Below are 72,089 nucleotides of genomic sequence, written 5' to 3'. Positions count from 1 at the left end.
GAGGGAAGTGACAGAAGGAAGGGAACCTGACAACTGGGATGCTGTCCCTCTTTAATGAATGAAGAAATTGAGGTGTAGAGAGGTTAAGTAACATGGGCAAGGATGTAAAGGAAGTAGAGCTGGATTCTGAATCTAGGTAGCCTGACTCTAAAACCTATATAGCAATATTTGATGGGGTGAAAATGAAATAGAGCTAATGTAAACCAGTGGCCCTCAAAAAAAGCATCAGAATCTCCTGAACACTTGTTAAGGCACAGTTTACTGAGCCTCACTTATTGTCTGGTTCGGTAGGTCTGGGTGGGACATGAGAATTTACATTTCTGACTCATTCCAAGGCAGTGCTAATGCTGCTGGCCCAGGATCCACTTTGAGGACCACTGATGTAAATTACAGGAGTTGAGAAGATGGTGAAATCACTTTTGGAGTTATCAAAAGAGGAGAGTGGTGCAGATAGTAAAGATATGCCCTGATGCAAACGTTGTCAATGAGCAGGAAACAGGTGCATCAGAGTCAGGGCAACTCCATTTATGTAGCCTTCCAAACTGCCTTAGGGCACATGGATCCCAAAGGCGGTCAAAGAATGACTTCATCTGTTTTCATCACCAGGAAACGACAGAGAAGAGTGAGGAGACCCTTCCAGGCAAGAGAGGAGATGCGAGCATGGCATGGATGTGGGAGTGTGCATGGGAAATTAAAGACTCGCAGGTTGGAAGGTCCCCATTGGGAAGATGTGGAAGACAGAAAATGTCTGTTGAGGCAGGGATTCTAAAGGGTCTTGGATGCCCAACTATTGAGTTTTAGATTATTATGCAGATAATTGAAAGTTTAGCAGAATTGCTTTTCTCAGTGCACTCATTTGTGGGTGAGATAAATTATGAATTGGAGAAAGGAGATTAGTCAGAGGGGGAGCCCAACCCGTTACCCTCACTGCTTGAACAGAAGATGACCCTAACGGTTTTCCTTGAACCCGTGCTCCCTGATGACCTCCAGCTGGTTCCCTTTTCCTTCTTCATTTATTTCTAATCTTTAAACATTGGGTTCTTATTTTCTTCCCCCTTTTTTCTCTAATACATTTTTTATGTGATATGTTCATTAGCCTTCAATTTTGGTTAATTTGGAAGTCCTTTTTTTCACCTTTTAAACCTTTTACCTCATTGATGGAATATTTTAAAATCTTAATCTTTTATGTCTTTTCCTTTTGCATTTTAAGCTTCTTATCTTGTTCAGTTTGGGCCTTTTATTTTATTTAAATGATACATATTTTTATTTTTAAAGCAATCTTATGAATGGGGTCTTTTGTGAGACCTTTTTTGGGAGGCCTATGTTTCAAGTCTTATCCTTAACTGGTAGCTATTTTTGTTGTTGCATTTGTTTTGTTTGCAGGTTCGGGCTTTTGTTTATGTAATTTCAAACTTTAATGCTTTTTCTTGTTGTAAGTTTTAACCACTTTTATCAGACTAAATATTTTTATTACTCTCACTTTAATTCTTATTCATTCATTCCTTTGGTCATTTTTCTTTTTCGATAAGCCCTACTAAATGGAAAGTATATTTGATTGCCTAGAATATTGTTCTTTATTGACATCTTATATGGTTCATTCCTTTAACAAGTAATTACAAGTCTCAAAAATCCAAGGGTTTGGTTATGAATAGTTATATGTGCTTTGGAGAAAAATAAAGTAGGATAACAGCAATAATGAGTAGAGGGAGGACCTGTTTATAAGGTGACATTTGAATAGAGTTCATGGAATCAGCCATGCAGGTATCTGGTCTAAGAGCCTTCAAGGTCGATTGAATAATATGAGCAAAGGCCCTGAGGCGGGAGCATGCCTGAAACTTTCAAAGAACAGCAAGGAGACAATGGTTGAAGGGAGAAAACCAGATGAGGTCTGAGAGGGGCCAGTGGGGTAGGAAAGTTCACGGAGAACCTTGTAGACTTTGTATTTTAAATATGTGGGACTCAGAAGTCATTAAGGAGTGCTAATTCATAGAAGGGATATGCTCTGATCTGTGTTTTAACAGGGTAACTTTGGCTGCTTTTTTTGAAATAGCCTGAAGAGAGTAAGGGAAGAAGGAGGATGCTACTGCAATAATCTGAGCAAGAGATCAGGACACAGCTGGACCAGGTTGTATCTGTGGAGGTAGTGAGAAGTGCCAAGGTTCTTGATACATGTAAACGTTTGAGCTGACAGGTGTCAATGGTGTATGGAATGTGAGGTATGAGACAGAGGGAGACAGGGAGGGGAGGGAGAGAGAGAGAGCAAGCAAGCGCACAGTTAAGGAAGCCTACAAGGTTTTTGACCTGAGGAACCAGAAAGATTAAATTGTCATATTCTGAGATGGGAAAAATGGAAACAGGAGCAGGTAGGGCCCACATGTGGGGTAATAGCTGTTCAGATTTGGTCAAATTAGTTTGGGATACTTCATAGACATCCAAATTTAGATACCTAGTAAGTGGTTTGATAGATGAGTCTGGAGTTTAGCAATCAAGTTCCATTGAAGACACAAAGTTGTATTTGTAAGTTATTAGCATTTGGTATTTAAAACCATGACAGTGGATGAGATCACCTAAGGCAATATATTTCAAACTTTTGGACCACAAGCCTCAGTAAGGGATGCCTATCACCTTCCAATGTGGTAAACACACACACACACACACACACACACACACACACACACAGATTCAAAAACTTCATGACACAAAGCCTACCCTTACCGCATATATTGCACTCTGATATTTTCTATTATATTTTATTTTATTTTACTAAAAAATTCTGGTCATGTCCCTTCAAATACACTTGAAAACTCATGAATAGGTTGCGACCTACATTTTGAAAAGTCTTAATGTAAGAAATGAATACAATTGGAGAAGAAAAAAAGTTTGAAGACTGAGTCCTGGTGCCCAATTAAAGTTTCACATTCAGGAAATGAGGAGGAGCCAGGCAGCACAGGGAGACGGCATGGCCCGGCAAGTAGGAGAACAAGCTCTCCTGGATACCACCTGGTCTATTCCAGCTCCCAGCTGCCTGGCTCTGGGTCCTCTCTCATCTCACCTTCCTTTCTCTCTACCACTTCATTCCAGGTATGGACATGGATATCCCTCCTTCCCTGCCCAAAGGCTATTGGGTTTCATTGACCTCTAGTGTATGTATGAGAATAACCTGGTTGGATTACAGTATAATACAGAAAAAATATACAATTCAGTGTTAGGTATTTTCTTAAAGTTCCTTAGCAATCCCTAGCATAGCAAATTTCTCACTGGCCCCTCTTCTCATTTAGGTCTCAGTCACCTCAGTGTCCCATCTCCCTCAGGTCTGCCCATCCCCTTTTCTCAGGCCTTATTTTTGTCCTCTTTTTCCCAGGGTCCCACCAGGAGAGAATACCAAAATTCGGTCCATTTATTAACCTGGAAATTTAGCTGTCCCTTTGATCCACCTTTCTTTGTCAGACTAAAAATAAGATCTATTTTTATGTAAGTGTTTTTCCAAACAAAAAAGTAGTTGTCTCCCCACAAATAGTTCTGCACTTTTATTAAGGAAACCAGCCTGACTACTTACAGCTTTCATAATAGCTACCAATTCCCCACTCCAGCTTCATTTGTCTATAACTATGTACTATGCAGTGTTTTTCCAGGCATTGTGCCCCATAATGAGGCTAAAAACAATTAGTTCTAGCAATCATGACAGTGTGATGAACTGCTACAGTTGGTGATAATAATGCTATTTCTATGGTACTTAGTAATTTTAATTTCTAAATTACTAATTAGAAACTCTTATTTTAGTATCAGAATGACTGTAAAAGGAAGTGTCCTTATGATCAAATTTTGAAAAATACACTTCAAAAATGCAAACCCACTTAAAATCTTTTCAATCTAATGGAATAGTGAATACAGATGTAAACTGTATTCCTGGCAGGAAACCTGATATAATGTCAACATTAAATTAAGGAAATACACGTTTGTTGTCAGGCATATAGTTAGTTCCCAGTACTACAATAAAGGAATTTCTTATGAAAGATGATTCTGTTATCAGAGAACTAGTGCCAAAGGAATCAGAAATTACACATTACATTATGAAATAAAGTCATAGGTTAGGTCTTTAGTTAGTACGTTTAAGCTACTTGCAGCATTGTTTGAATCTAAGTTTGCATCAGCATTAAAAAAATGAAGTGATTTTGGAAAATACTCTTGTTTTAGAACAGAGGTTGGTCTGGCTAGTGCCTATTTTTGTAAATAAAATGTTTATTGGAACACTGCCATGCCCATTTTTTAGTATATTTATGGATGCTTTCATGCCACTCCAGCAGAGTTGAGTAGTTGCAACAGGGATTATATGGTCCACCAAAACTGAACTATTTACTGTCTGGCCTTTTATGGAAAAAGTTTGCTGACCCCTGCTTTGCTTTAGGAGGTCAAAAGCTGTTACTGCAAAGTCTTCTGTCTCACTATTATATTGTTTTCACCCTGCTCAAATAAGAAAAATTAATTCTGATCTTATTAAGATATTTTGATGAAAGAGGTATCATGATTGTGAGTCTTGAATTTGATGTTCTTTCTGGTATGATAAATGAGCAATGATATAATAGGTTTTTATTTTCTTTTTCTATAAAGTAGCATACTTGATAAGTTATTTTGACAATCCATTGAGACAGAAAATGTACAGATGCTTATAACCTTTTGGTAGATTATTGGTAAACAGTGGAGAAACTGCTAGACATAGTTAAATGAGTTTTATATTTGTACAATTTAGCTTACATATTTTGATAATCTTCTTGACATGGAAGTTATAATAAAATATTCATATTTACATGGTATAAGAGAAGACATCAAAATAGTGTAATGATTTGCAAAAGAGAAATAATTTTGCTGTATTCCAACACAAGATTTCTGAGATTAATGCCAGTTCTTAAAATATTATTAGGCAATATACCATTATTTTAAAGAGATATTTAGAAACTCTTAAGTCAGGTATTAATCTTTTTTTTTTTAATTATATTGCCATTGTTATCCATGATGCTCTATCCAAAGTTGGGGAAAATGTGTATTAGAGCTAGTACAATATTTATTTAGTACCTAATATTGAGTTAGTGTTCAGGGGGTTTTGAAGGAAAATGTCTGGACTCCCTCAACTTACTTTTCTTCTACCTTCAAACTCACCTATAGAGTCTTTCTCTCCTGTCTCAGAAGGAATATCTCTCCAAGGTTAAACCACCACCTGGGATATATTCCATACCTGCTTGCTTCTGCTGAGAGCTTCCTCATTTCTCCTCAGCTTTGCCTCTTGTATCTTTGACCCATTCATCTTCATGGACTTTTTCTCTCAGTCTACCAGCCTCTGAATTCTTCCCTGCCCCAAAAGAATCTCTCCACAAACCTCCATGTTTTTCACTATATGAAATCTCCATTCTTTTACCCTTTACCATGAAGCACCTTCCATTGGTAGCTTCACTAGTTCTTTCCATTACTGAACCCATATCACTCTGATTTCTACTCCTACCACTCTGCTGGAATTACTCTTCTCTTGATTACTAATATTCCATTAATTGCCACATCCAGGGTTCTATTCTCTGTCTTCATACTGTTGACACTGTTTTAAAATTATCTCTCCCTTTGGCTTCTATGACTCCATTTCTCTCCAGTTCTAGATCCCTTTGTTTCTTTTTTGTTTCCCTTTTTTTTTTTTTTTTTCTGGAGCTGCCTCTGGCCGTGTTTTGAATTACCCCATGATTTTCTTTCCAGTTATTCTTCATGTTTTTACTTTCTCTTCATGTTCTTCAAACTTTTGAGAGATCCCAGCATTCAGACACCTAAACTTTTCATTTTTTCTAATTCTACCTCCTTTTCTATTTAGCCTACAACCCAGGATGAATCACTTCAGTTGCTATCTTGCTAGAAACATCATCCTCATTGCCCTTGCCTCTTGCCACCCTTCCTTAAAATTCCTCAACATTGGATCCACTCAATACTCTGTCTTTTTTTTTTTTCTTTTTTTTCCTGTTGCCTCTGGGCTATTGCACTTTCCTGGAGATAATCACAACTGCTCAATATTCAAACTCAGCTTAGCATTGCTTAGCATTGCTTAGCAATCCTTTTATGTGGATTTGATCCCCTCCTTCTGGTATTGTTTCAAAGAAATTTACTTTATATCATTTCCATTTAAGCCTCTCAACCCTCACTCATCACTCTTACAGCAGTAAGTTTCTGTAGAAAATTGAGAATTTTATAATCGATATACATTCAACTTCCATTATTCCTTCAGCTTGAAACTTCTCTCTGTTTATATATATCTTCAATCCCATTCCTCTGACTTTAAGTAGGAGGGAAATGTCTAAGGATTTGCTTAAGGATAATTTTGCTACCTGTACTCTAAATCCCTTCTCTTCTGTTTTCTCCACAGGACTGGGCTGTTTTCTTCATCAGTCATTTCCTCTTCATCTTGTATTTTCAACCTCTCTTCTCTAATGGTTAAATTTTCAAAGCCTACAAACATTCAAATCTCTCCAATATTTGAACAACAGCCACAACTACAACCAACAACCCACTCTCATTGCGTTAAAACAGGTCCTCCTAAAGATGGCTGTGGGTGCTACCTTTCTAAGGGCAATTTGACAATATGTAAATATTCTTAAAATATTTATTTTTTAGTCCCCCAAATTCCTCTGCTTAGAAATATCACTTAAGGAAAAAAATCAGAGTTTTTTTTTTACAATTAATAACATTGTAATCTCCTCCCAAAGCCTAAATGTCAATGTATAATTTGTCTAATAAATGATAGTAAACCATGTGTAAAGAGAACCTTGGTTAGCTAGGGAAAGTAAAGTCAGGTGGAAATACTTTATTCAAATTATCCCTAAGTCATTGGTGTGTTAGGTATTATTTTATTATTTGGAGCAGAAACTCCAACTCAAACTTGCTTATAAATTTAAAGGATTTTCTCATGTAACTGAAATCATCAGAACTGGGGCTGGTTTCAGCTGAGGCCTGATATAATGGCTCAAATTATGTCACTGCAGACCTTGTTTCTTTCAGTTTTCTTGTTTTGTCTTCCGTGGTGTCAGCTTTATTCTCAGACTTTATAGGGGTTCTCCACCTAGCATATCAATAGTGGTTTAAACCTCACAACTTCACGCTTCGGTAGCCAGGGGGTAAAGGAGAACCTCTTCTGGTAGCTGCTTCATAAGTTCTGAATCATTTCCTAGGCCAAGGAAACATGTGGATTTGCTTAAGCCAATTAGAGCCCACCCCTGGTGCTGGACTTGGGTCAATCCTATCCAAATACAATGACTAAGAATGAGGAGGGCTGAATTCTCCAAAGAAAAATGAGGATGCTCTTAGTGGGAGGTGGGTGGATGGATGAACAGATGTCTTCTGTTCATCAGCCAATCAAATTGAACACAGGTTCCTAAAAAAAGGTACAGGCCTATGTATTGGAGGTGGTGGAACAAAGAAAGAAGCAATAGTACCAAAAGCCCAGCATTTTAAATCCCTTTTCCTTGATTCTAGAGAAGTACAGGCTCCTGATCTCGGCTGTTAACTCTTGGGATGGATACAACTGCTACCAGATGTGATGTCAAGGACCCTTCCTTCAAGCAGCATGCTTGAGCTGCTCAGTCTTCACCAAAAGTTTTGGTTTCTGACGTTATCAAGAGGCCTTATGGATCTGAATGCAGTGTCAGAACCAGAAGAATGCCCCTCAGCATCCTTGATGATGGATGGTCATCATGTAGTAATCCCCTCCCCATCTCCTGACCCCATCCCATCTCCATCATCAAAGGCAGATCACATCTAATCTGACATTATCACATTTAAAGAAGAGGTGCTTTTTTGTCTTGTTTTTATCTTGATTTTCTTTTACTTACTCATTGAAACCCGGAGTCTAAGGATTATTCATTCAATTGGTTTATCTCATTTAGTAGTATAGGCAATAAAACTAGGAATACATTTTTATGATATGTTAAATTTTTCCAAAGTGTTATACGTAACTACATAGCATATTGGATCCCAAATTGCAAATACATACAAACTCAGATATATAAAAGACTATAAAGAAATGTACCAAAATACTAACAGTAGCTGTCTCTCAGTGATAGTATTTATAGGGGATTTATATTTTCCTCATCATACTTTTGTTTATGTATTGGATACAAATCTCAATCTATAAACTGAGGTGAGAAAAACTGCAACTTTCTTTAGTTTCTTTACAACTAGACCTAACTTCGGTTTCAAGTCCTCAATTCTACTGGGAGGTGGAAATTTAATCTCAGCATTCCCCAGAGCTGTGTCAAAGTTCCAGGGGTATACAGCAAGCCACGGGTGGGAAACATGGGGACCATCTGACTATCTGCTATCATCTGTCCGTATTGGCATCTGTTCAGATGTCATTTCCTGTCTGTTCTCCATTTGTCAGTCCACACAGTTCATGGTTCTGCTTTCTCTCTTTTCTTTCAGTTAATTCTATCTATGTCTTGGGTGCTCCTGCATCACCCAGGGCCCGAGAAATTTGATGAAGTTGTGTAAAGCCCATGTGTCCCTGTAGCCATGCTTACTGCATGGTTTCCATTCCATGAAGCTTGATCTTTCTCTGGGCTACCCATGGGAAATGAGGCACAGGCTCCTCTTCTCTAGGATCCCCCAAACTTATCCGGATCCTTTGCCATATCTCCAGTTCTCAATTCTGTAATTGACCAAACCTCTGAGGAGGGCTCTGCCTCAGGGATACATCAGTAGGTAAACCCTTCAATTTTACATCCATTCTCCAAGGCCAGAGACTTTTTACTTGTTCTGGGGATAGGAAAATTGATTCTTATATAATACACATCTTCCAGATTTTAAATTTATGGCATGTGGTAGGTACTGAGCTCTGCAGGGTAAAATGCTCTTGAATCTCAAAATGCTAGAATCTTACAAATCAAAAATCTTTACGTTTGAAACCCCAAATAATTTTCTCTGCATTTCTAGAGTGCTTCACTTGAGAAACACACATTGCCATTCAGTTTAAATGGATAAAATGACATGGGTACAAGGAATTTCTGAAAGTGAAAAACACATTGATAATATATCGAAATACAATCTCTTCATTTTTTCCAATTTTTTTCTTAAGGCATAAGCTACCTTTATAATCAGAGAAAAGACACATATTAAACCAGTAACTCTCCTTTGAATCTTTTCCCATTGTGCTTTCTGCTACTTCTCTTGCCTTCCCTCCTTGTCAATCTGCTCAATCAAATGTCCTACTCATTGTCTTCACCACTTAACCTCTTGTAATTTTTTAAACCACTGAGCCAAATATAGTGGACTCTGTAATGCTTATTCCATTGCCTCCCTGTCACACTGATGCTTTGCTCTCATGTTGACATTCTTCTTTCTCCTGGGCTCTGAAACACTAATGTATTTTGGCATCCACTTTTCTCTCTGTCCCTATTTATTCACCTCTGCAACTGCTCTTCTCTCTGCTTTTTTAAAAAATTTTAAACTTTTTATTTTGAAATACGTTCAAACCTACAGAACAGTTATACAAATAATGTACACCCCCTTTTTCCCCCCAATATCCAGATCCACCAATTTTAACATTTTTCTCACATTTACTGTATTATACTATCAATCAATCAATCTATCTATCTATCTGTTTGTCTATCTCTCTATTTATCAATCCATTTTCTGAAAACTTGAGTGTCGGTCATACATGTCCTGCTCCTTGAACACTTAATACTGCCATGTATATTACCTAAGAACAAGGATATTCACCTTAAATGCTTACCAAGTTCAAGAAATTTAACAGTATATAAAGCTTACAGTCTGTATTTGAATGTATATTTCACATGTCCTAATAATGTACTTACGACTCTTCTCTCCTTCCTTGTTAGATCCCATCCTGCATCATGTCTTGCCTTTAATTGTCATTGCCTCTTTAGTTGCTTTTTAAAATTTCATTGTGGAAACATATACACAGCATAAACTTCCCCATCTCAACCACTCCTAAGCATACCATTTAGTGGGATTAATCATATTTATTTGTGGTACCCTCACTACTTTCCATTAGTAAAACTTTCCCATCTCACCAAACAGAAACGCTACACCCATTTTGCATTATCTCCCCATTACACCTTGTCCCTTACCCCCAGCAACCTATTCTCTAATTTTTGTCTCTATGAGCTTGCATATTTTCTGATATTTTCTTTGTAGTTAACATGGGGCTTGATTTAATATCTTAAATCTATAACAATCTCATTTGCTTTGTTGCCAAATTAATTTCAATAGTATATACAAATATGTTCCTATATCCCTTTAAGATTCAGTTGGACATAAAAGTGAAGTCACAAACCAAAAATACAATAGTGATGGAATTTATATTTACCTATGCCATTACCCATTCCAGGGATCTTTATTTCTTTATTTGCCTCCAATCTACTGTCAATTGTTCTTTCCTTTCAACCTGCAGAACTTTCTTTAGCGTCTCTTGCAGGGCCAATCTAGTGGTGACAAAATCCCTCAGTTTTTATTTATCTGGGAATGTCTTAATCTCCCCCTTGTTTTTGAAAGACAGTTTTGCTGTTATATTGAATTCTTGGTTGGTAGTTTTTTGCTTTCAGCACTTTAAATAGGTTATCCCATTGTTTTCTTGCCTCCACAGTTTTGATGAAAAATTAGCACTTATCTTAATGAGGCTCTCTTGTGTGTGATATGTTGCTTCTCTCTGTGCCTTTCAGAATTCTCTCTTTATCTCTGGCAATTTTTTTCAACAGTTTGATTATAACATGCCATGGCAGGGTTTATTTGGGTTTATCCTGTTTGGAGATGGTTGAGTGTCTTGAAGGTGTATATTCCTGTCTTGCATTAAATTTGGGATTTTTCAGTTAGTATTTCTTTGAGTATTCTTTCTGTCCCTTTCTCTCTTTTGGGGCTCCCACAATGTGTATATTGATAAGTTGATGGTGTCTCACAGGTTCCTAGGGCTCTGTTCACTCTTCTTCATTCTTTCTTCTTTCTGCTCCTCAGACAGGATGATTTCAATTGTCTTATCTTCAAGTTTCCTGATTCTTTCTTCTGCTGGCTACAATCTGTTCTTGAATCTCTCTAGGAAATTCTAAATATTTGTTACTGTGGTCTTCAGCTCTGGTTACTTTTCATAAGTTACATTGCTCTTTTGATATTCTGTTTGAATTTATCTTTTCCCTTATTTCCTTTAGTTCTTTGTCTATATTTTCTTTTAGCCCTTTGAACATATTTAAGACCATTATTTAAAAGTCTTTGGTATGTCCCAGATCTGGTCCTCATTGATGGTTTCTAATGCCTAATTTTCTCTTTTGACTGGGCTATCACTCCTGTTTCTTTGTAGGTTTGTAAACTTTTGTTGAAAAGTGGGCATTTTGATACTTCAACATGTTGTCATTGGATATTAGACTCTGAGGTGCCTGTTCCTTAAGCTTGTATCCAGCTAGTGTTATGACAGAGCTTTCCTTGAATACCAGGAGCTAACAACAACAACAGCAAGAGCAGGAGAAAAAGAAAACACCTTTCCCAGTATTTGCACATTACTTGTGTGAGTGCTCTCCTTCAAGGCTTATCCATACAGTGAGTTTGGAAAATAATCCAAGCCAAAATGTAGGGGTCATCCTGATCCTTTCTGCACATGTCTTGTCTTGGGCATGCACATGCAGCCCCAGGAATTCCCCTGTTTACATGGATACAAATGTCCCCTCTTCCCTAGAAATGGTTTCCTCTTGGTCCTGGAAACTGTACTGTATGTCCTACGGCCAGGAATTCCTGGTCCTAAGCAGCACAACTTAACTGCTCTCTCACAGTGTTCTATAGGAGCACTCAGTGAGCTGCCTTCTACATGCAGGGCAAGTTCTAGGATGGCAAGTCCCTCCAGCCACCACCAGATAGACTGGGCAAGACATACATGCTCCCAGTATGTGCACAAGTGTTACTCCACTTTCCCTGGAACCAGAACCAGAAATCCACACTGAGAGTGCAGGTTGACTCTGCTCCAAGCTGGTGAGGAATGGGGAAGAGACTAGCCAGGGCACCGTATGAGATCCTACTGCTTTGATGTAGCCTATTTCTCGATTTGGCACTGGCCCTGTTACAGAAGTCCTGTAACTGTTTTCTGGAGCTCTGAGAAAGAAGTTTCCAATATTTCTTGTTGGTTGTCCAAAGCTTATGCTGAGAGACAGAGCTCTGAAATATCTTACTCCACCATCTTGACTGTGGAGGGGCCTCTCCTTGCTCTTTAATGTTGGAAATTTCCAGGGTTGAATTGCTGGCTTTTCTTGTCTTATCACTCTGCAAACCTTACCTGATAAATCTCTTGTTGTCAGCCTTGCCTTCCATTACTTACCACTGATAATCTGCTCCCTCTCAAATCCAGATCCGCAGTTGGTGTCTCTCTTCCAGGCTTTAGAACTCAGCAACTCCTATCCATCATGTTCCAAACTGATCTCATTGTCTTCCTGTTAAGTGTTCTCTTCCTCCTACATTCCCTCTCTCTGAGAATGATGCTGTCATGCATGCAGTTATAAAAGACAAAATCCTTGTCATTATTACACAGTCCTCTCTTACTTTATTTCCTTCTCACTTGATTTGTGAGGAAGTTGTATCTGTTCTCTTTTCTCTATTCCCACTGAAACTGCCTCAATTCAGTACTGATATCCTCCTCTTGGACATGGCTGTAGTCTTATAAGTAGTCCCTCTGCTCACTGTCTCCCATCCGTGCTATCGATCTGTTCCCCTCCCTGCTATCTCTTGAGAGAAAACAAAAAGCTATAAAAGAAAAGATGTATATTGAATTTATGACTTGTCATAAAATAAAATAAAGACGTCTCTGTCACTCCCTCCTTCATTCAGCCCTGTTTCCCTTTTGTATGTACCTTCATATTTCTAAATAGCATGACTATACTGCTATTTCTTGATTTTTTTCGGTTTTGCACATTATCTGTTTGCTGACTTTCCACAATGGAAGGTGAGGATTCAATGTTCTTTCACAGCCTGTCTGCCCCAACACACACACTCTCTCTTTCCTCTCTCTCTCTCTCTGTCTCTCTCTCTCTTATTCTCTCTCTCAGCCATATTTATATTATAATTGTATTTATATAATTGTGTTATAACTTTGCTAAGATCAATATTCAGTTTATAGTATTGTAATTAATGTAAACACTATTCAAAGACAAGCCATGAAGAAACTACAATTCAATATACTTCTTTTCTTTTATAGCTTTTTGTTTTCCTTGGAGATAATAATTACCTTTCTTTGGTATGTCTGTTTTAATTTTCTAAGATCCTTCACCATAAATGTAAATCTTCCTAATAATTTTAAACCACCAAATATTCTGTCAATTTTATCTTCTTGGGAATCTCTTTCTTACAGCCCTCTGGATGCCTGCCCAAATATGGACTAACTATTCCCTGGGCCTGCTGCCCAGCTGTCAGCCTGGGATCGCCCTTCATCATCATCCTGGGGATTTCTCTCTTCTGTATTGAATTTTTGTTTCTCATTTTTATGCCTTATTTTCCATAATTTATTCCCTTGTTTTGCTGGAATATCTCCTTAAGGAGCTCCTTGGCAAAGAGTCTATAAAAGAAAACCTATTTGAAACCTCTCATGTCTAAAAGTAACTTTATTCTTTTACATTCAACTGATATTTTGGCTGGAATATGCTCTTCCTTTCATTGTGAAGAGTTGCTGGGAAGTTACTGGCTGCCCAGGAATCATATTTCCTTGATTCCTTCCCTCTAGGAGGTGCCACATGGTTAGTTCTCACCAATGGTTCTCAAAGGAAAGCAATGAGGATCTCTTCCAGGTCAATGAGTTTAATAAGCCAGTGTGTTACCTCTTTTTTCTCTTCTTCCCATCCACACTCTGAAGGCAGAGGACTCCAGGGCTGTAGAGGATGGCAAGCCATAAAATATTAGGAGTCAAGAAGTGGAAAGGCACCCATTAACCAAGAATATTTTCATCAAAAAGTTCCTTATCTAAAGGTCTTACTTACAGTGTGTTCACACCCACAGAGATGGATTCGATTTAAGAACATGCTTTTCAGGGATATGTACAACTTCAAATCACCACACTCCATCCTCTGGACCCCAAAAAGACATGATCTTTGTACATGCAAAACACATTCATTCCATTACAATATCTTCAAAGCCTTGAGTCATTTCAGAAACAGTGCTTAGTATAAGCCTCATAAAAACTGGTTATGTGTGTGGTTTGTCAATAACACATTCGTCATTTCCTTTAAGGCCTCATCAGAATACCTTTAGCATCCATATTACTACCAACAGTTTCTTCAAAGCAATCTAGGTCTTTTCTATCAAGTGCCTCACAATTCTTTGTGCCTCTACCCATTACCCAATCCGAAAGCCATTTCCATATTTTTGGTATTTGCAACAGCAGAATTCGGCTCCCCTGATACCAGAATCTGTTTTTGTTTCTAGGCTGCCTAAGCAAATACCTTGAAATGGTTTGCTTAGACATGGGAATTCATTAGCTTATTGTTTTGAGGCTAACAGAAAGTCAAAATCAATGCATCATCATGGCGATGCTTTCTTCCCAAAGACTGGCATTCTGCAATAGCTGCCAGTGATCCTTGGCTCCTCTGTCACATGGTAGTGCACATGGTGGCATCTTCTGGTCACTTCTTTCTCTTCTGGTTCTATTTCAGCTTTTTGCTTCCTCTGTGGCTTCCTCTCTCTTGTGTCTGAATTCGTTCCACTTATAAAGCACTCCAGTAATAGGATTAAGACCTATCCTGATTGGGCTGGCCACACACCTTAAATAAACTAACTTCAGCAATAGGTCCTACTTACAATTGGTTCAAACCCACAGGAATGGATTAGATTTATGAACATGTTTTTCTGGGGGTACATACAGCTTCAAACCATCACAATTACCCTCATAAATTTTATGTATACTTGGTATAAAATTCCAGATTAGATATCATTTTCCCTCAAAATTTTGAAATTGTAGCTTATTTGCTGTCAAGAAATGCAATGCTGTTTTAATATCTAATTACCATATGAGATCTGTTTTTCCTTTCTTTGGAAACTTTTAGAATGTTCTCTTTATACCCAGAGTTCAAAATTTCATGATGATACTCCTTAATTTGGATTATTTCCCCCATCTATTTGCTGAACATTTGGTAGTTTTGTTCAAATTAAAAATTTGTGTCTTCTTGTTCTGGGAAATTTTCTTGTATTATTTCTTACATAGTACTTTCCTTTTTCTTTTCTCTTTTCTCCATCACTTTGAATTTAATTTATTCAGATTTTGGATATCTTTACTGTTTTCTTAATTCTAACATTTTCTCTCCTGATCTACACTGTTTTGTTCTTTCTGGAGAAATTTTCTTTATTTTATCTTCTAATCTATGTATTAAATATTTCAGTCAAACTACCATTTTTAATTTCTAAGAGGTCTTTGTAATTTCTCCTTGTAGATCCCTTTCTTTCTTACAGATCCATTTTATATTTCTTATACATAATTTCTATTATCTCTGAGGATATTAATAATGCTTTTTCTTTCTTTTTCCTGCTTGGATTCAGTTTCTCCTAAGTTAAATTTTTGTTTGCTTGTTTTGATGCCTGTTTTTCAGTTTAGAAGCTTTTCTCAAGTATCTGGTAATTCTTTGATAACAGTTTAAATTTAAATGGTGCGCTATGAAGCTGTCTGAAAGTTATGGGGCTTACGTGGGCTATGTTGATAGTTGGGCTTCCCTTCATGGTCACTTGATCAGGAAGTTTTGGGAGACTCTCCCACTGTTAGTACTTTTAGGTCTCCAGTCTTGGGTTAGATTGAGTGTGCAGATAAGAGTCTCCTAATCTTCTGCCCAGAGGATATAAGCCTGGTTGTCAGCATTTGTGGAATTGTGTGAAGAAAGCAAGATGGGGATTCATCATTCAGGATGTAGACATTTACTCAACCCAACTCTCACCATCAATCATACTCATTACCCCCAGCCTAGAGTTGTTTAGTTATATTTTCTCCAGAAAATAATCACCCAGTCTTCTGTTGTGATAGTCAAGGGGCAGGTTTCCAGCTACGAGGGGTGTGGGAAGCAACTGGGAATTGACTACTTCTTAAACAGATCTTTCAGCCAGTCCTCTTGTTTTCAGCCCCATCCTCATCCCAAGTTTTAGAGGTAGCTGAGGTCACCAATTCTTAAACTAATTTGACCAATGCTGGTTTATGTTTAAGTTTCTTGTATACTGTGTATTAACATCCATTCATCTATTTTTTAGCATCCAACATTTTTCTCTTTTCTCCTCTCCCTTATCTTCGTACCTTTTGTATGCCTTTTAAAATTTTTATTTTTCTGCAATTTTAGTGAGGTTTTAAAAGACAGTAGAGATAAATATGGATGTCCAATATATCACTCTCAAATGAAACTCTAGGATATCCTTTAACTAAAAAATTCCCATAATATTTAACAAAGTGTACTGAAATAATCTGCTTTCTTGCTGTCTCACTTGCTCTTTAGAAGAATGATGACAACATTTTTTATTTAGCATGTCTTTAATACCTAACCTAACCACCTAGGTCAAGGAATAGAATGCCTCTAGCCACAACTTGCCCTTCCCTGAAAAAGAAGTGAGGATTCCTTATAATTTCTGTGTGAGTATGTTTATGGTTTTATCACCTATGTGTAAATTCCTATACAGTCTAGTTTAGCCTCCCCAATTTTTGTAACAACATTGCTATGTCATCTAAGTCTTTTTTAATCCAAAGATTCTCCCTCTATCTCTTTCCTTTCCTTAAAAATGTATTTGTTGAAGAACCTGGACTATTAACTTGTAGAGTTTTCCATAGATTAGATTTTGCTAGTTACATACTCTTGGCGTGGTCCAACATGTCTCTTCCTCTGTATTTTCTGAAAATTGGTAGCTGGATCCAGAGGCCTGATAAAACTCAGGTTTTATTCTTTTGGTATGATTATAGGTGGTGGTGTATTATTTCATCTGAAGGACCCAAAGCTTTGTTTTCACTCTTTTTTGATGTTAGCTTTTGCTAATGACTAATACCAATATCCAATAATTCATGGGATGTTGCAAAATGGTGATGTTTTAATTCTACCATTTTGCTTTCATTCTTTTTCTGGACTAATTTTCTATGTAAATATTTCCCCTCATCTACTAACCCAATCAGCCCATATAAGAACTGTCAGAACAAATGCTTTATTCTTTCTTTTTCATTACTAAGTTTCAAGATGATAAATTGTTTCTGAGTCATGCTCAGAGGATGATAAATTAGTTTTTTATAATATCATTTTGAAACCATGGATGTAAATATGTTTGATGGGTTTCAAGCCACTTCGTTTTGGAAGTCAGTTATATCTTTGGCAATGGGTACTCTTTTTGTTGAGTCCTGAATCTTTTTTTTTTAATTAGAAAAGTTGTGGGTTTACAGAACAATCGTGTATAAAATACAGGCTTCCCATATACCATCCTATTGTTAACACTTTTCCTTGGTGTTGTACATTTGCTACCGTTGATGAAAGCACATTTTTTTATAATTGCACTATTAACTATAATCCTTGGTTTAACTTAGGGTTCACTGTTTGTGTTGTGCACTTCCATAGATTTAAATCTATGTATATATTTATTATATTCCTTCCATCAGTGTTTGAAGTTTCCAATTTTTCCATATTCTTGCCAAAACATTTTAATGCTTATGACTTGTCTTTATGCTAATATCTCCTAGTCATTTTGGTTGTCTGAAGCTTGATCTCTAATTTATTTTTAAGGAAGGGCTCATAGGACCAAAATCCACTTCGTTGTTGTACCTTGAAAGGAGTTACTTATGCCCTTTATTCTTCAATGTAAGTTTTGCTTGATATAAAATCCTTGGATCATTATTTTTTTCTCAGGTACAATTACTATGTCATTCTTGAATAATACATAAGAAGCCAAAAGGATTTTTTTTCCTCTTTCTTAAAGGTGAGTAATTTTACTGTAATATATTTCAGTGCTAGTTGTTTTGGGTTGATAGTCTGAGGTCCATGGTGTGCTCTTTCAATATGTATTTTCCAATCACTTTTTTTATTTTAGGAAATTTTTTTTTAACTTGAAGATTTTATTATATATTTTTTTCTGTTCTTTGGCTTATTTTTCTTCTTCTGGTGACTCAGTTATTTATATATTGAATATTCTTTGCCTACCCTTAATATTTGTCATTTGTGTTCAATTGTTTTTACCTCTTTTCTACCTTTATTCTAATTTAAAAATTATTTTTCTTTTAACTTCTATTTTTATTAAGGCATTCTTTGTTGTGTTTGCCCATCCTTAGGTTCCTTCTTGTTTAGTATTTATTTCTAAAAGGATGTTTTTTCTTTTATTTTAATTCATTCCTTTAAATGTAAATTTAAATGAATGTAAATTTAAATGAATTTACATCTGTAATGAGATATAACTGATCTGCAATAAACTGCATGTGTTTAAGTATACAATTTGGTAAGCTCTGGCAAATGTATACATCCATGAAACCATAAATAAAATAAAAATAATTAGCATATACATCAATATTTTGCTACTTTGTACTAAATCCCTCCCTCCCCACATCCCGATCTTCAGGCAACCACTGATCTGTTCACTGTTACTATAGATTAGTTTATATGTTTTAGAATTTTATATAAATGGAATCATACAGTATGTATTCTTTTTTATCTGGTTTCTTTCAGTAAGCATAATCATTTGTGATTCATCCATCTTGTTTGTGTGTATCAATAGTTCATTCATTTCTATTCCTGAGTAGTATTTCATTGTATGGATACACCATAACTTGTTTATACATTCAAAAATTGGTAGACATTTGTGTTGTTTTCATTTTGGGGCTATTACAAAAACAATTGTCATGAACATTCATATACAAATCTTCACATGGATGTATGCTTTTGTTTATGTTAGGTAAATATTTAGGAGTAGAATGATGAGTCATTTTATAGGTATATATTTACCTGTTTAAGAAACATCCTGGCTGTTTTCCAAAATTGCTGTGACATTTTACATTCCTACCAGCAGTGTGCTCTATGTCTATGCCAAAACTTGAAAAGTTTTAAATTTTATCCATTCCAGTGTGTGTGTGTAAGTGATACCTCATTGTAGTTTTACTTTTTATTTCCCTAAAGACTAATGATATCAAGTCCTTCTTCAGGTACTCCCTTTTCATGGATAAGATATATGTTTTCCATATAGTGTCTCCATCTGTAGCTTACCTTTTCATATTTGTAATACTGTATTTTGAAGAACAAAAGTTTTTTATTTTATCAATTCTAATTTATTGCTTTTTTTCTTTTATCCTTTGCTCTTTTTCTGTCATATTAAAAAAAAAAAATCTTTGGTCAAGCCCAGGGTCTAAGATTCCTTCTATACTTTACTCTAGAAATTTTATAGATTTTGCTCTTACATTTAGATCTATTATCCATTTTGAGTTAATATTTGCATATTGTGTGAGGTAGGAGTCAAAGTTTATTCTTTTTGCATTTGGCTAGTAACTACAGCACTGTTTGTTGAAAAGATTATCTTTGCCCATTGAATTGCTTTGGAATCTTTACCAAAAATCAATATACCATACATGTAAGTGTCTATTTCTGTTCCCTATTCTGCTTTGTTGTTCCAGTTGTCTATCTTTATGGCAATTCTATACTGTCTTTATAATTGTAACTTTATAATAAGTCTTAAAATCAGATAGTATATTCTGCTTTGTTGTTCCAGTTGTCTATCTTTATGGCAATTCTATACTGTCTTTATAATTGTAACTTTATAATAAGTCTTAAAATCAGATAGTATAAATTCTCTGAATTTGTTCTTCATTTTCAAAGCTGTTTTGGCTGTTCTAGATCCTTTGTTTTCCATATAAATTTTACATTCAGTTTGTCAATTTCTAAAACCAAGTCTGCTGGGATTTTGATTGGGATTGCTGAATTGATAGGTCAGTTTGGGGGTAAATTGATGTCTTAACAGTATTGAGTCTTCCAATTTATAAACACAGAGTATCTTTCCATTTATTTAGCTTTTCTTTAATTTTTCTCAGCAATGTGTACCTCATAGTTTTGATGGTAAAGTGTATCTCATATTTTTGATGGTAAAGTGTATCACATATTTTTGATGGCAAAGTGTATACTTTTATGTAGATTACATCGAATTTTCCACATAGGAAACAAAGTGTCTATGAATATAGCCAATTTCACTTTTTTCTTTATAATTTTTATGCCTTTATTTCTTTTTCTTTCTTTATTACACTGACTAGAAACTCCAGTACAATGATATATAAGAGTGGTAATAAGAGTGGAGATCTTTGCCTTATCCTGATTTTAAGGGAGAAACATTCACTATTTAACTATCAAGTATGATGTTAACTGTAGGTTTTTGAAGACACCTTTTAACAAGTTAAAGAAATTTCCCCCTAGTCCTCATTTGCTAAGAGATTTTATCGTGAATTGTTGTTGGATTTTTTCAAATGGTTTTCTTGCATCTATTGAGATTTATCATGTATTTTTTCTTAGTCTTTTTACATGATGTTTGGGTTTGCTAAAGCTGCCAGAATGCCATATATCAGAAATGGATTGACTTTTACAATGGGGAATTATGAATGTACAACTTACAGTTTTAGGCCATGAAAAATGTCCCAAGTAAGGCAGCAACAGGATGATACCTGGGCTCTGAAGACAGGCTGCTGGCATCCGGGACACCGCTGTCACATGGGAAGGCACATGGCCAGCATCTGTTGGTTCTTTGCTCCTGGGTTTCATTGTTTTCAGCTTCTGGTTCCAGTGGCTTTCTCCATGTGTCCTCTCTTAGCTTCTCCAGGTCTCTTCTCTCTAAGCTATCTGGGCCTTTTCTGTCTTTTTTCCTCCCACAAAGGACCCCAGTAAAAGGATCAAGACCTACATTGAATGGGCTGGGTCACATCTCAATTGAAATAATTTAACCTAAAGGTGTCACCAACTATAGGTCTGCACTCACAGGAATGGATTATAAGAACATGACATTTTCTGGGGTACACAACAGCTTCAAACTAACACACATGGTGCGTTACATTGATTAATTTTCTAATGTCAAACTTACCGTGCAATCCTGGGATAAATCCATCAAGATGCATGGCATATTTTATATATAGCTGCATTCAATTGGTAAAATCTGTTAATTTTTGAGAGATATTGGTCTGTAGTTTTCTTATACTGTCTTTGTCTGGTTTTAGTATCAGAGTATTAATTCTGTTCTCAAAAAATGAGTTGAGGTGTGTTTCTTCTATTTCTTGTAAAAGTATGTATAGAATTGGTATTATTTATTTATTAAAAATTTGTAGAATTCATTAGTGAGATCTTGTCAGTCTTGAGTTTTCTTTGTGGAAAGGATTTCAACTACAAATTCATTTTCTTTATTATATATAGACTGTTCAGGTTTTCTGTATATTTTTGAGTGAGCTTTGATAATTTTAGTTCACACAGTCTTTCCTTTTCATCTAATTTGTTGAATTTATTTGTACGAAGTTGTTTGTAATATTCACTTTTGCAGTCTTTAGGGTCTGTAATGATGTCCCTTCTCTCATTCCTGTTACTGGTAATTTTCAACTTCTCTATTTTTTTTTTCTTACCAGTATGAATAGATACTTATTAGTTGCATTGCTTTTCTCTACTTTGGATTTCACTGATTTTCTCAATTTTTTTTCAATTTTCTATTTTATTAATTTCTGCTCTCATTTTAATTATTTCATTTCCTCTTTTCCTTGGGGTTTATTTTGTCCTTCATTTTTTAGTTCCTTAAGGTGGAAGCTTAGGACATGTTTTTGAGATATTTCTTCTTTTATAAAATAGTCATTTAGAGCTGTAAATTTCACTCTAATGAAATGACTGAAGTGTTTATTTAACTCCTCTAATTTGGCAAGATTCAAAGTCCAAACTCTGTTTCTTTTAATGTAAGCAACACCTGATACTTATTTTCAGTTCATTTGTTTTCCAGCAATTGCTTTCCATTTAGCTCCCTATAGCCTCTCCCACACAGGTATAGATCAGGAGTCAGACAAAGATATGAAAGGGATTTATATGCAGATTTTATGTTTCCTCCTTTGCTTCACCTCCTATCTTGAATTTACCTCCTCAGTTTCCAGCCATTCTGGGGGCTCTGCTCTCTATGCACTGAAAACTCAAGCTAGTATCCTGTGGCTTTCTGCTTGAGTTGCAGCCACCACTTGCCTTATAAACATGGATCATACATTGTAATTTCCTTCACTCCACGGTCAAATCTTTTCCAATTTCTGTCTGCTTTTGTGATCACTTTCTAGAACCTTCAAATACTTGTTTTATATATTTTTTTCTGTGAAATTAGTCCAAAATAAGCTACTCTTTCACACACCTGCTCTATTTCCATGTTGTTGCTTTTTCAAAATACCTTTTAAAGTTACCTAAATAACATTTGCCAGTTGTAAAGGGGAGAGCGGGGCATGCAAATGAAAGTCTGAGAAAAGAAAGGAAATAAATTCCATTAAAATCCTGTAACCTAAATATTACCAGTGTTAACATTTTGGCATATAACCTTCCAGACTTTTTTTCAGTATATTCATGCACATGAACAACTTCTAAGAAGGATATATATATATATATATATATATATATATATATATATATATGAAGGATATATCCATCCACATTGAAGTGGATCATGAGAGTGCCTGTTTCTTATGTTCACTTGAATTAAATACTGATTTTTTAATGTATTAAAATTTTACATTTTTATGAAGTCAACTCTAGTAATTGTTTCTTTTATGTGCTTTGTAATCCTACTTAGGAGAACTTCTCTGCCCTATAAATATCAATATTTCTTTTATTTTAGTCCAGGAATTTATGGATTTATTTTAAATATTTAATGTTTAGTATTAATTGAGTGATTACTCATTTTAGACACTATGCTTTACATACTTTCATACTTTACATTTAAACTTCACAACAATCCTTTAAGATATGTGTTAGTGTATCTATTTTATAGACAAAAATAGTTAAGAACTTGCAAAATCATCATTCAAACCCAGCAATGTCTGTCTTCAAGGAATCTACATCATTCCTGCAGCTCCCATCCTCACTTCCACATCTCTGTCACCAGTGACACCATTTTCCTAGTCAATGAGGGGTGAAACTTTGAAGTCACTGTTGATATATCTCTTCATACCCTAAAGGAAGTCAGACATCAAGCTGTGTTTATTTTTTAATTTGAAATAGCTCATGCAATCTCTCTTTCTCCCAGCTCCCACTCAGATAGAGATGCTATATTGTGGAAATAACATGGATTAAGAGCAAAAGATTTGGGTTCTGATGCATACATTGCCATTACATTCACTGTGAGCTTTTGGATGCATCACTCAACCTATTTGGGCTTTAGTTTCTTCATCTGTAAGGGTATGCTTTCTGAGTTTCCTTCAAATGATATTTTGGCCTCTTAAAATTCTTTTAATATTTTATTTCCTACCATATAAAATTTAAACCTTCTTATGGAAAGCCCCTAGAAACCTTCTTCCCTTCTAAACATTCATCCCTTCTTCTCTTCTAATCGTTATTCTCATCACTAGCACCATTTTGCCTGACACCCATCCTTCTATATCGTGGAACACTTTTTTGAGTCTAGACATTTCTTCTTTCTGCCCAACTGACCACCTCAGACATCACTCTTTCTGTTCCTTTGCAACCCTAAACACCCATAAAATATACCACATGATGTATTCCTAGTATATCCTACTTTAATTGGTTACTGATTTTTAAATAATATATCCCATGGTAAAACCCTTGAGGACAGGGATTGACTCCTGAAAAGTGACTACCACAAAGCAGAAAAAAATGCTTAGTACTCAGGAAATTCTTGATGAACATGCAAGCCTTCTATATTCTATATTAGTTGCCCATCTGTGTCAGTCTACTTCCTAAATATCCAAGTTAACTGAGGGTAGAAGTTACAATTTACCTTAATATCTATTTGTTTTATCTCTTTTGATGATTATTTATTAAGTGTTTTCTATTAATATGCCCAAAAGCATTGTTGAAAACCTCCTGGCATTTGGCAATTCTTCTCATTTTTAAAGGACCAACATTTTTGCTTCGGTTAGTTAATGTCTAAATTCCAGTTACTCTCCAGCCCCCCTGGTCATCTCTAGACATCAACCCAAATTTTGATATTACACACAGGACTATGTGTCACCAAAGGCCAGCACTCTTGAACATGATTGATTCAGGAGAAAAATCTCCCAGGAGTTTCTGTCTTCCACTTTCCCCATATTCAAGTAAAGGGATTGTGAGTTGACCAACCGATAGGCAGAGAATTTTGTGACACTTCCCTAAACCTCAGAGCGTCCTTAGTTTCACCATGAGAAGACAGGGGCTTTAAGCCCCATTGCTGTTTCTAGAGCAATAAAGTCTACCAATGACCGAGCCAGCTCCAAGTTCACCTGACGTTGTTAGCATCTCAGCCTTTGCTAACAAAGGGCATCAAGACCTAATTGCCCTCAGCATTGTAGCCCCTCAGGATCTTCTTTATTCCCCAATAGCCTTTTCATCCTCCTGAGAGCCTCACATACTCACCCATTGCTGACATTCCTCCATGCTATTTCACCACAACCTCAGGAAAGTCCAATCCTTGAGAATAGAGCCTCTTCCTTGATCACATCTCTACATGAGAATTGCAATTATTTTCTCTCCTCTATTAATTTAGAAATTATTTGAGTGAAGGGTGTTATTTATCTTTGTAAATTCACGGGTTTACATGTAGCATGTACTCAATATATGTTAAATGAATTAAGTATAGAAAGAGAAGTTTTAAGAGTAAATAAATAAGCTTAGCACTAAGCAAGCAAAGCTTCACAGACGAAAATCAGCACAGATAATTTGTTTCCTCAAAGATTCTAGGAATCTTACTACTTCATTGCTTCACTCTAAGCTCCAACCCAAGCATGTCATCTTAGCCAAGGAGTTTGGAGCCTATTCAGCAGATGAGGATTGAATGATGCAAGTCTGACTCAAGTTCCTGTGAGATTTTCCCCTCTGGCCATATTAGAGAGATGTCACTTTCTCCTCTTAGTAATGAGACCCATTGCATATTTTTGAGCAGGTCAATGACATAATGAAAGATGGGTTTTAGGAAAATAAATGTGTTGCTGTGAATAAGAGATAGGAAGGCAGAGAGACTAAGCAATAATTGTAAAACTCATAGAATGGAATAATGATTAAGGTGGGATAGAGATTTTTATCTGGGGACAAACCAACCAACCACGATAAATGCCTTGAAGCTTTTTATAGTTGTGTTTGTATGACAGTAACTTTTAAAAGAACATCTATCTGGTATGTTTTGCTGTATTTATTTTCCCACCAAGTGAAGGTATCTGAATGACAAAGCCATTTGAAGATCTACAATTAATCCTAGGTACTCTTTTATTGTTTTTAACTTGAATAATGTATTTTATTTAACTAATACATCCAAAATATTATCATTTCAATATGTTATCAATATAAAAAAATGTAATGAGATATTCTATGTTTTTTTTTTCCTACTGTCTTTGGAATCTGGCATGTGTATGCTTACATTAACAGCACATCTTAATTCAAACTAGTCACATTTATCGAGATCCTCGTTTGGCTAGTGCCTCCTGCATGGAGCAGTGCAGCATGGCCAGTGTGGTGTGAGGATGTGAGACTTGGATCTGCTATAGCCATTGCGATAACACAAGTCAGTAGGGGAGGGGGGATTCAGGATGAAACTGTCCACATTTAAAGACTAGCTCAGGAAATGGAAATAAACTGGGTCCTCAATGACCTCATTGGAACCACCAGATCAAACACCACCTGAAATCAGCATGGCCTCAGAACGCTTTAATTATGTGAGACATAAAATTCGCTTTACTATTTAATTTAATTCAAGTTGAAATTTCTCTCACTTCCAAGAATCTCAACTGGGAGATTAATAAAATCAATTAATCTTCCAGTAATTAATAAATTTATTTATTTATTTATTTATAATTAATAAATTAGAGGGTAGTTAATAAAATAAAGCACTCTATTAAGTGCCAAAATATGGTAAGTGTTCCGAGAAGGGAGAAATCAATCCAGCTAGAGCAGTTTCTCAACCTTAGCACTTTTGGTATTCTGAGCTAGATAATTCCGTGTCATGGGGGCCGTCCTGCACATTGTGATCCTATGTACTCTTGCCTCACATTATGCCAAATGTTTAAAATGCCACCCCATCCAACATTAGTATCACATACTAATGATATAAAGATTGAATTGAGTTGTACTGGACTCGTGAAAATTTTATATTCTATTTTTGTTTTCATCAAATATTGGTTAAGTTAAACCTTTCATTTTTTTTCTCTCTTTTTTTCCTGGGTAATAAGAAATGAGAAAAGCATGCAGTCCAAATTAAAAAAAAAAATCTTGTAATGAAAAATTTAGAAATGAGTTATTATTTCTGCTATAAGGAGTAAAGTACTGGTTAAAAGATCAATGACTTTCAGGATTCCATTTAATATTTTTCAGTAATAGAATATTTATGAATGTTAAATGGTGTTTTCAAACTCTACAGGCTTAGTTCTTATTTTTCTCCTTCTTCTCACATTGAAACTTCTCAGTGAAAATATTACATAAAACACTTTTTTCCATGAAATTTTAAATCAGTGTTAAGCCAACAGGAATTTTTAACAAAAAAGAAAATTTTTCACTGGCTCTTCTCAAGCACCCTGGTGGGTTGACCATATAGCACATAATATGAATGTAGTCTACAGGCCCTGCCTAATTCTTCCAGTCCTGATTGAATGGATTAGTTCAAATGAAAAACTAGGCTCTAATTGGGTCTCTAACTACCAAAGCTCTAAGGTCAAAGGTGATTTATCTAGTTTTGTGAGAAAAAATAAAAATAAACCTGATAACTTTCATCTCTGCTCTATGAAACCGAAGTACAGCTACAAGAAAACCAGGGCTTCCTTTTTCTTGCTGAAAGAAAACAGATTGTATTTCTTGTGGGAAGTTCTTAGAGGCCCTGGCACAATTTCAGCCACTTTCTGAAGTCACAAACAAGATCAAAAAACATCTTGCAAAGCCCTGAGTATAGTGAAAGAAAAACTCCTACTGTCTATCTCGGGGAGTTCCCCCAGCAGAAGGAGAAACCTGACGTGCCTATCTTGCTTCTAAAACTAGAAAGGATACCATTTGTAAGGTACCTCAGTCTTTTGACATCATTGGGAATGAATTATTCCCTTTAATTAAGTTTGCTGTTTAACTAAAACTTACTCTTTTAAGTATCACCATTTCTTTATTTTATTCAATATTTCTTAAAAGAGTTCTTAAAAAGCCTCATATGCTCTCTTGCCTCATTTTTTAGTATTCTCTTAAAGACTTTGGGCTATTATTATGAAATCAGTTACTAAACTTCACTTCCTTGAGGGGCTTTTGAAATAGAGCTATTTGTTACCAAACCAAATTACCTTAGATAACTCTAGATCCTGTGACTTGCTGTGTGGACTTTCATTGTCACTTACTGATATTTTGTGTTCAAGAAACAACATCATCTGAGAGGAATTAAAGAGACCTAAATTAAATGGAGACATACACCATGTTTCACAGATCAGAAGACTATACTGTTAAGATAGCAGTTCTCCAAAAATTGATATATGGATTAATTAAAATCTCAATCAAAATCTCAGCAGTGCTTAGGTAGAAATTGACAAAACTTCTTTTGCAATGTATATTCAAATGCAAAGGACCTAGAATAGTCAAAGCAATTTTTGAAAATATAAGAACAAATTTGGAGAACTCATACTACCTGATTTTAAGAATTACTATACAGCTATGGTAATGAAGACAGTGGGGTATTGTTCTAAGAAGAGACATATAGATCAATGGAACAGACAATAGAGTTCAGAAATATACCCACCAAAAGATGCACACACAATTTAATCAGGAAAGAATAATCTTTTTGCCAAATGGTCCTGGAACATTTGATTATTCTTTAGTAAAAAGTGAACTGCAATCCTTAACTCAAACATTACACAAAAATTAGCTCAGAATGTATCACAGAATCTAAACGGAAGAGCTAAAAATAATAAACTTCTAGAATAAAACATAAGAGTAAAGCCATATGCCCTTGGGTTTGTTAATGCATTTTCAGATATGACTCCCAAAGCACAATTCGTAAAAGAAAAAATTAATAAATTGAACTTTATCAAAAACAAAACTCTTGCTTTGTGAAAACCACCTGTAAGCAATTGCAAAAACAACCCACAGACTGGGAAAAATATTTGTGAATTAAATATCTGATAAAGGACTTGTCTCCAGAATGTATAAAGAACTCTTACAATGCAACAATGAGAGAACAAACTACCTAATTTTAAAATGGTCAAAAGATCTGAACAGAAATTTCAATGAAAAACATATATGGATGGCAAATGACCATAGGAAAAGTTGCTCAATATCATTAGTAATTGGGGAATTTCAAATTAAAATTATAATGAGATACCATTGTATCTCATATGTATTTATATTTATACATATATTTATATATATCATATATGTTTTTATATCACACATATTTATGTATGTCATGACATATGTATATAAATATATGTGATATAAAAACATATATGATATTTCATATATATATTTAGGATACCTAAAAAATAAAACCGGAAATAACAAATGCAAGTGAAGAAACTCTCATTCATTGCTCTTGGGAATGCTAAATATTACAGATATCAAGTGAATTAAAAAATTATGTTCACAAAAAAAAAAAAAACCTGTTCATATGTTGTTAGCAGCCTTATTCATAACCCAAAGAACAAGATGTCCTTTATCTGGTGACTGGAAAAATGAATTTTCATATATCCATAGAATGAAATAATACTCAGCAATAAAAATGAATGAGCTATTGATTCACACAACAACATGGATGAATCTTAAATGCATTTTGCTAAGTGAAAGAGGCCAGACCCCAAAGCCTACATGTTGTATGATTCCAATTATGTGACATTCTGGAAAAGGCAAAATTGTAGGGACAGACCAGATTATTGGTTGTAAAGACTTGGAGAAAGGGAAAGAGTTGACCACAAATGGGCTGTGCAGGAGAATTTGGGGGATGATGAAACTGCTTTGTATGGTACTGAGGTGGTGGATCCATTACTTTATGCATTTGTTAAATCCCATAAAAGTGTCCCCCACAAAGAGTGAACTTTACTGTATACAAATAGAAAATATCAATCAGTATAGCAAAGGATTCCAGTGTGGAATGCAGTATATACCAAATGAATCAAACTGTATTGCACATGCATGACATGGCTTCCTGAAGGGGTTGGGGAGTAAAGGACTTGTCACAGACCAGAGGACACCAAAGAGACATGATAACTAAAGGCAACGTGGGATCCTAGATTGGCTCCTGAAAGAGCAGAAGGACATTAATGAGGATAATTGGTGAAATATGAATACAGTCTGGAGTTTAGTTAATAGTAATAAACCAGTGTGACTTTCTTAGTTTTGGCAAATACACTACACAGTATAGCATTAGAGGCAGCAGAAGCTGGGTGAAGGTTATATGGGAATTCTGCAACTTTTCTGTAAATCTAAAGTTATTTCAATACAAAAAAGTTTAAATAAATAAATATATTGATATAAATGATTGAATAAGCAAATAAATGAGGGAGAATGGACAAGTCTTCCTTATAGAAGAATTCCAAATAAGTGTAGAAGCAATGATGGAAGTACCAAATTGCTGTTAGAACACCAGAGTAATAACTGCTGCAGGCAAAATCCACTGATGAATGCTAAAATGAGTGGGCCAAACTTTAAGGAGAAACAGAGTATTCGCATAGCTTCAAAGTATCTCTCCCAAATATTATTAATTGCTGAGGTGGTGTGGACATATATCCCCCAAATCTTTAGTATTCCTCCCTCCAGGAGGTGGGCTTTAGTTCCCCAACCCTTGAGTGTGGCTTGGATTTAGTCTCTAGCTTCTAATGAACTGAGTGTGGAAAAAAAGAAGTAGTAACTTTATAGTGGCAAGACCTGGGAGACGTCACCCTAACCAAGTGATCAAGGTTAACATCACCAGTAATAAACCATGTTGATATCACACATTCCCTGGTACAATGTGATGAAAAAGTCACTTCATCTCTGTATTAGTCTTCCCTATACACCATAACTTCAGTGTAATCAGGAGAAAACATCACACAAACCCAAATGGAGGGACATTGGACAAAATACCTGGAAAGTACTCTTCAAATATATCAAGGTCATGGAAAACAAGGAAAGTTTGAGAAATTATCACAGATTGGAGGTGAATAAGAGACATAACTAAGTGCAACATGATATCCTGGATTGGATCAGGAACAGAAAAAGGAAATTAGTGAAAAACTGAGGAAATCTGAACAAAGTCTGTAGTTTAGTTGATAGTGTTGTACCAATGTTAGTTTCTAGTGTTGATAAATGTACTGTGGTTACATAACATTTAGGGAAGCTGTGTGATGAGATTAGGGGAGTTACTGCACTATCTTTACAACTCTTGCATAAATCTAAAATTATTTCAAAATAAAAAGTTAAAAATATCACAGAAAGTATTTTAAAGTTATTGCTTTGGGAATATTATGGCATATTTTACTAAAATCCACTATTAAAATTATCCCAGTAAAAGGGTGGTTAAGACTGAAAGCATTACAATTTAACTGTCTGAATGAATATCCTAGTTTTGCATTTTTCTGGCTGTACAAACTTGTGCAAATTACTTAAATTCTCTAGGCCCAGTTTCCTTTTCTGTAAAATGGAAATAATATTATACAGCCCATAAATCTGGGGGAATTAGAGAAGATAATGAACAGAATGTGTTTAGCACATAATAGCTGCTCAATATATTTACCTATTATAACTCAGCTATTTTAATACTAAAAATTATCATTGCTTCCTTTATAGAAGCATAATTTAATCTCTACCTAAATAACTAAATATAAATAAATATCATCTTATGTGCTGAGCTTATCAACCTCAGCTTACAACTCTGGAGCGAATACATTTTGGAACTATCATTGCTATTTGCAAAAGAGCTCTCAGTCTTGGTTGGTGTTTAGTTTGGGGCCAGGGGTTGTGGGTATGCCGGCTTTTGTTAAGAGGCAGAGATTGCAAGCAAAGGCTTAGCAGACAATGCCTCAAATGCTGAAAACTGCCTGCCAAATATTTAGGACAAGAGTAGTACAGAAGACAACATGGTGCTCTCAGACATTCTGACTTCCCAGATCCCACTTCCCATTCCCCTCAGACAAGAAAATTGGTGATCAGCCTTTTTAAATTGCTCCTATCATTCTCACCCAGGAAGAGGCTCTTCTGGCTCTAAACAGCTATGGTAAATTTATTAGACATAGCCAAATGTGCTGTTACCTATCCTGAAAATTTTGATCCGAGTTGTAGTCATGAATATGGTGAAGTTGGATGCATTGCATGAAACTGTGTAATCACTTGCCCCTTTCTCAGTCTCAGCTTGATCATTCTGTGACCATTAGTGCCTGAGTGAGTGACTGCTAGTGCCTGCAGGGTTAAAACCAACAAAACCAATGATATTATCCTGATATCACCCAAATCTCACTTTCCTGTTCCTTCAGAAAAATAAATTTACATGCATACATCTTACATGTGAACACGGATTTTTTCATGGGCACAGCTCACAGGTCACTATTATTTAAGATTTTAAATTTGAGATCCAGTGGACAAGAGAACACTTGGTGTTTTTCCTCCTCCAATGTCTCCTGATTTTCCTCATCCTCCTTTTCCAATTGGAGCAAGGTCATTTGCTGCCTACAACTGCCTTATTCTCCACAAGCTTTGTAATTTTATTATAGCATTTAGCACTTATAAAGCACTTGCTAAATAATAGGCACCGTTCTACATATTAACTATTTTAATCCTCCCTAAGCTCTATGACTTCGGTATCATTAATATTTGTATTTACAGATGAGGAAGCTGGGAGGCAGCACTAGGAAGATTTGGTTTGAGAAACACCATCCTTCCCACTCTGACACCATGCTCCACCAGCAAATGACACTCAGTTGACTCATGGTTTAATAGACAACTTAGAGATGTGTCCTTTGGCATCAAAGTATAATCTCTTCAAGCACCCTCCTTTAAAATGAGAACACTCCCCAGGAGAATTAGAAATTCAACTCCTCAAGAGCAAGGGCTGGGTCTTAGGTATATTTTGTATTGCTCCCACAGGCTCAACACATGGAAAATATGTGACTGAAGCAAACATTCTTCTTTGCTGACTGGTCAATTAGAATTTTAATGAGAGATAGGACAGGGCAATGTAGTGGACTACAGAGAACTCTGGATCACAGGTAATTTCAGGAAGCTACCAGAAGTGGGGAAAAGAGAAATAGCTGAAGGAAACCAAAAGCAAAAAAACTTCACTCACTTCTTAATTTTGCTTCAGGGGAGAGCTGGTGGTGGGGAGTAGCCATTCAGACACTAGCATTTACATAGCACTTCACAAAGAGTTTTCACATATGTCATCTCACTTGATTCTCATTACAATCAGTGAGGTAGAAGGGAAGGATTCTCAAGGAGGCCAAGGTCAAATTAAGTTCTGACTTTCCAAACCCAGGGTTGGTTTTTATTCCCCCTACTAGAGGCTAACCCACACAGGAATGGATTTGAAAAGGACTTTTATTTTTTCTTAAATGATTTATGCTGTAAAGATCAGAGGAAGCTTTTATTACTGATGACTCAGAACTAGAAAGCACTGCCACCGACATCCACAAGGAGACGTCTGCTGTGGAGACACATAGGCACATCATCCCTCAGCTCTGGGTGGGGAAGGCCTCAGCTGAAGGCTTTTGTCAGTCAGACCTTTACCAGCTCAGTGCATGTGTTATAACCAATTTACCATTTATTATTATCTTTTAAAGTTTTGAAACAATCTCAAACTTACAGAAAAGATCTGGAACAAGTTGCTGACTAGATGACCCAACTGCATTGATATTGCACCTTAGGTGTGTGTTTTTAGCAAAGACATTCTACTTGATAACTGAAAAAAAAAAATCACCATCAAAATGAGTACATTGAAATCGGGCCCAGGATGTAGAGCTGGCAGTGCCTGACGGTGCATCTGATTCTGATTTGGGTGAGGTAGAGAGTAGGGGGTGGTAGTTAGGGGTAACAGGAGAAGGAGAAGACCCCAAATCACTTATAAATGGTGCCAAAGCAGGACCCAAAGCCTAAATTCCAGGAGGGTAAGAGAACGCTGTGTTTTCATGGGCCTCTGCTTTATGAAGCAAAGTGTGTTAAGGTTGCCATAAAGGACAAACAAGTGAAATACTTTATACATTGCAATGGTTGGAATAAAAACCGGGATGAATGGGTTCCAGAAATTAAAGTCCTCAAATACCTGGGAACCAATCACAGAAACAGAGAGAACTTCAAAAAGCCAACTGGGAGGAATATGCAGGGGGAAGATGAGAGGGGCTGCCCCAGGAGAGAAGACATGTGGTCTGAAGCAGAAAAATGATGAAGTGAAAACAAAAAAGAGCAGACAGAAAACACCTGGAAGTGGAGATGGTGGCAGTGCCAGTGAGACACCTCAGCCTCCTTGGAAGAAAAGGGCTCGAGTGGATCCTACTGTTGAAAACGAGGAAACACGCATGAACAGAGTTGGAAATTAAAGTAGAGACTCCTGGAGAACTAAAACCATGGCTTGTTGATGACAGGAACTTAATTACCAGGCAAAAACAGCTCTTCTATCTTCTATGCTATCTTCTATCTTCTGTGCTATTTCTACCAAAGATGAGTAACCTGAATCTAATCTCATCTGTACAAAAGAAGGACTCGGGACAAAAATATGTTAACAGAGATTCGAATGTAAGTGAGTGTCAGCAGTCTGAATATGAATACAGTATGAATGTGTATTCCATTCTAGAATTGTAGAAATTGCAAATAATCTCTGGGAAACACAGATAATAAGGAATATGCTGTTAATGAAGTTGTGGCAGAGATAAAAGAATACTTCAATGTCATGTTGGGCACTCAGCTACTCTACAACTTTGAGAGACCACAGTATGCTGAAATCCTTGCAGATCATGCTGATGCACCAATGTCCCAGGTGTACAAGCACCACATTCACTGAGATATTTGTATGAATTGGAGCAATGTTGGTCTGCACACTCTGGACGAGAAGAGCCTTGCTTTATTACTGAAATATCTTCATTTTTTCCTAATGTGTATGGAAAGAGTTCTGCCACTTTGTTTAGTGCCAGCAATTACAAACGGGCTCCTCCAGAGTTCCATCAGAAAGTGAGACTGCTGACACTCACTTATATTCGAATCTCTGTTAACATATTTTTGTCCCGAGTCCTTCTTTTGTACAGATGAGATACTTTGAAACTGTTAGTATATAACAGAATTGATGTATGTTTGTTTTCTGTTTAATATTAAACAGAGAAAATAAAAGGGGTTATGCTTCTTTTCTTTCTTTTTTCTTTTTTTTTTTGAAAAAAACAAACAGAAAAACACTACAGTAACATTAATACATTTCTACCATTTCATTCTAAGCCCCCATTGAAGTTTCATCAATTGTACCAATGATGTCCTTTTAGGAAAAGGATTCAGTTCAGAGTCATACAATGCATTTAATTGTTACGTTGTTTTCATTTTCCTAAATCTTTAGTCTTCTTTCCTTGACTTGCATGATCTGGCACTTTTGAAGATTGTAAGTTTGATATTTTGTTAAAAGTCACTAATTTGATTTTGTTTGACGGTTCATCATAATTAGATTCAGGTTACTCATCTTTGGTAGAAATAGCACAGGAGTGATGCTGTATTTCTCACCGCATCCTATTAGGTGGCACATAATTTTGATTTGTCACATTACTGATGATATCAATTTGGTCATTTGATTAATATGATGTCATCCAGATTTGTCCACTGTAAAGTACTCCTTTTTTTGTAAAGACAGTCAAGTTTATGCTGTTTTGAAATCTTCAAGGCCAAGTAAAACACAAATCCAGGCTAGAGTCAGACAATCAGGCTGCCTATTCAGATCTATTCTGTTTGGAGTATGCTTCACTTCTTGGATCTGTAATTCTACATCTTTCAAAAGAGATGGGAAATTTTCATTGATTATTTCCTCTATTATTGCTTCTGCCCTTTCCCTTCTCTTCTCCTTCTGGGACACCAATGATATGTACATTCTTGCTTTTCGTTTTGTCCTTAAGTCCCCAGAGACGTTGCTCATATTTTTCCATTCTTTTCTCTATCTGTTCTTTTGTGTGTAGCTTTCAGGTGTTTTGTTCTCCAGTTCCTGAGTGTTTTCTTCTGCTTCTTGGGGTCTGTTGTTGTATGTTTCCATTTTGTCTTTTGTCTCTTGTGTTGCGCCTTTCATTTCCATAGATTCTGCCAGTTCTTTTTTGAACTTTTGATTTCTACCTTATGTATGCCCAGTTTTTTCCTTATAGCCTTTATCTCTTTTGCCATATCTTCTCTAAACTTTTTGAATTGATTTAGCATTAATTGTTTAAATTCCTGTATCTCAGTTGAAGTGTAAGTTTGTTCCATAACTTTGTTTTTCTTAGTGTAGGTTGTAGTTTTCTGTTGTCTAGGCATCCGACCTCCTAGGCCACCCCAATCAGGTTTTCCCCAAGATCACATTTAAAATGCTTTGTCTGGTATATCCACATTCTGGTCTACTTCATTGGTGTTTTCTGAATTTTTATCCTTTTCCTTTGGATGGGCTATCATTTCCTGTTTCTTTGTATTGTACTCTTTTGTTGCACACTGTACATTTTAATATCTTAAAAATGTTGTCTCTGGCATTTTGCCCCCCTGAGATGTCTGTTTCTTTATTTTGTAACCAGTTCATGATAAGGTACTGATTTTCTTGAGCTCCAGCCCTCCTATCAGGGAGGTCTGCTCAAGGTGAACACAATATGCAGGATTTTCCCTGCTTTCTGGGACTGTGTCTTGTCCTGGGCTTTTACTTGTTAGTTGTTTTGGAGTTTCTATGTTTACAGAAGATTGTTTGTCCCCTCAGTTCCCAGGAGGCAGACCTCCCTCTCCCAGGTGTTTGAAGCTAGCAAGCTTTCTGTCTCCCACTATAGTTTCTTATATTCCTTCATTGTCTCAAGTGGTTTTTACCTGAAGGGCAAATTCTGGGGGGAGGGGCATGCCAGAGAGGACCTTCCTATTTCAGTCTTTCCCAGCTGAAACAGAGCCAGGGACCCAAGAAGGGGGCGCAGACCAGCTCCAAAGTGGCCTGAGAGGGGATCAGGGAGTGTACTAAGAGTTTCTTCCATGGCTCCCCAAAGCTGAGCTTTCCTGGCTTGCTCAGCAAAGGCATCCCTTCAACTAACAGTCCCCCACAGCCCTGAAGAAGCATAGCATCTTTAAGACTCCGCTGCTGCACCCTTTGTCTGGATTCGTAGCCACTAATCAAAAGCTGTGCTCAGTGATTGGCCATGCCCACCCCTATTCTTGGGGAAGAGAATTTTTATGTCCCTTTCTATCATCAGTGAGCTAGCCAGAGGCTGGACCCCATGGCAGCCTTCCATGAGACTGGGGTATGGGTGCTGGTAGCCACCATGTGGAGAGAACAATTTACTCTTATTTAGGGTAATTTGCCAGCCTCTTCCCTCCTCTCTTCCCTGGATGCTGTGCAGTGTTTTTCTGGACTCCAAGTTTCAAAATAGTTATGTCAGACAGTTCCTCCTATTTAATAGTTGTTCTGGTGGAAAGTCTTTCCTGAAGCTCCCTCTTCCAACATCCTCCCACAATCCTCCCTTAAGAGCTAAATTTATTCTTTTTCCCTTTGTGATATATAATATTTTCTGGAGAAATGCTTTGAGGCTATGTACATATCCCATTTGTCATCAAACTTATTATTTATTCTTTCATTTATTTGTATCAATATAAGTTGATGGGTTCAGACTTTCTGCAATGGATTACAATGTGTCACTATCATTATTTATTTATATGTTCAAATTGTCTTCAATTTGGCCAGTAGGAGTCCCTTCAGTGTGACTTCCATGTCCTTTTGACACAAGCCCACCATTCTTTGAGCACTTTCTTGCTTTCTGGCACTAGAAGATATTTTGGGCTCATTTTGTACTTGCTCCACCTCAATTGTAGAATTGGCTGCTTCCAAGAATTCCTAGTCCCTTTAAGTAAAGAATGATGTTTGGAAATTAAGATCTGGGTGCCAGATGAACTTATCATTCTCGGGAAGTCACTGCTCCTAGGCCCTTTCAATGGACAGATCTAGGGAGAAATATGTGCATGCATTTTCATCTATATTTATTTCTTTAACTCTCTCTCTCTCAACATCCATGTTTTCCTAACAATGCCTCTAATTCCAATCCTTTCCATATTTGTAACTATTCACCAACAGTGAGAAATCAGGCCCCTATTACCCTTTATTTGCTTCTTATTTGGTCAACCTCCCTGTATGTAACCAATCTCCTGATATCACTGTTCCAGCTCTTGTATGGAGCCCCTCCTAACACTTGTTGAGTCCCCAGATCCTGAGCTGCCACATCCTCAAGGTGAAGCCCTTCTAGTATTTCATGGGCTCCAATAGCCCCAACAGGGCTGCCCCCCTCATCACACTCAGGTTACAACACTCCACACTGGGCTGCCCCCCTTCACCCCACTTGGGCTCAGACACCCTGTGCAGTGCCTCCCATCTATGTGGATGCCTTCATCACCCAGCTTAGACTCTGGCATCTGCACCAGGGCACCGTCTCATGCAGGTGCCCTCCTCATCCTCTACTTTTGCTCCAACACCCACACAACACTACCCTCCTTGTGGGTGATCCCTGTACTCTTCTTGGGCTCTGACATATCATAAACTTTCCCTCATGTATGTCCAAAGCACATGCCTCCCTAGGCTAGATTGTGACATCCACTTTTGAGCCACTGTGAAAGCCTTCTTATCCCCACTCAGAGCCCTGTACCTGCATGAGGCCACCCTTCCTTATGGGCAAACTGTTCACTCTTTGGGGGATGAGTCTCCTGTGGGATGCCACACTCATACACATGGGCTCCAGTGCCTTGAGTCAGGCTGCCTCCACCAGTCTCCCAATTAGATACCTATCTTGCTCAATCCCATTTCATGACTTCTGGATTACACTACTGTTCTGATTTCCTAATGCTGCTAGAATGCAAAATACCAGAAATGGATTGGCTTTTATAAAGGGGGTTTATTTGGTTACAGAGTTACAGTCTTAAGGCCATAAAGTGGTAAGGGGGGGACCGTCACTGAAGGCTGGTCATTGGTGTCTGGAAAACCTCTGTTATCTCAGAAGGCACGTAGCTGGCATCTGCTGGCTCCCAGGTTATCCTTCAAAATGGTGTTCTCCAAAATGTTGCTCTTGGGGTGTTTTGTCCTCTCTTAGCTGCAGCTCCTCCAAAATGTTACTCTTATTGGCTCTGTTCCTTCTGTATGTGAACTCCTTTATATGACTCCAGTGATCCAATTAACACCACCATGAATGGGCGGAGTAACACCTCCATGGAAATTATCCAATCAAATGTTTCATTCACAGTTGATTGAATCACATCTCCATGGAAACACTCAATCAAAGGATTCCAACCTAATCAACACTAATACATCTGCACCCACAAAATTGCATCAAAGATAATGGCGTTTTGGGGAACATAAGACATCCAAACTGGCACAACTACTCAGGAAAGGAAACAAGAAGAGGAGAGGGACTTCTGTTATTTTCTTGAGGAAATGTCATAATCAGATTTTGGCTTTGGAAGGATCTCTTAGGCATTTGTGAAGAGGCTAGCCAAGCCAGAGGCAGGAAGGCTAGTGTTGCGCAGTGAGAAGTAATAAGATCCTGAACTCAGGCTGTAATGGTGTAAAGGAGTGAAGTAGATAGATTGAAGAAATTTAAGGAGATAGAGGTATAGAATCCAAAGACAGTTTAGGTGTGGATGCTGAGTGACAGGGAGGATTCCATCATAATGCTTAGTGTTTGGCCTTGAAGAAATTGAAAATCAGGGTGCCATTCATTGGGATAGGAAATGTAGAAAAAAGAAGATGTTTTAGGAGAAAGGTACCGAATTTAGGCTTGGGCATGTAGATTGTGGAGATATTTGTGGATCATAGCTCTAGAGTAGTAGATAGAGCCCTGGGGTACCCCAACATTTAAGAGTGGAGAAGAAGAGGGGTCTGTGAAGGAGAGGAAAGAAGAAAATCATGTTGTCGCAGAATTGAGAAAGTATGAGATAACATAAGGACATATGAAAAGAGCAGTAAGCTTGTATGACTTTGGTGATGTGGGACTCATTGGAGACTTCAGGGAGGTGAGTGATGGAGACAGTAACCAGATTGCTATTAGTTGAGAAATGATAAGATATGTAGATGAAAGGAAGATGCAGTCACGATTGTTAATTTTATTTTAAGACATTTGGATTCTTAGGACAAAAAAAGCAATGCCATTTCTTGTCAATGGTGCCCAATCCTCCATTATTCATTTTAAACCCATGCCCCTTCGCAGGGTGAAGTTGAAATACACATCTACTGATAAAGTTGCTGTGGCCACGAGAGCCTCCCTAACCTGAAGTTCTCTCTTTTCTCTGATCTTCATATACAATACAGTCAAGTGAGATGTGCTGGGAGATATTGCAGTCTAGATGAGGCGCAGCCACAGGGATGGACTAAACACTTAGAGAGGGCAGTGAAAGTAAATAAAAACTTTGTTGCAGGCAGAACAAAGAGCATGAAGTGGGAAACTAGGCACTGGCTAAGTTGTTGGTTTACATCAGGAACTCCATGAAGAATGAGTAGATAGAGGGATTCAGAGACAGGCAATATTTTCAGACTTAGGTCAAATGGGTCAAAAATGTTCAAAGGCTTTTGAGAATTAAGAGCTAGTTTGTGTCTGAGTAAAGCAAAACCAATAGATTGTGGCTTGGGAACCACGGGGCATCCTTCTTATGTAGGAATTCTGGGAAAAGTCCCAGGGGTTAGCTGTTTGAGAATGCCCACAGACATGCTAATAATAGTAGATTCATTTTGTCTTCTACACATTCACTAAAATATAGGTTTCTGGATGCCAGGAAACCTAAGAGAGCTGGGTTTGCTTCTTCAAAAAAATATACCATCATATTTTTGATAATAGAAGAGACAAGCTTATCGGAAAAAAAAATTAATTACAGAAATATGTAGAAAGTGAAAGTTTCCTGTAATCACCCACCCCATAACCACTGTTAACCGTATATCTATATAATTAATTTTGTTTTTACAAAAATGGGATAATACTATCTACATTGTTTTATAAGTCAGTGATTTCGATAATTTCTTTTGGGTCAGTATGTAGAAATGACTTTCAGCCTTCAACTTCTTTCTTAACAAACAAAAATAAACTTGTATTTCATAGTGTAAGGATTAACAAAATTCTTTTAGCACATTCCTGTTGATATTTAGGTTGTTTCAGGTATTTCACCTTAATAGATAGTTCTATAATAAGCATTCGTGTGTGTGTGTGTGTGTGTGTGTGTGTGTGTGTATTTTTATTTCGGGCCTGAACATTTTTGTTGGATATATATGTAGGATTCAAACCAATTCCATTTCTAGAAAGACATATATAAACATTATATAATACCCTAGGATATCTGTCAAAGTTGCTGAAAGCAAGACCTGTAAAAGGGGTTCATAATTTGTATTATATCAACTGTGGGTATAATCAGAGGATCTGTGAACTGGAATGGAAAAAACAAGCACATCTTCTTTTTCTCTAACCTCTAACTATAATTTAACTTTTTATCCAGTTATTAATGATGTTAACACACAACCCTAGTATTAGCAGTAGCTATGAGTTTCTTGCTAATAGAAACCACAGACACTTTATTGTTGTTGCAAATATCTTTAAATACTTTTCTGCTCATCACTACTTTGAAATTACAGTAATGAGTCCTGCTGGTATCTTATTTAATGTGTTGATAAGTTATAGTTCCATATCACAGATTTAAAATATTTTGATAAATGTATTTCAATATAATTTGTTTTCTTTATAATCCTATGTACTTTGTATTATGTTTACAAAACATTATTATGAGAAAGGTTCCATAGGCTTCATCAGACTGTCAGGAACCCATGATGCAAAAAGGTTTTTGTTCCCCTGACTTAAAGGCATTGTATGAGAAACGAAAATTATAATAAAAATAACAGAAAATACCTATATAATGTTTATTACATGTAAGATACCATTCTCGGCAGGTTATTTATATTAGCTCATTTAATCTTGGCAACAACATGATTGAAAGAGATAATTGGACTATTTTCATTTTGCAGGCAAAGAAGCTGAAGCACAGATGGGCCTGATGTGCCCAAGGTTACACGACTAAGCCAGGTGTGTAGCCAGGCTATGAACTCCACAGTGCTACTTCAGGGCCAGTGGGCTTCACCGCTAGCACAGGCTGCATTTCAGAGAAATGTATTTGGATAAGTGATATGGTGAAGTCAGCTACTTTACCTGGTCACTCTGACTTCACAGTGAGCCTGAGAAATATGATTCCATACCTCACCTGTACCTGCAGGTAGTAATTTGGGAAATTTGGGGGAGGACACATAAAAGGGCTGTTCCAGTTTGCTAATGCTGCTGTTAACGTAAAACACCAGAAATGGATTGGCTTTTATATAGGGGGTTTATTTGGTTACAAATTTATAGTCTGAAGGACATGAAAATGTCCAAATTAAGGCATCAACACAAGTGTACCTTTATTGAAGGAAGGCCAATGGTGTCTGGAAAACCTCTGTTAGCTGGGAAGGCAGGCAGCTGGGGCCTGCTTGCTCCCAGGTTGTGTTTCAAAATGGCATTCTCCAAAATGTCTCTGGGCATAGCTTTTCAGGGCAAACTCTGGGCTAGTATCTCCAAAGTGTCAGCAAAAGTCTGCTTTCATAGGCTGTCTTCAAAATGTCTCTCTAAGCTGCAGCTGCCCTCTGGTCCTTTGTGAGCTCTTTTATAGTACTCCAGTGATTAAATCAAGACCCACCTGAATGGGCAGGGCCCATATCTCCATGGAAATAATCCAATCAAATGGTTCACCATGGTTGATTGAGTCACATCTCCATGGAAGCAATCAAAGGATTCCAACCTAATCAGCACTAATACGTCTACCCCCACAAGATTGCATCAAAGAACATGACATTTTGGGGGACGTAATACATCCAAACCAGCACAGGGGCCAACCAGTGGATCATAGACTCTCCATTTCTGAACATAATAGGTATCTTCCTAAATACAGTGATTCTCATTCACTCGTTAATTCATGCAGTCCACAAATATTTTGAGCCCCATTGTACCAGGTGCTTTCCCAGGCACTAAGGATGTAGTAGTACCTGCCTTGGACTTTCCTGAGGAAAGCAAGACATGCACACACACACACAGGCCTGCCAACATACCCACAGAAATAAAGGTAATTTTGTAGAGAGAGACGTGCTATGAAGACAATTAAAAAGAGTAATGGGATAGAGGCTGACATGGACGGAGGCAGGAAATGCAGCTTCAGCTGGGTGGTCAAAGAAAGCTTTACTGCAGAGGGACACTTGCCTGAGACCACAGGGATTCGGAGGAGCCAAGGTCTGGGGAGAGCAAAGGGACAGGCAGCACACCACATGTCTGGATGTGAAGCAAATTGTTGAGGCAGGGCAGAGTGATGGGCAGAGCAGGCCCCCTTCTGAGGAAGGTTCCTGATCCAGTAGTACGTGTATGTGCTTTGTCTTCCTCCCTTACATTCTCTGCAGGAATTTCTCACCACCAGAGCCAGCACCTATGCAATGCTGCCGTCGGAAGTGCCCTTGGGGAGCACTGACTCATACCTCTCCTTCACTAGTACTCTGCTTTAGCCACTGGACCCTTTTTAGCAGACGGTAAATGTCTGTACATGTTTTCAAGTTGCTCTTCCCTCCCCCAGGGACTGAGGGAGGAAATACCGGGAAGGAAACAGATTCTGCCAGTTACAGAAAACTGACAATACACAGTCACCCCAAGCAGGCAGAGTCATCTCCAGAAAAGTGAGTCTGTCCACAGTTTGAGTTTCAGTTCTGTTATGATGTCTCACTACTGACCAGTTTTATGCCAATAGAGGGTGCATTGGCTTCAGTGAGTGCTTCTACTGCAAGCCTAAGACAGTCAGAATAAAACATACAGACAAGAAAAGAATCTGATGCAGTCCAGAGGGGGGAAATAAAACCAGAGTGGCATGGGTATCGGCTGGAACTCCCAAAACCATTAGTAAAGTCTGCAGGTGGAGAGGGGAGAGGCTCTGAACAGCTCAGAGGAACACATCCTGAACGGGTTCACACCACGGATGGGGATGCCCTCGATACACTGGTGGTGAAGGTACAGACTGTGGTTCTTAAAAGCCTCAAGCAGTGAACGGAAGGGAGTTCCACCCTAAGTCTTAAACCAACCTGAACCTGAGTAACATCAGAATAATTTCTGCCTTTCTAATGTGGAGTGAAATCCCCTCTTCTCATGCAGACTTTTATATGGTCATCTTTCTTCATGAAATGATTGTCCATAACCCATGCTTATCTTATTTCTGGCAGTATGGAGCTTTTGGAACATAACATCCCTGACCATTTCCTCCAGCTCCAGAATTTACACATAGGACAAAATATGGGAAAGACTTTGCTGAAATCCCCCATACTCTACACCCTCCCCCAGCCAGCTTAGCTTGCCTCTTCACTACTGCTTGAAACTCATTAGGGGTTTGGTGAGTAGAAACCTCTATTCCTAATTAGAAGTGAGGCTTACTATACAAATACTGCTGAAGGAGGAGCATTAACTTAAAAGATGCCAGTAAACTATGTAATTTTTATTTTTTATGGAGAGCAGGCTTTGAGAGCAGAGAGGGAAGGGCCCAAATGGTTAAATCAGTCCTCCCAAGCAGGATGGAAAGGTGCCATGAGAAGAGCTGAGGAGTCCCAGAAAAGCAGAAGATCCAGAGCACACCATCTACCAATTTCAGAATTGTACTTGTTTTCAAAATCCCTTCTAGCTAGACAGGATGTTCTTACTTACTTTACTTTCTATTTGTTTTTGGGTGGTCAAATCCTCTTCAATGGTATAAACCAGTCTTTATTTCCTTAGAAAAGGTTGAAAATCTACATGATTAAGTATAAGGCCATGGGTCAGTGATACTGAAATTGATGCTTATTTACGTAATAAATACTTGTTTACTGTTGAAGACCATGGAAAAGATATGAATATAGATCTTGAGATGTTGAGGCTGTTAAAAGCTGTTTTAGGGTTTTGAGTTAAGAACTTGTTACTAGCTATATTCTGTCTGTTACCTGCAGGAATCATGGCTATGCCCTAGTGATATTTTGATTGTATTTTGCTCCACATTAATTTGTTTAGGTAATAAACTTTTACATATCACTTGATTTCTGAGCTTTTTAAATCAAATTAATGGGCTAAGTAAAGCTAGAGATTATTCCTACGCCCCCTCCCCCACCCCAAATAACTGTATCTGTTTTCAGCATGGTGGTTTGTCTCCCCAAGTGAGTATCTTATCTTCTCCTCCTTACTTGGCTGTGACAGCTGTGACAGGCTGACATCTTTATTCCTACAGTCTTAGGCCTCTAAAGTTAATGGGACATTCTTTCAGTTTTCATCTCATATTTGTGTTGACAGCAAACTATTCACATCCTAAATTCCTTCCCATTTTTCCTACCATGTTTCAGAATATAGAAATGTAGTAAGGCAGTAGCACTTGATACCTTTCTACTGAACTAGACGCTAGCTATTTTCCCAAAGGAGTAATCAAATGTGAATTTGTCAGGCTAGAGTAAGACCTTATGAAAACTGTTACCTGGCACATAATCATTTCTGACAACCCAAGGTAAATCTTCCATAGGGTGCCTCGCCCATAGTCTACTCTTAAACTGATGGAAATGCCAACACCTTTTGAAGGAGTCCGTAATAGAAGTAGAAATTCAAGTGATCACTGATGACACTCCAAAGAAAGTCAAGGACGAAAGTTTTAAAAATTCACCAATACTTCATACAGGCAGGAAAAGTTGAAAAAACACAAGGAAATGCCATTTTACAAACAAGAGTTGGTTAGGCAACTAAAAAACACTAATTGTTAAACCTATAATAAATAATGAGGTTTTTAAGAAAATCTAAGATGGTCTATGTATCAGACAGTATAACAAGAAAATGAAGATGCCACATAAATTTCACTTGTTATTTGAAAGAGTAGAGGGAAATGGAAAAAGTGGTTTGGATGCTTGCTAAATAAGGGCCACAGAATGGAAGAGCTGGAAAGGACCTTTGAGATATTTTTGCTAATCCCCTTATTTTATTGAAAAACGAAGGGTTAGGGAGCTTGAATGACTTACTCAAGTTACTTAGGGACTTTGTGACAGATCCAAAATAAGAATTCTCCTTACTTCTGCCCAGGTTCCCTCCTGAATATACTGGATGTCCCCCTTTCCTTTTCTTTCATTTGGCCTTGGTATCGTCATCTGATGCTAAACTCTCTTTTGGCTCTCCTTCCTTCGGTCAGGTGACCCAGAAATAATTTCAGAGCCATAATTCCACCTGATCTTCTCTAAGCCTGATTCCTATGTAAGAGAGGCATCATAGTATTGAGGATATTTAAAACATCAGTGGAGTTAGAGTCAGAAGAATTGGGTCCAAGTCACTTACCAGCAGTGCTGAATATATTATAACTATTATGATCACGGTTTCCTTAACTGTTAAATAGGCATAATTTTTTAACCCCATATGCCTCAAAGACCATATGAAGTAAGAGATGAATAATCCCCAATGTAGTAATAGAGTAAACAATTGCCCAGAACTTTTGAGTAGCTCACTGGCTCACATTTCCTTACCATGTCCACTTAATAAAACATTTATGGTGCTAATTAATTTTCCACAAATGAAAACAGTACATAACAGTATGAAAATTTTCATAAACAATTGATATTCACCAAGTATAACATAAATAAGAATAAATAATTGTCATAAATAAATAACATTTCAGAATAACAATATATAGCTAATCAAAAGCTCAAGATATTCTAAGAACATTTTAACCATGAATGTGACTTGAATTTAAAATCATAAAATAGACTATGGTTGTCTTAAGAATAGATGCTCTGTGATGGTATCCTAAATGCAGGTCTTAAAACAATTATTTGTGTTTATCCACTATGCTACTTACCAGAGGATCTACTACATACCACATGCTCAGTATATATTTGGTGACTTCATTTAAATTAAATTCAGATTCAAAGATCTGAACTGCAACTAATCAGTTGTATCCTTTGGACTACAGGGGCGATGGTGAGAGGTAGATGTTCAATAAATTTGAAGAATTAAATTTTGTGAATATATTTAAAAAGCATTAATTGTTCATTTATTATTATTAAATAATATCTAAGATGAGATTAATGATTCACATGTTTTCTTTTTCAACCTCTTTATTAAGATTTAATTAACATACCAAAAATTCACTCATTTAAAATGCACAGCTGAATTGTTTTTAGTATATTTTCTGATAGTAACATACTAATATATACTTTATATTCTATTATGATTTATTTGATACTTAATAAATATTTTAGTTTATTTACTAATTGTAATAAAGAGTTGTGCAATCATTACCACATTCTAGCTTTAGAACTTCTCATCACTCCAAAAAGAAACTCCATACCCATTAGCAGTCACTCCCCTTGCCCTCCCATGAGCCTTGCCAACTGTGGATCTGCTTTTCGTCCTTATGGATTTGCCCGTTCTGGACACCTCATATAAATGGAGCCATACAATATGTGGTTTTTTGAAACTGGTATCTTTCATTTAGCATTATGGGGTTTTCCCCCTTTATTAGAGAAGTTGTGGGTTTACAGAACAATCATGTGAAAAATAGGGGATTCCCATATACCACCCCACCACCAACACCTTGCATTGGTGTGGAACGTTTGTTATAATTGATGATGGCACATTTTTATAAGTGTACTATTAATTAAAGTCCATGGCTTAACTTAGAGTTCACTGTTAAGTATAGTTCCATGGATTTCTTTAAAAAATTTTTATTCTGTTACCACATATACAATCTAACATTTCCCTTTTTAATCATATTCAGATACATATTTGAATGCTGCTAATTGCATTCCCAATGTTATGCTACCATCACCACCATCCATTACCAAAACATTAACATCATTCCAAAAAGGAATCCTGTACATTTTAAGCCCTAACTTCCCATTCCCTATCCCCACCCCATCTCCTGGTAACCTATATTCTAGATTCTGATTCTATGAGTTTGCTTATTCTAATTGTTTTAAATCAATGAGATCAAAAAATATTTTGCTTTTGTGTCTAGCTTATTTAAACCAGAATGATTTCTTCAAGGTTCATCTATGTTGTCACATATATCAGGATTTCCTTATTTTTTATGGCTTAACAATATTCCATTGTGTGTATATATCACATTTTATTTATCCACTTACTGGTTGATAGACACTTGGGTTGCTTCCATCTTTTGCTAATTGTGACCACTGATGTCACCACTGGTGTGCAAATATCTGCATGAGCCCCTGCTTTCAAATCTTTTGGGTATATACCTACTAGTGGGATTGCCAGGACATATGGTAGTTCTACATTTAGCTTTCTAAGGAACTGCCAAACTGTCTTCCACAATGACTGCACTGTTTTCCATTGCCAGCAGCAATGAATAAGTGTTCCTATTTCTCTGCATCCTCTCCAACACTAACTATTTCCCATTTTTTTAATAGAGTCATTCTGATGGGTATGAAATGGTATCCTCATTGTGGTTTTGATTTGCATTTCCCTGACGGCTAACAATGTTGAGCCTCATTTCATGTGCCTTTTGGCCATTTGTATATCTTCTTTGGAGAAATGCCTGTTCAAGTCCTTTACCTATTTTATAATTGGGTCATTTGTCTTTTTCTTGTTAAGTTGAAGGATTTCTTTATATATACCTTATAATAATCCTTTATCATATATGTGGTTTCCAAATATTTTCTCCCATTGTGTTGGTTGTCTTTTTACCTTCATGATAAAGTCCTTTGAGATGCAAAACTTTTTATTTTGATGAGGTCCCATTTATCTATTTTTTCTTTTGTTGCTTGTGCTTTGGGTGGAAAGTGTACAAAATCATTGTCTAATATAAGATCTTCAAAATGCTTCCCCATGTTTTCTTCTAGGAGTTTGATAGTGCTAGCTCTTCTGTTTAGGTCTTTGATTCATTTTGAGTTGATATTTGTATACCGTATGAGGTAGGAGTCCTCTTTCTCTTTTTTGCAAATGGAGATCCAGTTTAGCCAACACCGTTTGTTGGAGGGACTATTCTTCCCAATTGAGTATTCTTTGCCACCTTGTCAAAAATCAGTTGGCCATAAATGTGAGGGTTGATTTCTAAGCTCTCAATTCTATTCCATTGGTCTATATGGCTGTCCGTGTGTCAGTACCATTCTGTTTTGATTACTGTGACTTTGTCATATGTTTTAAGATTGGGAAATGTGAGTCCTCCAACTTCATTCTTTTTTTAGATTGCTTTAGCTATTCAGGGACCTTTACCTTCTCACATAAATTTGATGATGGGCTTTGCCATTTCTGCAAAAAAGGTTGTTGGAATTTTGATGCGTATTACATTGAATCTATAAATTGATTTGGGTAATATTGACATCTTAATATTTAGTTTTCCAATCCATGAACTTGGAATATCCTCCCATTTATTTAGGCCTTCTTTGATTGCTTTTAACAATGTTTTGTAGTTTTCTGTATAGAGGTCCTTTTCATACTTGTTAGATTTTTTCCTACATTTTTGATTCGTTTAGTTGCTATTGTAATTGGAATTTTTTCTTAATTTCTTGTTTGTGCATTGCTTATTTATAGAAACACTACTGATTTTTGGGTTTTGAACTTGTAGCCTGCCACTTTGGTGAATTAATTTATTAGCTCTAATAGCTTTGCTGTAGATTTTTCTGCATTTTCTATATATAGTACCATATCATCTGCAAATAAATGTTCTACTTCTTACTTTCCAGTTTGGATGCCTTTTATTTCTTTTTCTTGTCTATTGCTCTGGGAAGAACTTCCAGTACAATGTCAAATAATATTGGTGACAGTGGGCATCCATGTCTTGTTCCTGATCTTAGAGGAAAAGCTTTCAGTCTTTCACCATTAAGTAGGATGTTAACTGTGGGCTTTTCATGTATGTCCTTATCATTTTGAGGAAGTTTCCTTCTGTTCCTAGTGTTCCAAGTGTTTTTCTAAAGAAAGTGTGCTGTATTTTGTCAAATGCCTTTTCTGGGTCAATTGATAAGATCATGTGGTTTTCTCCCCCTTTATTCTGTTAATGTGGTATATTTCATTAATTAGTTTTCTTATGTTGAACCAACCTTGCATACCAGGGATAAATCCCACCTTATCATGGTGTATAATTATTCTAACATTCTGTTGGATTTGGCTTGCTGGTGTTTTGTGGAGGATTTTTACAAATATATTTTTTAGAGATATTGCTCTGTAGTTTTCTTTTCTTATGGTATTTTTATCTGGCCTTGGTATGAGGGTGATGTTGGCCTTGTAGAATGAATTAGGGAGTGTTCCTGCCTCTTTAATATTTTGGAACAGTTTGAGCAGAATTGGAGTTAATTCTTTTTAGAATGCCTGGTAGAATTCCCCTGTGAAGCCATTTGGTCTTGGGCTGTTCCTTGTTTTCTTTGTTGGGAGGTTTTTGATTACTGAATCAATCTCTTTACTGGTAATTGGTTTGGTTTGTTGAGATCTTCTATTGCTTCTTCAGGTTTTTTTTCTTTTTTAGGTTGGGATATGACCTTTATTGAGCTTATCCACCAGAGTGGAAATAATGTCTATACAAAATCAAATGTTTGTTACTATAACTTCTGAATCACAATTAAAATCCAAACAATTTTTTAAACAGTCAACTCAATCAAAACCCACTACTTCAGAATCAATAGCTTCTTTGAAGCCACAGAAACATTTAAATATGATTAAGACTCAAATGCAGAAATTTGTTTGGTTGGAAAGCTAATTAAACTTCCAACTTGCTCAAATAGAATTACAAAAAGGCAAAATTGTGTTTTTCACAGAGATACAGTGCACTGAAATCACCAACACTGGAGAGCTGTTAGAGTATTTAGAGTGTTGAGATAATAGGAGTCCAGGCATCCTTTAGACAGTCTTCTGTTGTCCTTTCTTCCCAGTCAGAGATTTGTGCATATGTGGAATGACACCACCACCAGCAATTGTAGCCTTGATCCTAGAGTCCAATTCTTCGTCTCCACGAATACCAAGTTGCAAATGACAAGGGGCTGTTTATCTTTAAATCTTTTGATGCATTTCCTGCCAGTTCAAGTACCTTCATGGTGAGGTACTCCAGGATGGCTGCACGGTACGCAGTGGAGTCGCACCACACGTCCATGACTGGTCATCCTAGATTTCAAGTGTCGATGAATGTGGCCCACCGTAAACTGCGAGCCGGGTCTCTGAGAGCGGAAAACTGCCTTTGTCTTGGCCTTTCCGGAGTCCTTCCCAGCCTTCCCGCCAGCCATTTCTGATTCTGCTGAAGCTCAAACAAAAAAAAAGGCAGAGAAAGGGCTAGTCAAACACACAGCGAGATCCCACCGCCTACTCCTTCATCACACTGTGATTCAAAGTGCTTCTATTGCTTCTTGAGTCAATGTAGGTAGTTCATGTGTTTCTAAGAATTTTTCCGTTTCATCTAGGTTATCTAATTTATTGGTGTACAGCTGCTCATAGTATCCACTTATAGTCATTTTTATTTCAACAGGTCAGTAGTAATGCCTCCCTTTTCATTTCTAATTTTCATTATCTGTATCCTCTCTCTTTTTTTCTTAGTCAGTAAAGATTGGTCGATTTTGTTGATTGTTTCAAAGAACCAACTTTTAGTTGCGTTTATTCCTTCTTTTTTTTTTTTTTTTTTGTTCTTTTTCATTGATCTCTACTCTAATCTTTGTTATTTCCTTCCTTCTGTTTGCTTTGGGTATAGTTGGCTCTTCCTTTTCCGGTTCTTTCAGTTTTGAGGTTATGTTTCTGATTTTGAAGTCTTTCTTCTTTTTTAATGTAAACATTTAGAGCTATTAATTTTCCTCTTGGTACTGCCTTTGGTGAATACCATAGGTTTTGGTATTTAGTATGTTCATTTTCAGTCACCTCAAGTGATTTCCCAATTTCACATCTGATTTCCTTTTTAAACCATTGGTCGTTTAAGAGTATGGAGTTTAATTTCCACATATTTGTTAATTTTCCCTTTATCCCTCTGTTACTGATTTCTAGCTTCATTCCACTGTGGTAAGAGAATACACATTGCATGATTTCAATATTTTTTAATTTATTAAGATTTGTTTTGTGGCTATACATATGATCAAACCTGGAGAATGATACATGTGCACTTGAAAAGAATGTGTATTCTGTTTTCAGTTGGGTGCAGTGTTCTATATATGTCTGCTAGTTCTATTTGGTTTAGTGTATCCTTCAAGTCCTGTGCTCGCTTATTGATCTTCTGACTAGATATTCTACCTAATGTTGAGAGTGTATCTGCTAAAGCCTCCTACTATTAATGTAGAACCATCAATTTCTCCCTTCAAATCTCAGTATTTGCTTCATATATTTTGGGGTTCTGCTGTTAGGTGTACACGTATTTTTAACTGTTGCATCTTCCTGTCTAATTACCCCCTTTGTCAGTATGTAATGACCATCTCTGTCACTTATAACTGTTTTTGACTCAAAGTCTGTTTCATCCAATATTAGTATAGCCACCCCAGCTCACACTTAGTAACTACTTGTATGGTATCTATCTTTCCATTGCTTCACTTTCAACTTACTTATATATGTCTTCAAATTTAAGGTTAGTCTTTTGCAGACAGCATATAGTTGAGCCATGCTTTTTTACCCATTCTACCAATCTCTGTCTTTTGACTGGAAATTTTAAATCATTTACATTTAAAGTCACTACTCTTAATACAGGGCTTTCTTTTTCCATTTTGCTGTTAAGTCTTTGTCTTAAACCTGTTTTTTCCCTCACTTCCATTAAAGTCTATATTTGTATTCATGTGTTTTCTTGCATCGTATCATATTGAGTGCTTTCTCATTTCTATCTGGTTTTATTTTTCACCTGTTTTTCCTTGTGTTCACAAAAGGGTTAAAATTTAACTTCCTAAATATATAACAATTGTATTTGGTTTGATAACAATTTAACTTCAATAGCATGCACATATACTTTTCCTGTATCCACCCCACCTCCCACCACCCACTAATTTTGGTACTTCTTACCACTTTTATCTTTGTATGTTGGCCCCAAACCTAGATTTGTATGCATTCGCATTTTTAGCACTTGTAGAAAGTAAGAAGTGCTGTTACATGTCAAACAACACATTACAATAATACTGGCATTTATACTTACCCTATTGGTTAACTTTACCACAGGTCTTTATTTCTTTATGATTCTTTGAACCACTGTCTAGTGTCCTTTCATTTCAGTTGAATAACTCCTTTTAGCATTGCTTGTAGGGAGGATCTAGATATGATGTACTCCCTCAGCTTTTGTTTATCTATGAATGTCTAAATCTTTCTCCCTCATTTTTGAGAGTCTCAGGGGATATAAAATTCTTGGCTGCCAGTTATTTTCCTTCAGCACTTTTAGTACTTCAATCCACTGCCTTCTTGCCTTCTTCTGATGAGAAACTGGCATTCAATCTTATTGGGACTCCCTTGTGCATAATGCATTGCTTTTCTCTTGCAGCTTTCAGACCTCTCTCCTTGTCTTTTGCATTTGATTGTGCAATCAATATGATGGAGTATATTTTTCTTCACGTTTATCCTGTTTCTTGTTCTCTGGGCTTCTTGGACCTGCATATTCATGTCTTTTGTTAAGTTTGGTAAGTTCTCTGTCATTATTTCCTTGGATATGCCTTCTGCCCCTCTCTCTTTCTTCTCCTTTTGGGACTCCCATAATGCATATATTGGTGCACTTGATGGTGTAACATAGCCGTCCTAGGCTATTTTCAGTTTTAGTGTTTCTTTTTTCTTTCTGCATCTCATTTCAAGTGTCTTGTCTTCAAGTTCACTGATTCTTTCTTCAGTCAGTCTATTCTGTTCTTGAAACTCTCCTAGGTATTTTTCATTTCAGTTATTGTGTGGTCTTCCACTCCAGTAGTTTAGTTCTGTTTGATTCCTTTTTAAAATTTCTCTTTACTTAGATTCTCATGTTGTTCATTCATTGTTTTCTTAGTATCTTGTAGTTATTTCTCTGTACTTTCCTTTATCTCATTAAGTGTTTTTAAGATCAGTTTTTTAAAAACTTTGTTTGGTATGTCCATGTTCTTGTCTTCTTCACTGGTGTTTTGTGTATTTTTATCCTCTTCCTTTGGATGGGCCATCATTTCTTCTTTCATTGTTTGTCTTGTACTCTTTTGTTGCTGATTGTAAATTTTAATATTTTAAAACGTTATCACTGAGATTTCCTCCTGCCTGTTTCTTGATTTTGTAACCAGCTGGTGATAAGACAGAAATTTTCTTGAGCTTCAGCCCTCCTATCAGGGAGCACCACCCAAGGTGAATGCAGTGTGCTGTGCTTTCCCTGTCTTACTGGGCCTCTGTCTTGTTCTGGGCTTTTGCTTGTCAGTTGTTTTGGAGTTCCTATGTTTATAGGAGTTCATTGTCCTTTCTATTTCCCAGGAGACAAACCTCCCACTCCTGGGTACCTAAAGCCAGCGGGCCTTTGTCCCAGACTGTCTGCCTCTACAGTTTTTACACTCATTTCAGTGTCTCTGGCTGCTTTTGCCTGGAGGGCAAATTCTGGGAGGAGGGACACTTGGGTGAGGACTTTCCCAATTTGCTCTTTTCCCACCAAACAGGGCCAAGAACCAAAAAAGGGTGGCACAGATGGGCTTCAGAGTGTCCTGCAAAGGTCACCAAAAACTCTGATGGATCCCCAAAGCTGAGGTGTGCTGGCCTGCCCAGCAAATGCAGCACTCTAGCTAACTTTCCTCTGCCGCCCTGCAGAAGCCTGCGTCTTTAAGACTCCACTACCTCTGCCTCTGTTCAGGGAGAGTTGAAACAATGTCTTCTGCCATGTTCCCGGTAAGTTGAAACAATAGCTGCCCTCAGAGCCAGGACCCAGCCATCTGAATTTGCTAGTCAAAAGCCATGATTGGCTGTGCACCCCTGCTCTTGGAGAACAGGATTTTTATGTCTCTTTCTGTTAGCACACGGTGACCAGCCATGTGAGTATGGGATGGGCATAGTAGCCACCACATGGAGAGGGCAATTTATAGGTCTTTATTGTAATTTATCAGTCTCTTCCTCCTACTCTTCCCTGGCTGCTATACCATATTCTTCTGCCCTCTAGTGTTTCAAAATAATTGTTTCAGATAGTTCCTGCTTGTTTTATGGTTTTTGTAGTGGGAACACTGAGTCCTGGAGCTCCCTACTCTGCCATCTTCCCAGAAAGTTCCTTAGCATTGTTTGTGAGTTTAATACATGTTGTAACATATATCAGTACTCCATTTCTTTTATTGAAGAATAATATTCCATGGTATGGATATACCACACTTTATCTATTCATCATGGACATTTGAGTTGTTTTTATGTTTTGGTTGTTATAAAAATACTGCTGTGTACAACTGTGTGCACATTTTTGTGAGGATATATATTTTCATTTTTCTTGGATATATACCTAGGTGTGGAATTGCTGGGTAATATAGTAACTCTTGTTTAAAATTTGAGAGATTGACAAAATGTTTTCCAGAGTGGTTGCACCGTTTTATGTTCCCAAGCGTAAGGTTTCCAGTTTGCCCACATCCTCACTACTACTTGTTATTGTCGGCCACCTTTTGATCCATGTTTCAGCCAACCACCCAAACAAACTGTTAATGCCCTTTCTAACCCCTTGAGCTACAACTTTGAATGCAGAATCTCTGCTTAGTGGACCCATATCAATAAATTCAGAATGATCCAACTTTATATTCCTTCCACCATTATTCCACACCCTTAATATCCCATTCCCATACATATTTCCCTGATTTCTGTCTATATAAATTGGAAAACTCATGCAGTTCTTTTGGAGTATAGCATACTTTCTCATGGATCACACTTTGTACCTCAGCTTTCAGAGCCTTTTGGGACTTTAGTTAAAGGACTGGAAGCAAAGACTGGTGGTTGGGGTGGGTCATAAAAAGAATTAGAAGTATCCTTCAACCCAATTACCTTAGGGCATTCCACTGCAGTTTCACCTAGTGAGACAGGATTAATCTCTCCAGACAGAGGAGTGAGGGCTGTTTCCCCAGGGGAGGTGATTACAGGTTTAGCAGGCACTGAGGTGTTAACCTCTTCAAGCAGAAGTTGATGGCCAGCTCCTCAGGGAAGACTGGAGGTTGGGAAGCTGTTTCTTCAAGGCAGGCTGTTGGTCTGGGTAGCTGTCTCCTCAGGGCAGGCTGGAGATTGAGTGACTCTAACCTCGTGGCAGGCTGAAGGTGGTGGTGGTGATGGGGTGCTGTTTCCTCATGGCAGACCATTACAGGTAATATGTAGCAAAGACTCAGCATAATCCAGAGTTCCAGTGTCCCCATTGCCATCATTATCAACGCATGTGTCCCCATCCCAATTTTCAGGATCCCATTCTTTTCCAATAAATGTCTTTACTTTAACAGCAGATACCTGAGAGTTTGAGATTTTAGTTTACATTGTAAATCTGCTACTTGCACAGTGAGACTCTGGGTCTGTTTTTTCAGAGATCTCAAGTCTGCATTCATAGGAAATAAGATTTTCTTTCAGGGCACACATAGAAACCTTTACATCTTTCATATGGCATTTAAGTTCCAAATTTGAAGCCTTCAGCTCATCCCTTTCTCTTATAACTCTATCTAGTTTGTTTAAGAACAAACCAACATCATTACACCTCTTAATTCCACAAAACTCTCTTAAGGTGTCAAAAACTCTGTCATCCAGAGCCTTGCCTCATACAACGGTATGATTAGGAGAATCAGATCATGATATTTTGCATACCCCATTGCCAACTCACATCATGGATTGTCAGTGCCATCTTAATTATTGGAAATAGAGTCATTAGTGCCTTTGAATCTAATCAGAGTAGAAAACCAATTGTAAAAGCCCAAATTAAGATTCTGTTTCTCAAGAACCACTCCTGTTACCAAGCTGTATTAGTAAGGGTTCTTTCAGGAAACAGAATTAATGGAAGATATCTGTAAATATGAGATTTCATATAAGTGTCTCACGGAATTGTGGAGATGCACGAGTCTAGATTCTGTAGGGCAGGTAGCAAGCTGGCAACTCTGATGAAGGTCATCGATGAACTCCCCCTAAGAGAAGCTAGCTAGCCAAAGAAGAGATATTCCATAGGTAGACTGTGAGCTGGCACTCCAATGAGAGTTTTCAATGAATTCCCCAGGAAAGGCTGGCTGACTGAAGAAGTGAAAATTCTCTCTCTTCTCCCTTAAAAGCTTGGATGGATTGGGCTGATTGAATTCTCTCATTGCAGAAGACACTCCCTTCATTGATGTAATCAGTGACAGATGCAGTAAATTGACTAATGATTTAATAAACCAGCCTTATGGTTTATTAACCAGCTGCAAATGTCCTTGCAGTAATGGTTAGGCCAGTGCTTGCTTGACCAGACACCTGGGTAACAACACCTGACCAAATTCACACATGAATCCAATCATCACATGCCCTTTATCATGTTGAAGAAGTTCCATTCTGTTCCTATTTTTCTGAGTGCTTTTATCATGAAAGTGTTAAATTTTGCCAGATGCCTTTTGTAAGTCAATTGAGATAATCATTTGATTTTATCCTTCATTATATTGATGTGGTTTATTACATCAGTTGTTTTTCTTATGTTGAACCATCTTAAGGTCTTCATTTCTCTTCATTCCTTTTTCCTCTGTTCTTCAGATTGTATAACCTGTATTCATTTATCTTTAAATTCACTGATTCTTTTTTAAGCTCAGAGCTATTGTTGAGTCCTTCTAGGGTATTTTTCATTTTGATTATCATACTTTTCAGCTCCAAAATTTCCATTTAATTTTTTAAAAATAATTTCTTATCTCTTTATTTCAATAGAAAGTGGCATTGTCATATTTTTCTTTAATTCTTTAGAAATAATTTTCTTTAGTTCTTTGACCATATTTATGACTGTTTTGATGTCAGTGTCCTCTAAGTACACCAACTGGGTCAGAGGAGCCTATTGTTCAGCCAATGTTTAGTGAGAGGTTGTATTTAACATCCCCAGTCCCAGTGAGGCTTTTGCCCTTTATTGATTGATCTGTGTACAGCTTAGGGAATATTTTTAAGTCTGCCCCTCATCCTTCTCTGATTGTACTTGAGAGAGTGCAACCTGGCACTTGGGCACAGTCTTTCTCACCCCAGAGTTGACTGTGATCCCAGGAGGGCTTTTTTGGCTGTTTTATTCCCTGATCTCTCTAATTTCTGATTGTTTTGTCATTCCACTTATTGCTACTAATATCATAGACCTATGAGTTCTCTTTAATTGCTCTCCGCCAAGATCACCATTGTTTCTGATAATGCCCATTGGCATAGAATTCTCCAACTTTATTCTAAAATATGTCAATCTCTTGGTGCAGTGTCCGTTCTTCTGAAGTGACACCTGTACTTTACAAGCTAGTGCTGAGGGACATTATATACTCTGATTTTCTTGACTTGCCACTCTTGGCATAGAGCCTCTGCTTTACAAGGGAGTTGATGGGGGATGCAAGGCCTCACTAATTTTGGTCTGTCATTCCTGGAGTAGAGCTTTCACCATATAAGTGGGTCTGTGAGGGGAGAGGTATTCCTGTTTTCTCAGCTATGCCTGCCTGAAATACAGCTTCTGCATCATGAAGTTAGGGGCATGAGAAATGCCAGCAACCTGCCTCTCCAAGGGTAAAAACCATAGCTGAGGGAAGAGGGAGCTTCTGTCTACTTCTTTGCACACTGCCCAGGAGAGAGCTTCTGTAATACCTGTCTAGGGAGGGGGCAGTAATGGAGTGGGTCCTGGCTCAAACGTTACAGCTACTACTATTCTAATTGAGATTGAGTAGACTTTCTGAATGACTATTTCTCACTTTGCTATATGATCTTAGGACAATTTCTAGATACTTTAGATAGTTGTGGTTTTTTTTCTGGTGAAGTATGTTTTATTTTATGTTTACTCTTTTTGGCTCTTCTCCAGTTTTCTGCTTGTTTCCTCTGGGAGAAAGTCTGCTGCACTCCTCCATCAACCAGTCTGGAAATTGGTCTCCATAATTTTATTTTTTAAGTAAATAAATGTGTTTTAACCTTTTGTTATTAATAATAATTTCCATGGATAAATGCATTTTCTGTACTTCTATTAAGTGGAAATTTTGTTTACGTGTCTGAAGCAATCTATATTACCTAGAAAAAAGTTAAAACTGATTTTAAAAATGTGTACTGATTTAAAAATGAGGGCATAACAATAAGGAAATGCTAAATTTTGGAGGACTCTGAATTTCTATAAACCCAGATATTTGAATTAATGCTCTTTGTGACCCTTGGCAAATCATGAAACCTTTTTAGGATTTCATTTATTCAAAAGGGGATGGTAATTCTGAGCTTCACAGAGTGTAATTATGAAGATAAATAAGGGAGTTAAGACAAGGTTGTTGAAAGATACTGTGGTTTAATTTGACTGATTTAGGTTCAGAGCCTGGCTCTGTCACTTCCTATCTGTGAGCATTTTGCCAATTTGTTTATTGTCTATGGGCCTCAGTTTTTTATTTGTAAAATGAAGGTAATAGCAGCTATCTCATTCAGTTATGATATTAAGATAATCTATATAAGTGCCTTGTACATTGCCTCCCACAGAGTAGAAGATAATTTGTAAATGATTATTAAATTAATAATAATTATTATTAGATATTAAGGCTAATATTAATAATAATGAGGAATCACTTTGGTAGTGAATCTTTACCTGACTCAGATACTCTGACTCAATCAATTAGAATGCTTTTGACTGCAAGTAACAGAAAAATCCATTCAGCAACAAAAATGCCAATGCATGGAAGAAATCCAGAAGTAGGGGATGATCAGGGTTGGTTAAGATAGTGGCTCAAATGTTTCATCAAGGACCCAGATTCTTTCAGTCTTTTATTTTCCTATGTTCAGGGTTTGCCTTTTCCTATAAGGTTAACTCCTTTCAGGGCCCAAGATGGCAGCTACAATTCTAGGCAACACATGCAGATTATAATGTCCATAGGCTGAAAATGGAATGTCTCTGTCTTTTGTTCCCTTTTAAGAACAAAGAAAACTCTCTTAAAAAGTTTCTAGTATGATTGTCCTCAGTTTTCATTAATCAGAATTGTGTCACATGCCTATTTATTTTTATTTTGTATTTTATTTAATTTTTAATGCAATTTTATTGAGATATATTCACATACCAAATAACCATCCAAGTGTACAATCAGTGGTTCATGGTATCATCATATAGTTGTGCATTCATCACCACAATCAATTTCTGAATATTTTCATTACTCCAAAAGAAAAATAAAAATAAGATTAAAAATAAAAGTAGAAAAGAACATCCAAACATCCCATACCCCTTACCTGTCCCCATTATTTATTTATTTTTTATCTATATTTTCTTATTCATCTCTCTCCATACACTGTTAGTTGCAAGGTTTTCACAATTACACAGGCACATCATAAAAGCTATACATACAGTCATTTTCAATAATCAAGGCTAGTGGATTACAGTTCATCTGTTAAAGGAAAAAAAAAATGGCTGTGAAAAAGAAAGAGAAGACAAGAACAACTATAAAGCTGTTACATAGCACACATACGTAGGCACACCTCTATCAAATATTTATTGCATCCTTACTACATGAGACCCTATGCTGAAAAGATACAAAGAGGAAGAAGACAAATCCCTGTACTCAGAAAATTCACAAAACTATGAAAGAGATAATATGTGTACTCAAAGTACTATAAGCTAAAAAGAAAAAAAAAGACTAGTAATTTTTAGTAAAGTTAACACATACATACATACACAGTGGTTATTATGTGCCAGGAACTTCTCTAAGCACATTACATATATTAACTCATTTAAACTTTATAAAAACCCCATTTCAAGAGGAGGAAACTGAAGCACTGAAATAACTTGCCCAAGTTTGTATAGCTAGAAAGTGGTGGAGATGAGATTCTAAACCAGGAAATCTGGCTCCAGAATCTAGGCTTACATTGCTCTGTATATTTATGTATTTGGTAACTTGGCAGGCTTTATATAGGAATGAACATGTTAAAATATTTGGTGTTACATTGAAAAAAAAGAAAATATTATAAGACTTTAGAGATATTGAGATGTTTTTAGCTAAGGAATGAAATGAAATTTTTTGGAAGAGAACATTTGGAGGTTATGTAGGATTTAGGAATGAAGGACTTCGGCAGGGACAACCTGTGGGAAAGTAAAAAAGTTGGGAAAGAGATGGGGTGTGTCAGGGTAAAGAAGGTTTTTCCAGTTTAGTTGGAGTAATGTGTAGGACACTAAATGAAGATAAAACTGGAAAATAGAATCCTAAACTCTTATTGCCAGATGATGCCTTAACTGTCATTTAGTCCAGCTCCTCAATTTTACTGATAAAAAATTGAAGCCCAGGAAGGTGAGATGACTGAATCACGATCCCACTGAGGCCAGTGGGCAGCAGACCCAGAACTGGAACTCTAGTCTTCTGACTCCTAGACCAGGGATTTCCATATTCCATAAAATTATATGATTAGATCGTGAAGATTTTTTATATTTAAGTGACAGTAAACTATTGAAGGATTTTGAGCAGGGAAAACCTGGATTTGAATCCCAGCTCCTTAACCTGCCAGCTGCATGATTTGAGAGGATTTTACTTACCCTCTTTAAACTCTGTAAAATGGTGGCAGTAAAGTATCTATCTCACAGGGTTGCTGTGAGAAGATGATGAGGTGCCTTGCACATAATAGATGCTAATCAGTGAAATCAATTTTTCCCTTCTCCTTCCCTTTATTATTTTTTCTAAGTTCTTTCCTTCCCTTTCTTTCTCTTCCTCTTTTTCTTCCTCTCTGCAGACATGGTCCCACCCTGCCAGAATCTGCGTCTCTTGGCCTGGGGGTTTCCTCTGAGGCCCTAAAAGGCTGCTCTGCCCAAATTCACAGAAGGCCAGAGTGCCAGAATGCCCGTGCCCCATCTCCTCCTCCTTGACATGCAGGGAGGGCTTCTCTGAGGCTTGTGCTCCACACAGTTTCCCAGGGTTTGCCCACAAGATTAATCTCTGGTCTCCTTCTGTGTTTACACACCCTCTTCTGGCCGTCTTCCCTTTCCTATCTCACTTCTCCACTCCTGTAATGACCTACAGAATAAACCTACTGGTGCACGAAGCCTTGCCTCAGGGGGTGCTGTAAAGGAAATCCACGCCAAGATGGGATGATAAATGACAAAGCTGAATCCTAGAAATGCAGCGAGGAAGGGGAATAGAAGCACAGATTGAAAGACTAGTCCAGGAGAAGAAGAATGACATACTACAGGGTCAGAACTGGCAGTCCACTACCTACCAAGCTAGCTTTCTCACCCATGTCATCATGCCCTCTCTTAGTTTCTTGACATTCCAGTCCTGAACTAAGCAACATAATCCCAGAAGTCTCACATAAGGTCTACTTGGGAAAATTCTCTGTGGCCTGGCTCTTGGACTGACCTCTCCTTCCCAAGATGTATAATCTCTCTAGCTTCTTGATAGTAAAATGAGGAGGATGGAAACATCAGCAGTAAAATTCACTGTGATTCTGGGAACCAGGGTATTCCCAAAGCACAGAGACACCTAAAACTGTCATTTTCAGTATTACTGTGGTGTTGCTGGTGATGAAGGCAGCCCAGAGCCGTTGTCTCCTTATCTAGGGACTTCAGGGTTTCTGGAACCATGAATGGAGATGGGCCTAGGCCAGGAAGAGGTCTTATGTTTTATTTTCTCTGAGACTGCATGAGGTTTGTCAACAAAAAGCTGAGAACTCTTATTGCTTAGCCTTAACTTGTACCTAGATGCCTTGAACTTGGCAAGGTTGTCTTTGACTCCTTGTCCATTGTCTCCTGTTTCACTCATCCATCTCCTAATGAGACCTTCTTTGTGTGACAATGCAGAATCCGAGTGGTGCAAAAGGCTAATGGGAAGGGATGTCTTTAGTAGACTCCCATGAAAATATCTTTTAAAGTGTACAGAGCCAGGAGAATGAAACAGACCATTGTTCAGAGGAACCTTCTAGCATTCTAGGGAATCAGAGACACCCACACTGCATTAATGATTAAGACTAGACATTCTGAGGAGATTATCACTGATATTGCCCCACGGCTGGATGACTGTGATGCCCCTTTCCTGCAGTAACACTCAGGCTACAGAATAATGTGAGAAATAGTTTTCAAACTTTTTGAGGTTTGGAGTATGCTTTGTGTTTTTGAAATTTAAGATAAACATGGGCAGATTACAGGCAGATAATTCCCTAAAAATTAATTGGTTGAAAACAGTTGTTGAAATTGGGATATTGATCAAAAGTGTTTATTACCAGCCCCTGCAGCTTTTCACTGAGTGATGCTTTTCACAGATGACCACTCCTTTATAAAACTCACTTGTTCATAAAAGAGGATACCACTAATCATGTATTAAGTATTTAGGGTGAATGGCACAATACTGTTTAGTTATTAGAAAGCTCAATTAATAAGAAAAGATATAGAAAATGTTTCCAATCTCTTTATTTCCCATTCCTGTGTTGAAACAATGTTCTAAATCATGATGTTCTTTTCAAAAGTATCTGATAGAAAGGAAAGGAAATGAAATGGGACATGCATTTGTTTGTTTCGGAGTTTTATTTTTCTTTATATGAAATGGCTTGTCAGCTACTGACCAGGGGCTGAGAACACGAGGGTGAAATACCACGGTCCTGGCCGTCAGGTGACCGTCACTCTCCTCTGGCTCTAATGCAGAATAGGGTGGAAGTGAGACAGTAATTAGGGATAAAAAAAAAAAAGGACAGAAAAAGAACAGTAATAAGTCAATGAAGAGTATAGGAAGATATAAAGATTGACAGAAAATGCAGGTTGACCCTAAAAGTGAGAAATCTTAGGCTATGAGATCCATAGACAGCTTTGTCAGTCTGAGCATTGCACAGTCACCTGCCTGAGCAGCCAGGGGGACTGAAATCAGGACCAAATTTCACCTTCAAGTTGGTGCCCTGATGGGAGCTTTATCTGCCCCTGCAAACAGGCATATTTTTCTAATTCGCCATAAGGCACTGCCTAGGATATCTGAAACCCTGGATCCAAAGAAGGTGTGCCTTTAAAACTAAAAAACAGTTAAGGAGAGTGACACTTGATGGAACCAGTATTCTGCACTAAATCAAGGATCTTCTTAACAATTTTTTCCAGTGTAAAGAATTCAAGAGTATATTTTCAATACTTCCTGGTATACATATTGTAGCTTATAATAAAGCTATAGAAATATGTTTTCAAATGTTGATTAAGTTCTTTAGCCAGTTTAAGAATGTATATTAAATAAAACAAGTACCCTTAAAAAAAAATGGCTTGTCAAAATTCCTTAAATTACAAAAAGTCATAAAAACATAGTTAAATATCATAGAAATTGGACAAAATAGCTTTTAAATTGTTTTTAAAAGTTCAAAATTCCTCTAGGGTGCTTAAAATTAATAATATATGAGCAAGTGGTTGGACACTTTAAATTTTTAACAATTTATTTTGGGTAATTTATTTAGAAAGAAACATAATTTTATAATTTCAGAAAATATTACCAAACCAGAGCAGGCATAGTTAGTTTAAATGATTTTAAAATAATTTTCTTAGATTTGAGAAACAAATAAAAATACTAAAATATAAATTAACGTTTGTAAAACAAAGTAAAAAAAATTACTCCAAACCAAATATTTTCTTAAGAAGAAGTTTAAAATGAATCATAGGATTAAAAGTTGTAAACTGGCCTCATGGTACAGAGAAATTGCAAATTTATTTAAAAACAAATAGCAATGAGTGTAAATATTTTCATTTTCAACCAATTTGTGATTTTAACCATTTTAATTTTGAGCAATTACATGGATGGAGAAATTTTAGTCTTAAATTCTATGCAGGGCTCATTTTATCCAATGTTCCAACAACATCAGGTGACTTTCATATACATGAGTCCCAAAATAACTTAATGAGACTAGAAATAAAGACCCTGGGGTTGATGATCGACTAGTAGATGGAAGGTTTCATTCTCTCATCCAATATTCTGTGACTTTGGATGTCCCTGTCTTTTGAGGCAGCATGTACAGTACCTGAATGTGTGGTGTACTGAATTATGTACCCTGATTTAGACAAGTTCTTGGTCTTGACCATCATTCCTGTACATTTGAATCTGTTGTAAATAGGCTCTCTTGAAGATGTTACTTTAGTTAAGGTGTGGACCAACTGAATGAGAATAGGCCTTAATCTGGATCACTAGAGCCCTTTATAGGCAGAAAAAATTGAGGCATACAGAGTAAAAGCTATGGGAAGCTGCCAGAAGCAGGAAAGTCAGCAGGGAATTCAATAGATACCTGGAAGACAAAGGAGAGGACTTGCCCTGTGAAGGGAAGCAGAGATGCAAGATAAGGAACCCAAAGATTATGGCATCCTAAGGACTCTGGGAGAAAGCAAGCCTCCCAGTCTGCAAAGCCGTGAGCCAATAAATTCCTACTGTTAAGACAAACCATTGTGTGATATTTATCTTAGCAGCCTGGGAAACTGAGACAGTATGTGATGACTCTGCTGTCGAGCACAGAGAGCATGGAATATGGACAACTGCGCCGTGGAGCGTTGTTCCTCAAACGGAAGCTTTTCGAGATGATTTCCTGCTTTGGGTCCTATCAAGCCAGTTATGGACAACGTAAGGGGTGACTCTCTTACATGTTTCACTATGAAATATTTTGGTACAGTAGTTGTGGGCTGTTTACTGAAGGACAGTAGTAAGGTAAGTCTTAATAAAGTACTGTAGCAAGCAAAATAGTATCCACACAAGCAGCATTACTGAATTGGGTGTGTCATAAACACTGCCTATGATTTGGATTCCAAATTTCCTTGATGGGGACAGAGCTGTAAAATACCAACCTTAAAAATTAAGGAGACTTGCATACTTCATGAAAATGTCAAGGATGAGGTCTTTTAAGTAGATCATTATATTAGTCACCTCAGGCTCCATAACAGCAAAGCTTGGAAAGGACACCTGATCAAATTCTTTGTAAATTGAGTCATAAGAAATTTTTCATATGTAACATTTCATATTACTAAATTAGTGCCCAGTGGAGATTTTACATTACTGATTCTTGGTGAAAAGAGAGACTGTCAGTTCTAACTGAAAAGGCAGTAGATTTTTATGAGTAAAGGCAACAGGCTGAGCCATATGGATTTCCTAAGGCATGGCTTTGAAGTTGAAAGTGAGCCTCTGCCTTAGAAGCCTAGAGGTATTTGGTGAAAAACAATCTGTGAGCTGTGAAACTGTAAAACAGTTTTGTGGATCATTCCATGAAGTCGTTTCTGACCTGATCTCCTTCTTCAATAGTGTTATGATATTGAACAAAACTGCCCTACTGGGGGGTTTTTTCCTTTCCATTTTCTATTCTTTCAAGTGCTAAAGAATTAAGGTTTCCATAAATCAAAACTTTTGGTGATAGAAAGTTAATCATCATAGCTTTGTATATTTATTAAACTTTTCTACTTAAAAAGTTATGTAGGTAATACATACTCAGTGTAATAAATCAAACAAATAAAAGTAAATAAAATATCATCTCCCTTCCTGCTCCTCCTCCAGAAGTGAACAATATTGCCAGTTTGATATTTATCATAAGTATTCTTCTCATTTCTGTATGCAATGTGATGTTGTAGTTCTTTCAAACAAGAAATAGAATGTATTTCTCCATCCCTAGATTCTGGCTAGAGAGGATTATTTTGGTCAGTGGGACACTATCAGACATGATGAAAAGCACCTGCCTTTGGGGCTTGTCCTAATCACCTTGTGAAGTCCTTCAGGTCTGTAGTCAGTCCAAATCATGCAGCAAAAGTAGTATTTAAAAAAGATTTCTGTAGTCTTCAGCTTAGTAGCCAGCCTTGTATCAAGTGTTGCGTGGCCTTAGAATTTAAATGCAATAAAATCTCTAAATGCATGTACAAATATTTGTTTTATTTTTAAGAGGTCAAGCATGGTGATGAGTCAGCCGTGAGTCCTAAGAATGCGGAAACATGGACTGTTTAGTTTAAAAACTTTTAAATAAAACAGAAAAGGCGGAGGCATAATAGTTGTCACTTCTCACCTTTTGTACTCTCGTCTCCATTCAGCCTGGGCTCTTCTTGCATATTCACCTGTTCCCATGTTTGCTTGGTGTTCCTATCCTGCAGGGACATGAAGAATTTACACTAATATGAAAGGAATGAAATGGGTTAACTTTTTTGATGTGGTTATTTGTCTTTTAAAGAAACCTATAAAGAGATTACAGTTTAGTCCAAAGGCATAAACTGCTTATAGCTGAATTTTAGGCAAGGGATATCTGATTGTTGGAAGGTCACATACAACTGCTTCCACCTCAGCCGGTCTGTCCCTGATACCTTCTCGGATAAAACACTGCTGTTATTTAACCCAGGATTAAATTGTATGTAATTGGAGATAGAATATTTTTCCATTTTATGAACAGAAGTGATAAAAGAGGAGAAATCATTGTAGTAATATGTTTCTGATTTAGAATTAGGAGATTGGTCACAAATGGAACCAAAAGAATTTGTCGTAACTGGCAGATAGAGCAGAAATTAAATATGTCCAAACTAAAACTATATTAAAATATTTTAGAATGTTGAATCTGTAAATGCATGTATAAATATTTTAGAGTATTGAATCTCTAAATGAATGTATAAATATTTGTTTTATTTTTGAGAGGTCAAGCATGGTGATAAGAGTCAGCCATGAGTCCTAAGAATGAGAATACATGGCCTGTTTTGTATTATCAGAACCAGTCAAGTAATTTTTCAAGGTGTATGCAAAACTATAATAGAATAAACTCATCAGGAACAACATTTACAAGCCATTTACTTAAATGCAAATCACCTTTAGCATGGCCAACCATTATACATACATACAAATATAATTACATATAAACATTGAGGAACCAGTACTGTCAATAGATAGATAGCTAGGTAGATGGATAGCTTGACAGATTGATAGACAGAGAGATATGCATTTGTTTTACAAGAAATATTTTATATAAGTCAGCTTAATTTAGAATTGTTCACTGCTTTTAACTATTAGATTCCTGTTTTACCTGATTCACAGTCTTATATATGCCCATCTTGCTGTCATTCTTACTCTGGCTTCTCAATTTCTTGATCTTTTCAACTCCAGTAACCTTCATCCATATTCCACTGAAGCCACATTTTCCTATCACCACATACTGGATCTTCACATCACCAACCCAGGCTCTCCCCTGAAATCTTAGATTCAATCCGTCTTCTCCCTGATCACACCATCTGCAAGCCTACCTGTAACTGCACATATTTTTGCTGTTTTCCCTTGGATTCCAGTGAAAGACATGTTCCTCCTTGTGTAGTCAGATTTTCTACATATGTTCTTCTTGCTATCTCTTGCTTGCCTCTTCGAGGAATTTGCACCATCAACTTTCCTTCTCACTTTATTTTCAACTTTTCCTTTCTACTTATTAATTTCTACAAAAATTGTTTTCTTTATGTCTAGTGCTTTTAGTATTCTGGTTAATAACTCTTTCTTTACTCCAAAGTCATGAATATATTTGCAATTAATTTTTTCTTTCTGGGGTGAGGTAGGGTTCAAGTTTCACATTTTTCATATGGATATGAAACCATTTATTGAAAAGAATATGCTTTTCCACACTTGGTATAAATCAAGGGTCCATATATGTATCTCCTAGCCCCATAATTCTTCACTGCATGGTTAGTTCTTTAAGATCATTAAGCAGATTTACTCTTTATTTAGGGGGAAGGGGTCTAATTCTTCTGGTTGTTCTCAGTGGAAACGTTGATCCAAGTTTCCTAATCTGCCAATACTAAAAGAGTTATACCAAGTTATTTTATTTTTCTGTTCTAGGATTTATATGGTTCTTTTTAAAATTTTCCACTTAGAAAATAATTCCAAGTCTCAGCTGAAATTCTCAAAAGACAAATTCTCCTTGTCTTTTTTCTCCTTAAAAATAGCAAGCAGAGTTCTTCTAAAGTTGTGCCTGATAACCCTCGTATCTGGAGCCCTTGTGGGTCTATTTCTATATCTTCTATTTCTACTGGTTCTCATCCATATTACCTTGTCTCTCCATATGTCTGATTAATTTTTATTGTCTCCTAGACTTTGTATTTGAAAAATTGCTTGTAAAAATATTTGTAGCCCAGGATAATGTCATATTTCTCCAGAGAGATTTTAAATTTGCTCCTGAAGCCCCTGAGGAGTTTGCAACATGGGAACCCACTGAAATTCACTTTCAGGCACTGATCCGATTTGAGTCTGAGGTGTTTGCTTGGCAAGGACAGGTCTACTTCTACTTCACACTATTCCTAAAGTACCCTTTGGGGTCTCTACCTTAGCTGGGAGTTCACAGGTACTACCCCCTGGTGAGCAGACTTGAAAGCCTGTTCTTTCCAGAGAAATTATATTATTCCATACCATATCCTTCAAAACCAAGAAAAATAAATCTTAATGTTGAAACCCCAAATATAAAACAGATAAAAGCAACATGACACTGAAACCAGATGGTAGAGCTTGGGGCATGGAATTACAACTCTTTAGCCATATCCTGTCTCCTATAGTAATTCCCAAAGTACCTCCAAGAAAGTCAACTCTTCAAGAACATCTTTTGAAAACCATGAAATTTTGCCATAGTGCTTAGAAGTGAACACTTGGATCTATTTTTATAAAGCTAGGTTGGCTATAGTAAAGTCCAAACCATGCACATTAGCCTCTTATATATAATTAGCTTTTATTATTATTTTTTTTAACATCTGTAGTCATAGGCTGCATCCTTAAGTTCAGGCTTTTATAAATAAAATTTGAACCAAGAGGAATGAACCAGAGGGTTAATTGGTTCAATATAAACCAGTCAAATGGCTGGTACCCAAATGACTTCAAAATTCATGCCTTTTTTAGATTTATTAAATAAATAATTATTTATTTATTCATTAATTCACAAAATACTTTTGGGGTACTTAAAGTGCTCAAGACTTTGAAGATATTGTGACCAAAATGCATACAATGTATTTTACGCAATTTTATTGAGATATGTTCACATGCCATACAATCATCCAAAGCATGCAATCAGTTGTTCACAGTATCATCATATAGCTGTGCATTCATCACCACAGTCAATTTTTTGGACATTTTTATTACTCCAAAAAAATAAGAATTAGAATAAAAATAGAAATAAAAATAAAAGTAAAAAAAGAACAGCCAAAACATCCCACACCCCCTATTCCCCCCATTATTCATTTACTTTTGTCCCCATTTTTCTGCTCATCTGTCCATACACCAGATAAAGGGAATGTCAGTCACAAGGTTTTCACAATCACATGGGCACACTGTATAACCTATATAGTTATACAGTTGTCTTTAAGAATCAAGGCTACTGGGTTGCAGTTCAACAGATTCAGGTATTACCTTCTAGCTATACTAATACACTAGAAACTAAAAAGGAATAGCTATACAATGCTTAAGAATAAACTCTGGAATGACCTCTTGACCCTATTTGAAATTTCTCAGCCACTGAAACTTTATTTTGTTTCATTTCTCTTCTACCTTTTGGTCAAGAAGGCTTTCTCAATCCTATGAGTCTAATCTAGGCTCATCCCTGGGAGCCATATCCCATATTGCCAGGAAGATTTACACCCCTGGGAGTCATGTACCACATAGGGGGGAGGGCAGCGAGTCCAACTGCCAAGTTGGCTTAAAGGGAGAGGCCACAGCTGAGAAACAAAAGAGGTTCTCTGGGGATGACTCTTAGGCACACTTATAAGTAGGCTTAGCCTCTCTCTTGCAAGAATATCAGGAATTCCCCAGGTGGGGTTTAATATTTCCACATTTTTTCCTAGTCCCTCAAGGGGGCTTTGCAAATACATTTTTATTCTCTGCCCAAATTACTCTGGGATATATCAGGACTTCAACTACCCTGTACAAACCAACCAGCTCTCACTCCTTATTCAAGGTTCTATGTAATTATGGTGTTTGACTAAACTGACCATACAAGTTAAATAATATAGTGTGTTACAGAAAATATAGATTTTATACCAAATAAACATCTCTTCCTTTGGTCTCACACAGAAGTTGAAGTTTTAAAACACAGTCAATACCATCCTTTACCCTTTAGTCTGATTTACCTTAGTCCTAACCAAGTCTATTTCGTTCACATTTCTAATTGAAGTCTGATCTTTTTTTCAGCTTCTTCAACAGTTGCTGTATGGGGTAATGCTGGAATTCATAGCTGCTGATTTCTGACTTGGAGTCTCAGGTGTCACACAGATACCCGAAGTTCCAGGAAATGACCAGGTTGTACACAGAGAGCTCAACGTCTCAGAATTTAGAAATAACCACTACAACTCAGGAATAGATGTGACTACTGTAAGAGCTTACAGTCTAGGAACACTTACAATAAGCCTTCCCCTGATAACCTGTGCTCTCAGATTTAATTCTCAGATTTTGCATGTTATAGTTAGTCCATATTAGTGCATTATATATTTATCTTTTCATTTCTGGTTATTTCACTCAAAATGCTGTCCTCAAGATCCATTTGCCTAGTTGCATGTCTCACAACTTCATTCCCTCTTACCGCTGCTCAATATTCCATCATATGCATATACCACAGTTCATCTTCCTGTTCAGTTGATGTACCCTTAAGCCACCTCCTTCCATTGTGAATTGTGAATACTGCTGCAATAAACACCAGTGTGCAAATGTACATCCATGCCCCTGCTCTCAATTCTTCCAATATATATGCAATAATGGGGTTGCAGAACTATATGGCAATCCCATACTTAGCTTCATGTGGAACCCCAACACTGCCTTCCAGACGGGCTGTACCATTCTACTTCCCCACCAACAGTGAATAGGGTCATCCCTCTCCACATTTTCTCCAGCACTTGTATCCCTCTGTTTATTTTTTAAACAGTTTTATTCACACACCACACAATCCATCCAATATAAACAATCATTGGTTCCTGGTATAATCCCATAGTTACACATTCACCACCACAATCTGTATGAGGACATTTCATTTAGTTTTTCATTATGATCTCAGTCATTCCACCTGTTCCAGACTGGTATACAATGTGTGTCCAGTCATAGAAAGTCCCCCAAATAGCTGCTCCAGGCAATTCCTGGCTATTTACCAGCTTCCCTAGAGGAGTAACTAAGTTCCACACCTCACCACTCGTCATCTTGCCCTGCCCCCCAGATGTATTTTTAATCTTCTAGTCCTCTGTTTAAGTTATGAAGGGGTTTTTTTTTGTAATATGCTGTAAGATTATGTGCAAGTACTATGCTCTCAGTAAGTCTATATTTTCATCTCTTCAATAATGCTTACCCTTAAATGTCTACATTTGTCACCTTTTATCTGGATTCTCTATCCACCTCTTTTATCAGTGATACCACTTCCTTTGAAACACCCTCAAGTAGAAACACACAGTTTGCCATAGAAAACTTCTCTTGAGCCTGGAAGGCTGGGCCTGCTTTATTTGCCTGCCCACAAATTTTTCTTGATAAAGCCCTTAACGCAGCAGCTTCTGTCCCACTGAAAGTCATGCCAGCGACAGTACCACTCTTTCCTCCATCAGCTTCAATCAGTACCAATTTCACACCCTATGAGATTTAAGTGATATGTGATTTTTGTTAAGTGAATGTTGCCCCTTTTCTAACCTCTTCATTGTCATTTGCACAACCCACGTTCACTTCCCAGAACTGATACAGAATCTATTAACTGGTCCACAACTGATCTTCAACACATCACACTATGCTTTACTGTGATGGTTTATGTAACACCCTCACAGTTACTTATCTTTCTTCTCCAATTATCCCTT

At 37.0% G+C, this 72,089-nt stretch overlaps 2 pseudogenes; one reads left to right on the top strand and one right to left on the bottom strand.

The window, feature by feature from the left end:
* Positions 1 to 33,180: 33,180 nt before the first annotated feature.
* LOC119512247 lies at positions 33,181 to 42,834 on the top strand (annotated as a pseudogene).
* Positions 42,835 to 50,161: 7,327 nt separating this feature from the next.
* On the bottom strand, positions 50,162 to 50,541 carry LOC119516600 (annotated as a pseudogene).
* Between the last annotated feature and the right edge of the window lie 21,548 nt (positions 50,542 to 72,089).

Source organism: Choloepus didactylus, chromosome 2, assembly GCF_015220235.1.
Source record: "Choloepus didactylus isolate mChoDid1 chromosome 2, mChoDid1.pri, whole genome shotgun sequence".
Taxonomy (NCBI): Eukaryota; Metazoa; Chordata; class Mammalia; order Pilosa; family Megalonychidae; genus Choloepus; species Choloepus didactylus.
The sequence above is the reverse complement of the archived record's forward strand: the minus strand, read 5'-3'. Positions and strand labels throughout refer to the sequence as shown.